The sequence below is a fragment of the Musca autumnalis genome, unplaced genomic scaffold (assembly GCF_047663935.1).
Source record: "Musca autumnalis isolate F117 unplaced genomic scaffold, ASM4766393v1 scaffold_3, whole genome shotgun sequence".
NCBI lineage: Eukaryota > Metazoa > Arthropoda > Insecta > Diptera > Muscidae > Musca > Musca autumnalis.
The window spans coordinates 243,880,156-243,952,244 of record NW_027411866.1 but is presented as its reverse complement, the minus strand read 5'-3'; the positions used below and the strand labels follow the sequence as shown (position 1 = coordinate 243,952,244).

Genomic DNA, 72,089 nt, shown 5'->3' with positions numbered 1-72,089 from the left:
TTATCCGATTTTGTAGCTGCTCTGTAGGTCGCAATAATAGTCCGATCGCCTCGAAATTTTAAATGAGGTAAGAGTATATGTCAAAGAAGATGCTCACAATCTGAGATGGCGATCAGATAATATTTAGAGGGTTGAATGGACCACAACTTTTGTGTGAAAATTGTGAAAATTTTTAATATACAGCTTATATCTTTGTTCCTGAAAGACACATCCTCCCTCGTGAGTTATATTTGGAAACGATCTCTTGACCTTTCCATTGATGTCAATTATGTTGATGTACGTGATCAGATAACAGAGTTACAGCCTAATATATCCAGTTTTTGTTTGTAGTGTAATCATAAACACGCTAGAGGTCGCAATTATAGCTCAGTAGTCACGAAATTTTGCACAAGGTAAGAGTTTAGGTTGAAGAAAATGCCTATAATTCTGCATAATGATCTGATATTATTTAGCGGGCGACATACACCATTACTTTCGTATGAAAAATATACAAGTTTTATTTTTGGTCCATATTTTAATTCCTGGAGGGCATATACCGACAAAGTAGGCTACATAACGGAAAATAACTGCTGACCTTTCCCCTGATGGAAATTGCAATAATGTGTCTGCTAGATAACAGGCCTTTTGCCTAATATATAATGGGTTTTGTGTAGAGAACCACAATTTCCTCACATGCTACAAATTGTCTCTATCATGACAGAGAAATTTTCAGTTCAGTTGTCCAATTGGATGTTTTATACAATTATTACAGTATGGGGTCCCCTCGCCACCTATTTTATACCTCAGGATTTACAGTAAAGGGGATACATACAAAATAGACCAAAGATGTGTCTCATCGAAATAATGGTTTTAGGCTAAAAGTATGTTTGGACGAAATTAGTTTCAGACAATTTGGAGTCTAGCTGGCAGGTGCGCACGATAACTCTCGAACGCATCTACCGATTCGAACCAAATTTTATACTTCGTAATATGTTGCCCAAGGGAGATGAGAGAAGTCTCCCTTGTCCCGTATGGGATGTTTGTGGAACAATTATTATAATATTTAGCCCAAACTTAGTTTAAGTTCAAATATAGGCTTTATAGGTCCACATCTCCCCCACAAAAGTTCAAAATTTTTTTTGAAAAAATGTGTGAACGATAACTGGCGAAGTGAGTAATCGATCGATAAATCGGGTAAGACTATATCGATCCACACCTTCGGGGACGTTCCGCACAAAATTCGGAAAAGTGAAATTTAAGAGTCCTCTCGAATCGTTTGAATTTTTTTCAGCAGATTGTCCTTGCGGTCCCCTTTACGATGGTACAATTGCAATAGAAAGTCCATACTTCCTGACATTATGGCCGAAAAGCTCCAGGAAACCCTGAAAAACAAACAATAAACCTAAATAAAATGGCAAATCCGCAAGATAACTCTCAAGGGGATTTTCTGATTGGTCCAAACTTTGCACATCGTATTATTTCATTCAGTCATGTATCAGGTTGGAATATGGACTATATCGGTCCCGTCCTTCGAGTACCTCCCACACAAAATTTGGGAAAAGTGCAGTTTGAAGACACGTATCGGATCTACATACAGTATCGGCCAAAACTAAAGCACCCCCTCAGTAAATTTTTATACCCTACACCACTATGTGGGGAGGGTATTATAAGTTGGTTTTGGCCAAAAAGTTTGTAACGCATCGAAATAATGGTCGTAGACCCATACTTATATATACCAAAATGAATGTCTCGACGAGCTGAGTCGATCTGGCTATGTGTGTCCGTCCGTCCGTCCGTCTGTCCGTCTGTCCGTCTGTCCATCTAAACCTTGTAATCACGCTACAGGTCGAAATTTTGATCGGATCGTCACGAAATTTTGGATGTTGATGGGGGTCCCGGAGGGGAAGAAGCCTATTGATTTTGGTGATGGTCGGATAATATTTAGGGGTCGGAAAGGGCAAAAATCTTAGGTGGATAAAAAGACAACGTTTTTTTCCAAAGCGAATATCTCAGCTTCTACATGGGGTATACCAGAAGCAGAACCTGACAATGAAAGTAGAAAATATCGCCTTTTTACTGAGGTAAAGTAGGTGCTCGTAGGTGATCAAACAACGAAGATATCACAATAGTAGCAAATAAAACCCCAATTTTCATTTTTGCGATTTTAATTATATTGACGATTATCACAGCTTTGGTTGGAAACTTTCCAAAAGCAAAGCCTGACTATGAAAGTAGAAGATCCCGTCTTTACAATGACGTAAACTAGGTCGGCGTATGTAAGCAAATAACGAAGATATGGCAATAGTCGGTAATACATCCCATTTATCAATTTTTTGGAAATCACGCTACAGGTCCCAATTTTGATCGAATCGTCACGAAATTTTGAGGGTTAATGGGGGTCTCACAGGGGAAGAAGCCTATTGATTTAGGCGATGGTCGGATAATATTTAGGGGTCGGAATGGGCAAAAAACTTATTTGGAGAAAAGTCAACATTTTATTTCAAAGCCAATATCTCTGTTTCTTTAAGAGGTATATCAAAAGCAAAACCTGGCAAGGAAAGTAGAAAATATCACCTTTACAACGATGTAAAGTAGGTTGTCGTAGGTGGTCAAATAGCAGAGATATGGCAATAGTCGATAATGCATCCCATTTTCCGATATTTTTGTAATCACGCTGCAGGTCGCAATTTTGATCGGATCGTCACGAAATTTTGGGGGTTAATGGGGGTCCCAAAGAGAAAGAAGCCTATTGATTTTGATGATGGTCGGATAATGTTCAGGGGTCGGAATGGGCAAAAACTTATTTGGAGAATGGTCAACGTTTTATTTCAAAGCCAATATCTCTGTTTATTTAAGAGGTGTATTAAAAGCAAAACCTGGCAAGGAAAGTAGAAAATATCACCTTTACATGTTGATGATGGTCGGATAATGTTCAGGGGTCGGAATGGGCAAAAACTTGTTTGGAGAATGGTCAACGTTTTATTTCAAAGCCAATATCTCTGTTTATTTAAGAGGTGTATTAAAAGCAAAACCTGGCAAGGAAAGTAGAAAATATCACCTTTACAATGATGTAAAGTAGGTTTTCGTAGCTGCTCAAACAACAGAGATATCGCAATAGTCGTTAATGCATCCCATTTTCCGATTTTTTGTAACCACGCTTCAGGTCGCAATTTTGATCGGATCGTCACGAAGTTTTTGGAATTTTATGCGGGTCCCACAGAGGAAGAAGCCTATTTATTTTGGTGATGGTTGGATAATAGTCAGGAGTCGGAATAAGCGAAAAGCTTATGTGGAGAAAAGTCAACGTTTTTTTTTTTCTTATGAGAATATTTCCTCTTCTAGTAGGAGTATTCCAAAAGGAAAGCCCGCCAATGGAAGAAGAAAATATGTCCTTACATTGACGCAAAGTATGTTGGAGTAAGTGGACAAACAACCGAGATATCGCAAAATATATTATAAAATATAATATATCCAATTTTTCCGTTTTTTGTAATCACGCTACAGTTTGGAATTATGATTGGAGAGGCACGAATTTTTGGGGGTTGATAGGGGCCCCACAGAGGAAGATAATAATAATATTTAATGATTGGAATGGGGAAAAACTCATGTGGAGACAAATTCAAAATTGTATGTGAATATATCGATTTATATTAGGGTTATTTCAACGGCAAAGCCTGTCAATGGAAGAAGAAAATATTACCTGTAGATTGGTGTAAAGTAGGTTGGCGAAGGTGGTCAAACAAGCATCCAATTCTTCCATTCTACAGGTCGAAATTTTGATCGGATGATCACAAAATTTTGGTTGCTTATGTGGGTCCCAGAGAGAAAGACGCATATTTTTTTGATTAAAAACCAAAATATGTTTGGTGGTAGTCGGATTATGTTCCCAAAAATAAATGTTTACCAGTGAAAAGCTTATGCACAGGGGTAGTGGTGTAGGGTATCACATGGTCGGCCCCGTCCCGACTATAGCTTTTGCTCACTTGTTTTGAAATGATAATTTTTTTATGAAAACTAAATTATAAATTTATTTTTTATTTTTCTTTTTATTTATTTATATCTTTATAATTGGAAAATACAAAAATAAGGAATTCAGAATTTAATAAACAAAAGTTAAAATTCAAAAAATATTTTAGGTCGCAAATATAAGCGGACAAAAGTAAAGCACCCCCCAATTTGAGGTACAACAAAAACTATTGAAATCAATATTTCGTTGCGTATCCTCTATTCTGAATGACACAATCACACCTTTTTGGTATAGAAGATACTAAATTATTAATTACTGCAGGCGAAATAATTGATTTTCGGAAAATTTAGCTTAAATCCTCAAAATACTGAAAATCGGAAGGTACCGTTATATGGAGGCTATACCCAAACGTGGACCCAGGTCCACGATTTTTTGTGGATATGTTTTGTGACCACTAAGAACCCTAAGTACCAAATTACAGCTAATTTAGTAGGAAAATGTGGCTTAGATATCCGAAATACCGAAGATCGGAAGGTACCGCTATAAGGGGGCTGTACCAAAACCTTAGCCGATATTGTTCATATTCATCCAAAAATGATGCTACAGTATCCACTAGTCAAATACAATACGCTAATGTTTAAAAATTAGCAAAAGAACGAATTGCAGAAGAACGGTAGACGCCGGCTTATTCAGTCGACGACCAGCAAAAAAAAAACCTTTCATATCGACTGAAAATGAAGGAGCCAGACTGGCATTCGCCAAGACCCATTTGAACTGTTTTCCGATGAATCTATGTTTAATTTAAAGTATTCAGATTGTAAAAGGCTTGGACCAAATGGACAACCGTTAAATCCTAAATATTGCAAAGACGCTGTAAAACATGGAGGCGGAAGGTTTTTTGCCGGTCGTCGACTGAATAAGCCGGCGTCTACCGTTCTTTTGCAATTCATTCTTTTGCTAATTTTTAAACCTAAGGGATTTAGTATTTGACCAGAGAATGCTGTAGCATCATTTTTGGATGAATATGAACAATATCGGCTAATGTTTTGGTATAGCCTCCTTATAGCGGTACCTTCCGATCTTCGGTATTTTGGATATTTAAGCCACATGTTCCTACTAAATTAGCTGTAATTTGGTACTTAGGGTTCCTAGTGGTCACAAAACATATTCACCAAAAACCGTGGACCTGGGTTCACGTTTGGGTGTAGCCCCCATATAACGGTAACTTCCAGTTTTCAGTATTTTGAGGATTTAAGCTAAATTTTCCGAAAACCGATTATTTCGCCTGCAATAATTAATAATTTAGTATCCTTTATGCCTAAAAGATGTGATTGTGTCATCCAGAATAGAGGATAAGCAACGAAATATTGATTTCAATAGTTTTTGCTGTACCTCAAATGGGGGGGTGCTTTAGTTTTGTCGGCTTATATTTGCGACCTAAAATGTTTTTTGAATTTTAACTTTTGTTTATTAAATTCTGATCTCCTTATTTTTGTATTTTTCAATTATAAAGATATAAATAAATAAAAAGAAAAATAAAAAATAAATTTATAATTTAGTTTTAATAAAAAAATTATCATTTCAAAAAAATTTACTGAGGGGGTGCTTTAGTTTTGGCCGATACTGTATTTGAATTTTTTTGAAGGAGGGTCTTTTCGCGGTCCCTATTGCAATGGTACAATTTTTCCGCGGTAAGTCCACACTTCCTGAAATAATGGTCTAATGGAGGGACAAGGCAAGCTTCTCTTAAATCAATGGATTCATATTATGTTATTGATCTGTGACCTAGTTTTTATCGCCGAGTCCGAACGACGTGTCCTAAGTTGCCACATGTAGAGACTTTTTCATGGCTGAAATACTCAGGAAATATCGCCAACATTACTAAGGGGTATTTTGCCACTGTTGAAAATTTGTTGTGGGCAGGCCTGGGAATCGAACCCGGAAATTCAGCGTCCAAGGCGGTTGAATATAGCTAATTCCTAGAGATTGTGGTGTAGGGTATCACATGGTCGGCCCGTCCGACTATAGCCTTTGCTTACTTGTTTTTGAATAAATTTGTTTTGTTCTTTTTTCGAGTTGATCCATGAAAGTAACATGAAATTTAGTTCTAGGCGAAAGATGTCAACAGAAGAAATATTCTACACACAATTTCATTGTAAGTCCTAGAACAAACTATGTATCTAAGTAAAATACTTTGTTAAGAAAATTACGTTACAAAATTAGATATTATAGGTAGAAATTATTTGTTAAACTTCTAAACTCTTAAGTAAAATTTATTCCATACTGAGTCAAAATCTCCTAAAATACTTCACTTTTTGGGGGTTGTGTCAAAAGAAGAAATGTTCAAAATCAAATTTCATTATGAGTCTCTAAACAAAAGAAATTTGTAGCTATAATATTTAACATGTGCAGAAGTTTTCGCTTTTTATATATGATTAAGGACCATATTCTACCGTTTTTATTCACATGTTCGTTATCTGCGTTCACAAAATATATTTTATTGATGTTTTTTGATAATAAATTCTTTCAGAAAATGACATGTGCTCGATCTAAACTGTTTTTGGAATATCTATGGTGAATACATATAGGGAAAATATTGACAACATAGATCGCACTTTGTAAAATTACGTATTTTAGTACTATAAACTAAAATAACATCAGGATATTGTATGCGAAAATGCGGGTGATTATATCTAACATACGAGTCCTAACATCCATGATTTTGGCATGGTCCTAAATACTATAATGGTGGCAGCTACTCCCGCTCTGACAACAACTTTCGTCTAAAACTAAATTTGATGTTACTTTCATGCATCAACACGAAAAAAGAACAAAACAAATTTATTCAAAAAAAATATTTGGGTGTTTTGTTGGCAAATTTGATGTATATATTTTCTTGATATATGTATGTATGTTGCAAACACATATTTCATTTATTCGGCGACTTATATTGAAATTTTATGGAGATTATTTTTGTCGGTGACGTCTTCTATCTAGAATGAAGTTTTGTGGGACAAAACGTAATAAACTCAGATAAAGTACAACATTAACCCTAAAACACGATTTTACTTTTGGCAGATTCCTGGCGTTTAGGTACGATTTAGAGTTTTGGTGTATTCCTATAGTAAAATTTTATGACAAATAATTTTGTAGAATATTTTGATCTGATACGATCATATTTTAAAGGAGTTTCTAAAAGTTGTTTTTAAAAAAGGGGCCAAAAAGACCCCTTTAGTGACTCGCATGAGGGTTAATTTATTCCATAAAAAAATTATCCGCATTGTTGTCAGCAATATTGCCAAAGACACTTTATACCTAAAATGCAAGGATTCCAAGGAATCTGAAGTCGAATATTTCAAAACCTGTAGAAATGGGCGGAACTTGCCACGCCTATTTAGGTTACTTCCCGACGTAAACTTTCAAAACGTCGATACAAGTGTCTTCTTTTTTCGGCCCTCTTTCATAATCTGTGCGGGGTTTCTTGTAATTTTAAAAAAAGTTCGATTTTGTTTTTGACTTTTGAAAATTTCTTTGAGTTTTGAACAGTTTATTTCCAGGAGCTTTATTCTTGTTCTATGAAAATTTGAAATGAAAAATATTTTCTTTATAAAATTTTTCATTTGACATTTATTTCCTTTATAATGGCTTTACTAAATAAATTGCGTGTGCGTTCGAAAAAACAAAAACAAAATACATGTATTTTGTTTTTGTATTTTTGAACGCACACGCAACACGCAGAGCTATAGGTTTGGCCTTAAAAGTTTTTATTTCAAATTTTCATAGAACAAGAACTGAGCCCCAATTCTGTTTCTATGAAAATATGAAATGAAAACTTTTATAAAGGAAAAAACTGTCAAATGAAAAAAATTATAAAGGAAATATTTTTCATTTCAAATTTTCACAGAACAAGAATCCAGCCCATGTAGGCCTATTCTCTAACAACTTTACTCATTGTTTATTTTACAACAATTTCATTTGTTTGTTTTGTAGTTGTTACAAAAACAAAAGAAATTTTAACAACTTTTCAATCGATAAAAGTTACAGAATAGGCCTGCAGGTCTGAACAGGGAAAAACGTTAACAATAATTTTATTACATATTTGCGAATATCAGCTTAAACAATCACTTTTGCCTTGAAGATGAAGTTTGATGGATTTTATACATATATTCCCAATTTTTGTTCTTTATGAGAAAAGCTACAACTGTGTCTCTGAGATTACATCAAATTTCTGAATGAATCTTTGGAGGTCTATAACCGCGAAAGTTGATGAGACAGAGAAAACGGCGAGATAGGTGTCTTCTCTTTTTGGTCGTCTATCACGCTGCAGTGTCAGAATGTGGTTAATACAACATGACTCAAAAATTACACACAGTGTTATTCATTCCTAGTTTATTTATTTTTCTTAATATTGTGCAGATTTGTTTTCTTCCTCTAATCGCATGGTCGCGTTTTTCTGCTTTTTTTCTAATTTGTTTCATTTTTGTTATTAATTTTAGTTTATTTAATCTTGCGACACCATTGCACCAATTAATCCGGTTGTATTTATTTCAAGAACTTTCTAAACTATTATCAATTTTAGTCTAATTGAACTTTGTTAATTAGTTTTATGTGTACATAAAAAATTGGAAGAAATCAAATGACGTTATCACAATAAATTATGCTTACTTTATTTAGCTCATTGTCATTGATTTTTGATAGCAGATTTCTCATAATTTGCGTCTTATATAATTGTAGAAAATAAAATGCTAATGCTATTTTTAATTTAAAAATCAACTGGGCCGTAAATTATATATAATTTAATGACACTTAAAATTAATTATCAATATACAGTGACGGATATAAATTTTCGTGGAAATACACAAATTACTATGGAAACGGAGACCGTTCGGGTGGCACAGGTTAACGTTAACCGATTGCATTAAATTTTATATATAAGGTTTTTCTATTAAATGAAACAACTTGGGGGTAGGAGTTACAAAAAAAAAAGACATTTGATTTTTTTTTGGTCGCCCTAATATACATCTACCAATGTTCTTCAAGGGAAAGAAGGTCTTAAAAATTCCCTGTAGGATTGGTAACACGGGATTAGCTGCATTTTACAGCATTGGAAAATGCCCCGGAGATTAGAAAGACTGAAAGGTGAGATGTAAATTTTATCCAGTACGGAATAGACTATGTACTGTGGATTGCAGGACACCATCAAAGCTTATATGTACATCCGGCAAAATGAACACCTGTTAGGAGATCCAAAGCAGCTTTCCTAGCGATATGCTCGTGGCGCCATTCCGCTTATTGTATTACGCAGTCCTATAAAAATTAACCAAAAAATTATTCAAGGGTTCTGATGTAAAAATTCTGCATTGTTGGATTCCATTGAAAAGAAAAGAAAACACCTTTGGTTCCTTTAGGGCACTTTGTTTTATACCATCCACCGTAGTATGGAATAATCATGTGCGACCATATAAAGTATATATACTCTCGATCAGGATAAAATTCAGAGTCGATCTAGCCATGTCGTCTGTCTGTTTGTCGTAATCACTGTAGCATTCACAGAAATTGAGCTAGAGCGATATATTTTTGCACCCGAGTATATATTTCCATAGCAGGCCAAGTTTGTACATCTGCTATATCGACCCATGCTTTCGGGATTTGTCATTTAAAGTTCGTAGTAGTCACCACCAAAAATTTTCAAGATAGGCATAGCCCCCATATAACGGTACCTCCTGATTTTCGGTATTTTAAGGATTTTAGCTGAAATTTTTAAACGAACTAGCTGTAATTTGGCATGATCACAGCAATTTTCGACCAAAAATTTTCAAGATTGGTCCTTCTTTAGGTGTAGTTCGACGATGGGCTACACTGGTCCATGTAAAGGTATAGCACCCATATAATGGTACATCCCGATTTTATATATTTTTTACTGAACTAGTCATAATTTCACATATGAGGTTCTTTGCAGTCACGAAACTTATTCACCAAAAATTGTCAACATAGATCCATGTGTGCTATAGCCCCCATATAACGGAAACTCCCGATTTTCGGTATTTTGTGAGTTTTAGCAAAATTTGTTGATTGGACAACCCGTAATTTGAGATTTGAGGTTCCTTGAAGTAACGAAACTTCGCCACCAAAACTTTGAAACATCGGTCAATGTTTTGCTATATATAGCCTACATATAACAGTACTTCCCGATTTTGAACTACCCATAATTTGACATTTGAGGTTCCCTGCAGTCACGAAACTATTACATCAAAAAATGTCTATTTAGGTCCATGTTCTGCTGCAGCCCCATATAACTGCACCACCATATTTTCGGTATTTTGCGGATTTTAGCTACATTTTTGACTGAACTACCCGTAATTTGAGGTTTCCTGTAGTCAAGAAACTTCTCCACCAAACATATTAAACACAGGTCAATTTTTGGACGGAACTACCTAGCCGTAATTATATATTTGAGGATCCCTGCAATCACGAAACTTCTCCACCAAAACATCAACATATTTAGGTCCACACTTTGATGTAAATCCCATGTAAAGATATCTATCGCTCAATTGAAGACATTTTTTATACATTTCCTAACATAATTTAGGAATTTGGGGTATCAGTGGTCGAAAAATGTTTCCACCTAAAATTATTGACAGGAAACTAATTGTTCCAGTTTAGTTCAGAATATTTTATGGCGGAGGGTATAATAAGCTCGGCCCAGCCGAACTTATGGGTACATTACACGATATCTTATTTTACAAATGTGTTGTCACTTTGCATATACATTTTTTACATAAAAAGTGACAACTCATATGTAAAAAACATATCGTGTAAAGTACCCATTAGCATAACTTCTTTATACCCTCAGCCTTTAGGCTAAAGAGGGTATATACACTTTGATACGACCAAAACTGCGCCTCATCGAAATAATGGTTTTAGACCCCAAGTATGTTTGTCAATATCCGTTTCAGACAATTTTGAGTCGATCTAGCAATGTCCGTCCGTCTGTCTGTCTGGTTGGCTGGTGCGCACGATAACTCTCGAACGGATCAATCGATTCGGTTCAAATTTTTGGTATCGAAATATTTTGTCCAGATTTGATTTAAGTTCGAACATGGGCCATATCGGTCCACTCCTTCAGGTACCTCCCCCACACAGGTTCAAAATTTTCCGCCAAGATTGTGGACATGATAACTTTAGGAGGGAGTAACCGAAATGAGCCAAACTTTCCTATTGGTAATATTACTTTCAGGCATAGATCGGGTTCTAATATGGACTATATCGGTCCACTCATTTGGGTACCTCCCACACAAAATTTGGAAAAAGTATAGTTTAACAACTCCTGTCTGATCTTATTAATTTGTGATGCAGCAGGTCGCACGTACGGCACCTGTTACGACGTAGTAATTTTTTTCGTGGGCATGTCCATACTTCCTGAGATAATGACTCAAAAAGGTCCAGAAAATCCTACCGGCACCACCTAAACTGGCTAATGTGTAAAATAACCCTTTAAGAGAGAAATCGATTTAGCTCAAACTTTGTAAATTGAAAAGTAAAATTGTAATATATTTAAATTCAGAAAATTAAGTACAACATTTTTAATTATATAGTCTGTAAGGAAAATATCCATAGACTGATAAAGAAAAAAATTATTTCCTACAGATTTGTATTAGGTCCGAAAATGTACTACATCCATGCAAAAGTTCGAAAATATTCGCTAAAATGGTAATTTGGGCCCTATCTGTCCAATCCTTGTGGTACCACCCACACAAATGTTCAACATTTTTGTGTGGTTCGGGGATCCTTTGGACATTTTTACCGAAAGTTTTCCTAGTGGCCCTGTTTACAGCGATATTATGTTTTTCGTAGGCTACTTTTGTCGGTTCATACGCCCAAACTTTTGAAAACCCCCTAAATACAAACGTTTTTTTTTTTTGGAAAAAATTATTTCATTCCACACAGGCTGAGGGTATGTATATCTCTGTCGGCAAAGCCGACTGATACTTTTTTACTTTTTTTTTTTTCTTTTAAAGGGCGAATAATATTTTTCGAACTATCCTGGCTGGGGCATAAAAATGGGAGGTAAATAAATTATGAACTGATGATGTTGTTGGGGTAACCCTAGGCTTTCCCTCTTTAGTGCTCTACCACAGCAAGAGAGCTTCCAATTCGAGAACATTAAAAACTCTCGAGCCAAAACAAAAACAACGGAGAGAAGTTTTACAGAGAAGATTTACAAGTCATAAAAAGTGAAATACATTAGGTCTGTCTGGTTACCCTAAAATGTGTAACAATTTGTAGCAATTGCTGCTTGAAGTCGTCTCTAAACCAATGGTGGGCAAATTGCGAGAGACTCATGTATTTTTTACACTTTTGTGTATGAGGCCGCGCACTGCAAAGAATAAATGAACTGTTTTTAATTTTTCGTTGTTTTAAGTTCGTGAAAATTAAAACAATTTTATTGCAAAAATAGCAAGCCTAATTTATTGTAAAGTATTTTTGGAGAACAAACTTGCAGAGTGGAAAAATCATTTTTTGGGTCATTTTCTTTTGTTTACCCTACATCACAATGTGGAAAGTTGGTTTGGCCAAAAGGTTTGTAACACATCGAAATAATGGTCGAAGACCCATACTTATATCTACCAAAATGAATGTCTCGACGAGCTGAGTTGATCTGGCTATGTGTGTCCGTCCGTCCATCTAAACCTTGTTATCACGCTACAGGTCGCAATTTTGATCGGATCGTCACCAAATTTTGGGTGTTGATGGAGGTCTTGGAGGGGATTGATTCTGGTGATGGTCGGATAACATTAAGGGGTCGGAATGGGCAAAAAAACTTATTTTTTCCAAAACTAATATCTCTTCTGTAAGAGATATACCAGAAGCAAAAAATGAATAGTCGGTAATACATCCCATTTTCCCATATATATATATTTTTTTTGAAATCACGCTACATGTCGCTATCTTGATCGGATCGTCACGAAATTTTGGTAATTAATGGTGGTCCCGGAGGGAAAGAAGACTACTGATTTTGGTGATAGCCAGATAATATTCAGAGGTCGGAATTGGCAAAAACTTATTTGAAGAAAAAGTCAACGTTTTATTCAAAAGCAAATATCTAAGCGTCTATAAGGAGTAGACCCATATGGCATATCTTCGAACTTAAACTATGTTTGGACAAAATATAACTAAGGACAAATTTAGGACAGAATCGGCAGATCCGTTCTTGCGCTCCAACCCCTCACACGGTGCCATAAGGGTTTTTTGCAACTTTCAGGCTATTTTCTCAGGAAGTATGGACATGCCGCTGATGAAACTTTTACCGTCGTGTAGAGGGCGGTGAATACAATATGCTAAAACAAAAATCAATGCGAGAGCAGGTCCTAAACTGAACTTATTAGAAAATTTGTGTGGGAGGTACCAGAAGGAGTGGAGCGATTGAGTCCATATTGGAACCACATCTAAGTCTGATAAACATTTCACGATTTGCAAAGTATGGACCAAATCGGTTACTCCCTTCAACAGTTATCGTACGTACAAATTTTCCAAACTTTTGTGGGAGAGGCACCGGAAGGAGTGGGCCGATATAACCCATCTTCGAACTTAAACTAAGTTTGGACAATATATTACGAAAGCCAAATTTTGGACCGAATCGATTGATCCGTTCGAGAGTTATCGTACGTTCCAGCCAGACAGACGGACGGACATTGTTCAATCGGCTCCAAATTGTCTGAAACACAGTTCGTCCAAACATACTTGGGGTCTAAAACCATTATTTCGATGAGGCACATTTTGCCCGTATGAAAGTGTATATACCCTCGTTAGCAAAAATGCTGAGGGTATAAGAAGACCGAAAAACTTTCAATCAGTGCCAAGTAGATTTCGACAGAAGTAAATATAAAAATAAATATTAATTATTTTGGTTCAGTTCGCAACATTTTTGCTTCCTTTGGCCGACAAATTGTTCTGTATTGGCAAGTCAGCTGGTTGCAAGCTGGTGTTTGCTGGGAAGGTGTCTGTTTACTTGTTACAATTTTCTAGCAAAAGAGAATAAAAACTCCTTAATCTCTGAGAAAGTTCTTGCTGGACAATTCTTGCGGGGAAAATAACTAGACAGACCTATTATAAACATTTGTCTGGAGCATTGTGCAGGCAAGTTAATGCGCCGCAAATATGGGAATAGTTGTTGTTACTTTTTTTATTTTCTCCAGTGACATACAGAAGATGCTTGAACGAGGTTGGTATTTATTTTCAACTCGCAGTGCTATGGATACATAAAAAGCAGGCATATTTGCAAAGGCGGGAATTCAATGCCAGCAACCATTGACAAAACAAATGATCTCCAAAGTGTTTACAAAGCGCAGCTACTTTACTCGATAAGAGCCATATTTAAAAAAATGAAGTGTTTTCTTAAACGCATTTTAAATAAATAACTCACAATTGCATTCATATGTACATATGTTTGCTGCGAAAGTCAGAGCGTTTGAGTGCAATTAAGTTTTTCAGTCAATTATTTCGACAGACATTTAGCTCAGCAGTTGTGTTGTGTGATGTTAAACTTTGATCTTAAGGTCAATGCACCTGGCTGACAATAAAAAGGACGCCTGTTAGTTAATGCAGTCATTGTGTTTTGTTATTAATTGTGAATTTTTACCCTCGTTTACTGCTGGGAATGTCAGACAAACAAAACCAACGAACTTCACAAAACCGGATCCTACGCTAAAAAGCAAAAACACTTATCTGCCCAACTTGCTTTATTCGAATTTAATGCTTATCTGCGGAATCATAAAATAATTAACAATAAATTAAAAGCATATAAGCATGAATAAGCACACTTTGCTTTGCATCAACGCTAAACTATGGCCACTCTCATTTAGTACGCCACTAGTAAATGAGAGTAAGAAAAACAAAGTGAGAGCATAATACCACCGAACACACCTTCTATAATAAATCTAAATATTACATATTGAATATGCCCATCGCATAACAACAATGTGTATTAGGATTAATCTTATATTAGAATCTAATCATTAGATTCCAATTCCAACAGGTGTAAAGATCAACATCAAATATATTGAGTTTCTAGTTTGTTCGCTGGCACGTGCCAAATGATATCAGTAAAATAACACAAAAACAATCTGAAAATGAATGAAACCACATGATTACACCCCAGAAGATGTAAAATTGAACTTTGGATTAGCGTACCTATTTTAAATTAATTACTCATATTGTTGAGAGTTATCAACGGTATTTTTGTTAAAAAGATCAAAACAAATTCTAAAATTAACCTGCTATGCCATAGTTTGGGTCGTTTGTTGCCATTATGCTACTCTACGATGCATAATGTAGGGTACTTGAATTGAGAAAAGATTGTTGTTATTGGAGTAATTGCTCAGCTGCCTTTAAGTTTTTCCTTCATTGTTTTATGCTCACAGTATGAGCAAATGCCTCTTTCAAAATTGCGACTTACATTAACAAGACATCTCCAGCCGATAATCTCATTATTTTGTATCCCCAATAGTGACATCCGACGAAAGACAAATAATTGATTTCTGTAATATAAAAGAGTCCAGCTCGTTTCAGGGCAATCTGGTTAAAGGTATATTAAGTTCGTCATTCCGTTTGCAACCGTTATTCTTAATCAGCAAGAAATTCTACGATTATTTAGACATGTCCGGATGGCCGGAATCATGTAACTGATACTTGAGTTTCGTTAATTAAAACTGCTAAGCACAAATTAATGAAAGTGAGTTTATTCTTTTTATAGTGTTTTATTTAACTTGCTTTTGTCCGTTTAGTTCAAATCTGGTAACTCAATTTTGACACAGTTGCAATTGCCCATTCGGACTAAAACTTTGCACACTTTTCAGATTTGGATAACAATACATGAATATTAATGAATTTTGAATTTTACTACAGCCCCCATAGAGCAGTACCACCCGATTTCAGGTATTTTGAGGATTTTATCTTCATTTTTAACCAGAATTGGCTGTAACTTGGCATTTGGAGTCCCCAATGGTACAGACATAATTCCAGGTATTGGTATAGCCTTTATATAACGGTACTACACGATTTCAAGTATTATGAGGATTTTATCTTCATTTTGAGGCCGAATTGGCTGTAACTTGGCATTTGGAGTCCCCAATGGTACAGCAGTTTCTCTACCAAAATTTGTTGACATAGGTCCAGATTTTGATATAGCCCCCATATAGTGGTACCACCCGATTTCAAGTGTTTTAAGGATTTTATCTTTATTTTTAACCAGAATTGGCTGCAACTTGGCATTTGGAGTCCCCAATGGTACAGAAACTTCCCCACCAAAAATTATGGACATAATTCCAGGTTTTGGTATAGCCTTTATATAAGGGTACTACACGATTTCAGGCATTTTAAAGTTTTTATCTAAATTTTAAATTGACTATATTTTTGTTCTCAGTGGTCAAAAAATGTACACTGCACCCCGGTTAACTACCTCTCATAAAATTCAAAAACAAAATTGTGGCAGTTATGCTGGAAAGGCAGTTACGAAAACCCCGCATAGCTACCTCATGTGGGTAGTTACAAAAATCTCATCTCTACCTTACAAAAATGTATAGCAGAATTGTTCATTTCAAGTCTAAAACAAGTGAGCAAAGGCTATAGTCGGGATGGGGCCGACCATGTGATACCCTACACCACTACCCCTTTGCATAAGCTTTTCACTGCTAAACATTTCTTTTAGGGAATATAATCCGACTACCACCAAAAATAATATGTCTCTTTCTCTCTGGGACCCCCATAAGCAACCAAAATTTCGTGACCATCCGATCAAAATTACGACCTGTAGCTTGATTGCAAAAATGGAAGAATTCGATGCATTATCGACTATTGCGATATCTCCGTCATTTGGTTACCTACGCCGACCTAGTTTGCATCATTGTAAAGACGGGATCTTCTACTTTCATAGTCAGGCTTTGCTTTGCAACTAAAGCTGTGATATTCGTCAATATAATTAAAATCGCAAAAATGAAAATTGGGGTTTTATTTGCTACTATTGTGATATCTTCGTTGTTTGATCACCTACGAGCACCTACTTTACATCATAAGAAAGGTGATATTTTCTACTTTAATTGTCAGGTTTTGCTTTTGGTATACCCCATATAGAAGCTGAGATATTCGCTTTGGAAAAAACCTTGTCTTTTTATCCACCTAAGTTTTTTGCCCTTTCCGACCCCTAAATATTATCCTACCATCACCAAAATCAATAGGCTTCTTCCCCCCCGGACCCCCATCAACATGCAAAATTTCGTGACGATCCGATCAAAATTGCGACCTGTAGCGTGATTACAAGGTTTAGATGGATAGACGGACAGACGGACGGACGGACGGACACGCATAGCCAGATCGACTCAGCTCGTCGAGACATTCATTTTGGTATATATAAGTATGGGTCTACGACCATTATTTCGATGCGTTACAAACTTTTTGTCCAAAACCAACTTATAATACCCTCCCCACATAGTGGTGTAGGGTATAAAAACGTTGACTTTCCTCCACATAAGCTTTTCGCTTATTCCGACTCCTGAATATTATACCATCACCAAACTAAATAGGCTTCTTCCTCTGTGGGACCCGCATCCACTCCCAAAACATTCGTGACGATCCGATCAAAATTGCGACTTGTAGCGTGACTACAAGCAAATCAGAAAATGGGATGCATTAGCGACTATTGCGATATCTCTGTTGTTTGAGCAGCTACGACAACCTACTTTACATCGTTGTAAAGGTGATATTTTCTGCTTTCCTTGCCAGGTTTTGCTTTTGATATACCTCTTAAAAAACAGAGATATTGGCTTTGAAATAAAACGTAGACCTTTTCTCTAAATAAGTTTTTGCCCATTCCGACCCCTGAATATTATCCGACCATCATTAAAATCAGTAGGCTTCTTCCTCAGTGGGGCTCCCATTAACCACCAAAATTTCGTGACGATCCGATCAAAATTGCGACCTGTAGCGTGATTACAAAAAAATCGGAAAATGGAATGCATTATCGACTATTGCCATATCTCTGCTATTTGACCACCTACGACAACCTACTTTACATCGTTGTAAAGGTGATATTTTCTACTTTCCTTGCTAGGTTTTGCTTAAGATATACCTCTAAAAGAAACAGAGATATTGGCTTTGAAATAAAACGTTGACCTTTCTCCAAATAAGTATTTGCCCATTCCGACCCCTGAATATTATCCGACCATCATCAAAATCAAAAGGCTTCTTTCTCTTTGAGACCCCCATTAACCCCCAAAATTTCGTGACGATCCGATCAAAATTGCGACATGTAGCGTGATTGCAAAAAAATCGGAAAATGGCATGCATTATCAACTATTGCGATATCTCCGTCATTTGGTTAGCTACGCCGACCTAGTTTGCATCATTGTAAAGACGGGATCTTCTACTTTCATAGTCAGGCTTTGCTGTTGGAAATTTTACAACTAAAGCTGTGATATTCGTCAATATAATTAAAATCGCAAAAATGAAAATTGGGGTTTTATTTGCTACTATTGTGATATCTTCGTTGTTTGATCACCTACGAGCACCTACTTTACATCATAAGAAAGGTGATATTTTCTACTTTAATTGTCAGGTTTTGCTTTTGGTATACCCCATATAGAAGCTGAGATATTCGCTTTGGAAAAAAACGTTGTCTTTTTATCCACCTACGTTTTTTGCCCTTTCCGACCCCTAAATATTATCCGACCATCACCAAAATCAATAGGCTTCTTCCCCTCCGGGACCCCCATCTACATGCACAATTTCGTGACGATCCGATCAAAATTGCGACCTGTAGCGTGATTACAAGGTTTAGATGGACAGACGGACAGACGGACGGACGGACGGACTGACGGACGGACACACATAGCCAGATCGACTCAGCTCGTCGAGACATTCATTTTGGTATATATAAGTATAGGTATACGACCATTATTTCGATGCGTTACAAACTTTTTGGCCAAAACCAACTTATAATACCCTCCCCACATAGTGGTGTAGGGTATAAATATGCATACAAGTTATATTATTTAATCAATAAGGAAATAAGTGATTAGTGAGCGTAACACAAAAACATCACACCGGACATCTTCATCTCAATTCGAAATTGGTTATCTCAGAAATAAACTTCAGCGGGTAATAAAGCTTTTTTCCTTTTGGGGAAAATATTTGAGGGGCAAATATCCGAATTGGGTACTTATAGGAAAGTAGTTAATTGTGACAGTTTGAACTCATTTATGTGAAAAAATTTTGGGGTTTTAATTTGTGAGGCAATTAAACGGGAAAGACAGTTAAGCAGAGAGGTAGATAACCGGGGTGCAGTGTATTTACTAAAAACTTTAAAAAAATATAAAAAAATTAAGTTGCAGTGTTTTATTTAGAAATGCACTTAAAACTAGGAAATAATTTGTCGCTTAGCCTCAATAACTATATTCTTTCTCTTGACGGAATCTATCAAATAAAACGCTTGCAATTAAATTATAAATGGTGGCAAAATTAAACGGCAAGCGAACATTCACAATTCAAGGTTCTAGCTGTAGCGGTTTCGCCCAGAACCCGAATAGGTCCGTTAAATTTTCGGCATTCAACGTTTTCGTATATCCCCATATAACGGTACCTCTCGACTTAGTGTATTTTAAAAGAAGAAGAAATCTATATTGTCAAATTGTCTTTAAATTTGGACCTTGCATACTCAGAGGATATAAAAGTTTAATTTAAAAAAATGTCCACTTCAATCCACGTTTATTAGAAGAGATATTTTGAAGATTTAGAGTATTTTGAATATCTTCTGCATATTTTCCAACCGAAATTCGGAATTTGTGGCATGAAAGGTTAGAACAACTTTTTTTACAAAAAATTGTACTTAATGTGCACGGAAAATTTTTTGGAGGCATTTCAATTTAGGTTTTTTTTTTTTGTTATCAGGGGTAAATAGCTTTTAGTTAACAAAATTGTCGCATTGGACCACGTTTTCAAATTAACATACCAAAGCGGTCAGAACAAAAAAACTTTTTTTTTTACTTCACGTTTGACTACATAATTTCAGTACATTATTTAGAAACGCCTTGGCGTTAACATCATATCAATGGAACAATATTCAGTAAAATTTTTCAAACTCAGAACTTTGTCTAAAATTTTAGAGTGATCTTCATAACAAATATTTTTACATTTCGTTTTTTTTTTGTACAAACAGCGTATTTCCAAATTATATAATCCCAGCTTTGTTCCTACACTCAACACGAAATTTGGTACCTTAACTGTTTGCACAATACCAAAGTGGTTTTGGTACCAACATGTTACCCAACTTTTCGTACACATAGGTAAACGTTACTTCCTTATATTCAACATATATCCTTACCCCAATTCACTTTTCCAGCTTTATCTGTTCCCATGAAACCCATTATAGTACTATTAAGTACTTTTTGTATAAATAAGTAGGAATTTTCAAAACCTCCTCCCTACCTCCACTCTAAACACCAATTGCTAATCTAATACCGAATTTCAAGATTCCAGTTCTACCCTTTACAATATCATAAATTGTACAAAATTCAATACCATATAGCAAATACCAAAAGGAACCAAATTTTGAACCATTTAGCACTCTTCGTACACGATTTTCCAAAATGTACTTTCATATATCAGCTCTATCCGTTCACCTAAACCCAAATTATAGCCAATGTAGTTCCATTTAGCACTTTTCCATAAGTACGAATTTCCAAAACTACCTCAATCCTACTCTACAACAGCAATCTGTTCACGCAAATACAAATTGTGGCGAATTCCGTACTATTTAGTACTGTTTTGTGCACATTAGTATGATTTTCCAAAGCTACCTCCATATCACAATTTTATATTCCAACAGTAATCTTAATTCCAAATTTCAGGATTCCAGCTCTTCAAATCCAAATCATACTAAACTCACTACCATTTAGTACTTTTCGACCTTTGGTACATCTGTCTGGGCGGTTTCGTCTGGGCGCTGATGAATCAGTCAGTCAGTGAATACCTCACCTCACTGCTCTTTTATATATGTATGTATATATAGATTTATAAAAAACACTATAACTTATTTATTTAATTATATTTTAGCTCTGTTCCTTTACGTTCAAGAATCTTCAAGTTTTATCACTTTTTACTCGAAAAGCGTTCCTTTACTTCAGGCACCATACAATTGTTATGGGAGCAGTTTACAGCTTTTGCCGGTTTTACCATTTTCAGGAGTAAAGGAACAGACCATTTATTTAAGTTGTTCGATTGTCGGTTAAACCGTTTAAGTGACGGATATCTGCCCAAATTAAAGTAGAATACAAAATGGAGATTACAATTCTAATGATTCAGTTTTCAAAATCTCCACTGCATCCAACCTTAATGGATGGATTTTTTGTATTGTTGATCTGGATTCGACGCACATTCGGGTATTTCAAAAAAACAATCATACGATTAAAGTACTCGCGATTTTGCCAAAGGCCAAAATTTAGTGCGATATTTTGTCAAAAAAAAAAACTATTTTTGGGTACAGTATTTACAATATACTCATGATTGTGCTGGGACCCCCCGTATTATTTAGGTTTTTTGACGGTTCAGATTATACATATAAATCATAGATCATGAAAATCCATCCACTAGAATGGCGGAAACGGCTACTGCAAACATTGAAAAATTTGAGAAAAATGTTTTTGAAAATATCGCTGATTTATTCGGGTTTTCTGTGGAGATTATTATGAGTCTATACAATATCTGTCAAATAAATGACGTAAGCAGCGAAAATTCTTGTTTTAGCTGCAAGTGTAAAATGCTTTTTATTCTATGCTCTTATCACTATAAGAATCTGTTCCCTTGCTGAGTCCATTATCACTTGGGCAATGTCTTTATTATCAATGCTCATCCAACTGCTTGAAGTGTATCACTATGGCACTGAGTACATTGATATTTTTAGCTGGGCTACATTAATATTTATAGCTTAAAACAATTATGTAAATAAAATGTCTAGAGGTAGTGAACTGATTATATTTCAATGCTGCTGGGAACTGATAATTTAAAATAGTTCTCAATATTATTTGTAGTTACCCAACAGCGCAATCTATACAAAAGTATGTAAAAATAATTTGTACATGCACTTTGTGCAAATTATAAGCCTTATACAGTTTTTTGCACACTAAACTGTAGACGATGCTACACATAATGTGATTTTGAGGATTTCGCGATTTACACACATTTCCTTGTTTATTTCTTCTTCAGGCCTGCATACAATGTTCTTCACCAAGTATTCTTTGGTTGGCCAGTGCGCTTTGCTCCTTGGGCATTCCATTCCAGAGCTGAACTTGGAATAGCATCTGGGGTCTTTCGGAGGGTATGTCCAATACGCCGATTTAGCTATAATTTGTATTTTAGTGCCTCCGAAGGTAAAACTCATCTTTGCAAAAAATTGCCATGATTCATATTTTAATATATTTAGTTCCCAGACAAATGCGTAACTAAATTTAACCAATTTCAAGCAAAAACCCATCATTTAAAAATGCATTTATCAGAAGGTGGACAAATAACGGTACCCACATTTGGTTATTCAGTATCTAGTTATCGCGAAGACAAGCTGTTTTACAAATTTGATTTTTTTTCGATATTTATCATTAATGTCTTTGTGTTAAAATTTTTGAAATTGTGTGTGGGAGGTACTGGTGCAACAAGCATAAAAACGAAAAAAATGGTAACATTTTGTTTCTGTGCCATTTTTCTCTAAAAGCCCAAAATTTGGTTAGACAAAAAAATATATATATTTAGGATTTTTTATTATTTATCTGTAATCGAATAAATTTTAACAAAGGTTGGTTAGTAATATAACTGTGCTAATAATATTAAACAAACATAAAATAAAAACAAGTATGAGTTGGCTTTGCCGACAGAGATATACCTTCAGCCTGTGTGGATTGGAATACTTTTTTCCCAAAATACTTTTTCAAAACGTTGGGCGTACGAACTGACAAAAGTATGGATAGGATTAAAGGATAGATAGGGCATTTGTATCGCCCTAGCCTACGAAAAACATAATATCGCTGTAAACAGGGCCACTAGGAAAACCTTCGGTAAAAATGTCCAAAGGATCCTCCAACCACACAAAACTGTTGAACATTTGTGTGGGTGGTACCACAAGGATTGGACAGATAGGGCCCAAATTTGAACGTAAACTAAGTTTCGACAATATTTAGAGATCCAAAGTTTGGACCAAATGGGTTGCTACGTCTATGAGAAATCGCCCGTACCATTTTAGCGAATATTTTCGAACTTTTGTGGGGGAGGTACCGAAAGGTGTTGACCTATAAGCACCACATTCGAATTTCATCTAATATTCGAAGTAATATTACAATATCCAAAGTGTGGACGAACGCGGTATTCGGTTCGAGCTCTCCAGCCACTACATATTGTGCCATAGGGGTTTTTTTACAACTTTCGGTCTGTTTTCTCATGAAGTATGTACTCGCCCCTAAAAAAACTTTCACTGCCGTAATTGAGGCGAATGCAAGTTGCTTCAACAAAAATCAAAGTTATTCGAGAGCAGGTCTTAAAGTGAACTTATCGAAAATTTTGTGTGGGAGGTACCCGAAGGAGTTCATAAATATAGTCCATATTCGAACCTGATCTATATCTGATAGATATATTGGGGTGTGTGAAGTATAGACCAAATCGGTCACTCCCTTCAAAAATTATCGTGCGCACAATTTTTCCGAACATTTTTGAACTTTTGTGGGCGAGGTATCCGAAGGAGTGGACCGATATGGCTTATCTTCGAAACTAAACTAAGTTTGGACAAAATATTACGAAGACCAAAGTTTGGACCGAATCTGCAGATCCGTTCGAGAGTTATCTTGCGCTCCAACCTCTACGCACGGTGTCATGCGGGTTTTTTTAACTTTCAGGCTGTTTTCTCAGGAAGTATGGACTTGCCCATGATAAAACTTGTATCGTCGTATGGGGGGCCGTGAATACAAGTTGCTAAAACAAAAATCAAAGCGATTCGAGAGATGGCCCTAAACTGAACTTTTCTGAAATTTTGTTTGGAAGGTACCCGAAGGAGTGGACCGATTGAGTCCATATTGAAATCTTATCTAAGCCTGCACACGTTTCACGATGGGCAAAGTATGGACTAATTCGTTTACTCCCTTCAAGAGTTAATGCGCGCACAAATTTTCCGAACATTTTCGAACTTTTGTGGTGGAGCTACCGGAAGGAGTGGACCGATATAGCCCATCTTCGAACTTAAACTAAGTTTGGGTAAAATATTACGAAAGCCAAATTTTGGACCGAATCGGTTGATCCGTTCGAGTGTTATTGTGCGCTCCAGCCAGCCAGACAAACGGACGGATATTGCTCAATCGACTCCAAATTGTCTGAAACGCATTTCGTTCGGGGTCTAAAACCATTATTTCGATGAGGCACATTTTGCCCGTATGGAAGTGTATATACCCTCGTTAGCATAATAGCTGAGGGTATAAAAAGTATTATTATATAACTACCACGAGTGATTTAACCATAGAAAATAATTTATTTTCTTTACTATTCGTTAATCCGGACAATTTGATAATTCGGTCACCGTCGAAAACTGTGGTGTACGGATTATCGAGATTATACTGTATATATGGGAACAATATCCAAATCTGAATCGATTCTTACCAAAATAAATAGGGATCGCCCTCGGGCGAAAAAATCTTCAATTTTTATGCGAATTGGTCAATAAATGTGACCTGTACTTTGTTTTCACAAAGACATGGCCAGACGGATAAGTGCGAATCTATTACTAAAATCATTATTACTAAAATCGCAGAAATGAAAAGTTGTGTGCTATTAACGGCTATTGCGATATCTTCGTTGTTTGACCACCTACGACAACCTACGTTACATCGTTGCAAAGGTGATATTTCCTACTTTCATTAGCAGGTTTTGCTTTTGATATACCCCTTACGGAAGCTGAGATATTTGCTTTGGAAAAATACGTTGACTTTTTCTCCAAATAAGTTGCCCATTCCGACCCCTAAATATTGTCCGACCATCACCAAAATCAATAGGCTTCTTCCCCTCCGGGTTTAGATGGACAGACGGACGGACGGACACACATAGCCAGATCGACTCAGCTCGTCGAGACAATCATTTTCGGAAAATATATAAGTATGGGTCTAAGACCATTATTTCGATGCGTTACAAACTTTTTGGGCAAAACCAACTTATAATACCCTCCCCACATAGTGGTGTAGGGTATAAAAAAATAAAAAATATGAGCCCGTCGTTGCATTCAGTTTTCTTCAAAACGAATTTTGGTCCAATCAGAATTTTCGTATCTTTATTAATAAAAAATATGCAAAATCCGATGTCTACTCATAATATACAGCACGAACATTTTATTAATTCCGATCCGTATAATGTTAAGATTTTTTTTTCATTTTTAGAAATTGTTTGTATAACCTTTGAACCCTTAAATAAGAATTTTGACATTTTATTTACGATCTTGGTCACAATTGTATTGTTTGTATAACCTCTTTCTTATTGCAAGTCTCCATATTTTCGCATCTGTTATCGAACAAGAGCATTTATTCTTGTCTCCGCTATTGATCCAAAACACGACCGGTTTTTATTCAAATGAGAGTGCAGAGAACGTATGTATCTGCAAAATTGTTTATTCTACTGAAAGTCGGTGAGCGAATGTGCGAACTTTCAATTGATAAAGTTTCGTTGAGGAGCTGTATATTGCCGGTGGTATGCGTGTTGTTGTTGCTGTTGATATTATTATTTCAGATTTTGTTTTGTGGTCGGTCGTGTAGTGGTGGTATTTGTTGGCTGTGCTCAGCCCCCACATTAGTCTCGGCCGACCGACCGACGATGCTTGTTGTTTTACTCTACTATAAAAAACGTTGTTGACGACGGCGGCATTGTGACGTGTACGTTGAGTATGTCTGTCGTACGTAAGCGCTCGCTCGCTCCATAGCCACCGCAATTGTTTGTCAAATTTCAGAAGAGAATTGACAGTCTGCGCGGTTCGCAGTTTTAAACCAGACGTTCTTATTATTTATTAATAAAAAATAATAATTTTGTCAGTTGTGCTTCGTTGCAGTACGCGAGCCGTTTTGTGTGTGTTTTACTTTTTTATTCTTTCAACATTTTTACGCTTTGTGTTTTACGTTTTGTAGAATTGTTGTTTCAATAGCGTAAAGCATATAAAAACAAGAAGCAAAAGCAACAACAAAAGAAAATTTGATCGTGAATTAAGAAAAAAAATAGAAAACAAAGTGAACAAAAAAGAGGAAGTGCACAAAAAGCCCAACAACAAAAATACCAAAAAACCTATTGTGCTTTCTTTGTTTTTATTACAACATTTATGTTTGTCTCTCTAAATTGTTGTTCGGAAGTTGTTGTTGTCGTCGTTTCGTTGTAATAACATTTTCGTCATTGACGTTTGGTGGTGGCCATGGTAGATGCCACTACGATTCTCCTGATTGTTATTACCATATTAACTGCGGTATTCGTTTGGTCCCGTCGTACTTATGTTTACTGGCAGCGTAGACGTGTTAAATTCGTGCGGCCCCACTACTTGCTGGGCAATCTCAAAGATGTCCTCAAAATGCAAAATTCCTTTGCACTGCAGCTGCGCGACTGCTATTTCAATGAGCGTTTTGTGCGTGAACCTTTAGTCGGAATTTATTTATTTCATCAACCGGCATTGTTGTTGCGTGATCTGCAAGTGATACGACAAGTTTTGGTCGAAGATTTTGTGAATTTTTCTCATCGTTTTTCGAAATGTGATCGGCACCAGGATAAAATGGGAGCTTTGAATTTATTTTTTGCGCGGAATCCAGAGTGGCGTGATATAAGGACAAAAATGTCGCCAGTTTTCTCCACAGGAAAGCTGAGGCAAATGTTTTCATTGATGGAAGAGGTACGACAAGAGTACAATACAACATGTGGCATCTCTGTTGGCATCATAAAGCTATTTCGCGCTTCTTCTTCTCTCACTAAAAGGTAGTTTACACTAGCTATCAATGTCATATGACCCGAAATAAAAAAACATTCCATATCTACCCTCGCAGACAATTTGGAGACGTACTTTCACTGAATTTTTGCTCGTGTGGATGCAAACAGTAAATGGCGTATGGAAAATCCCCAATATTACACACATTAGCGACTGTATAATGATGGAACATTTCAGCACATATGACATTGATAGACAGTGTAAACAACCTCCAAGTATTTTTAGTTTCATCTCTCATAATGCATGACTCTCTGTTGTTATGTTTTTTGCACTACTCTTTCATCCCTTCCATACGCTGTCACCATCAAACAACAACAGTAATACACACACAAACATATTTTTTATTCTTCCTTTTCTTATCTTCCCCTTTTTTATCATGTCATACATTTTTTGGCATCTCTTCCACGTCACCTTCTTCCACAACAATAGATTGGCTATGACTTAGAGACGTATTTAGCTAAGCTAACCAAAGATATGAAACAAAACAACAGCGATGGACCCATAATACAGATCAAGGACGTATGTGACCTCTACAACACCGATATGATCGCAAGCATTGCATTCGGCCTGAAAAGTTATTCACTACGCAACACAATGCGCTCTCAGTTGGGTGGCCATAGTCGTGAAATGTTTGTCATCTCGTATCGCCGAGCCGTTGATCTTTGCCTTATCTTTATAATACCCAAGTTAGTGAAATTTCTACGTCCCCAACTGTTTACCTCTGAACATACCGAATTTATACGCCGTTTAGTTATTGGCGTCTTAGAGGAACGTGAGCGTAACGGCATCATGCGCAATGATCTCATCGAAACTCTGTTGACATTCAAAAAGGAAGCCGAACTGAATAACGACAAATCCCATTTTGCCCATCATCAAGAGTATTTAGTTGCCCAGGCGGCAGTTTTCCAGCTGGCTGGAATACAAACGTCCTCAGCAACCCTTGCATTTGCCCTATACGAGTTGGCGCGTCATCCCAAATTACAGGAACGTTTGCATTTAGAAATAGTCGCAACTCTCAATGAGTTGCATGGTAATGAACTGGATTACGAACATGTTGAACGTATGACATATTTGGGTATGGTCGTAGATGAAACGCTACGCAAATATCCGATTGTGCCATTTTTGGAAAGAGAATGCACTCCATTGAATCGCAAAAGATTTGTATCATTCCGTCCAAATGCTGAATGCATGGCCAGAAGAGGCATGCCTGTGTACATATCAAATTTAGCTTTACATTATGATCCTCAGGTGAGTTGACGGACGGATAAATGCCAACCAACAAAGCTATTGTTTGACAGTTAATTTTGCAAACAAAGTTGTTTTCGTATTTAACATTTTAATATTCGGGAAACGTGAATTTCAAAACATAAAAAATAATTTTTAATTTCTTTTTCAGTTATTTTAGGTGTATTTTTTTATACTTTTTTTATTTTTATAGCTGTAAATTTAATTAACTTCATATGAAATAGAATAGACCCAGTAGGAAATTGACTTGTCGGCTGCAACTCGTATAAATGTTCTTATTACATTTGAAATAAAAAAGAAAGGCGATGGATGCACCTGCTATCAGGTGTGTCTTGCAATAATTTTCTAAATAGAGAACTATTTCACCGGAAAAGTGCATGAAAAAGTTTGATCGAAAAAAAATATTATTTTAATTTTAATATGTGTAATTTTGCAGAAATAATTTTTTGACCCAAGGACGAACTTAATAATTATAAAAAAGCGGATCGATCTTTCTAGTTCCTATACCCAAAAGGAACTAGTTCCTTAACATAGTTCCGAGACCGATATAGTTCACCGAATCTTTTCATCGTTCTTTTTGTTTCCTTCGTTCCAAATAGTTCCAAGACTGAAATAAAAGTTCAACGAACCTTTTTCTTTCATCTTTTGGTGGATTATTTGACATATGTTCCCACAACATCCCCGAAGGGACAAGGGAGACTTCTCATTATTATTTGACATAACCATAAATAAATTGCAGCAATATTTTACGATATTTACGTTTATTTAACAACGTGGCAGCATCGGCATAATGAACGAAAGTGTGTGTGGAATTAAGGGTTGGCCCCCCCACTTTAGATTTCAGAAAATCGAAATAATTTTTATTTCGTAATAATCGGAATTATATTGCCGGAGATATGCACATTGGATGGAAAATATTTATTGCGTTTTGTAATGATATTTTGAAACCGATGGCAACTCTAGCTCGAAAGCTAATGAATAGATTGGCCCCCTGCCACACGGCGAAATAAATTTCATGAAATTATGCGATCTTAGGTCGAGTTCCATACTAGAGTAATTTTATTAACCTTTAACTGTGGAGGTGGGGGTAAATTTTACCCCTTCGATCATACTTTGTTAATTACTTTCAAATGATTTGAGCGATCGGTCTTATTTTCTCTGTATCTTCATATTTCCTTAACGTAAGTAGGCAGTAATGTTTTGGTTTCATATGACTAGCAAGTGAGGAGATATGCTTACGATGGTGTAAACATTACCCCACGTCCAAGTTCTTGTCACTGTGGCATAGAAAATATTTTACCTCCACCTCCAAACTAACGTAAGTATCCTATGTAAAAAAATTACCCCACGTCCAATACGACGTATGAATTTCATGGAAAAGTTTTGACCACACGTCAAACTCGGCATATGAATTATATATTCTGCATTTTCAATTAATCCATTTTCACAGCAAATCAGTGTTCCTATAATAAGGTAATTGCTAGAAGAGGACGAAAAGTTCAGTAACGTTGACGGTGATGGTCGATCCCAAATTCAACATAACCAAAGGCTACTAACGTTAAATTATTACTAGGATCTTGGGCAAGGACTCAATAGCACCATCCAAAATATATCCCAGAGACTCGAAAATATGTTATATATGCTTAGTAGGCATAAAAAAAAACTACACATACCTGTTTCAGTTCCAATAAAGGAATGTAAAGGGGTTGCAGCATACCCATATGTATGTGTACGATCACTATGAATGATAATTCAACTATTTGGTACCCTGCAGATTTTTTAAAACCGTGTGTTTTTGAATGATCTCTGTATTTTTATTAAATATGTAGGCAAGACAGTCAAAAAATGCAATTTTACGTTTTTAAGTATTGTTATACTATTTATTTCTTCTAAAAATAAAATATGTTTTTTTTTTTGTTGGATTAAAAAAAGGTCTGTGAAATGTAGAGCCTACTTTTCTATATAAACAAAGAGTGTGGTTTGATTTGATATTATTTTATTATTTGCTGACACAATATCATGCAAAAAATGCAAAATATAAAAAAAATAGAAAATATATAAAGAAATATTTACAAATATGTATATGGGTAAAATTTACCACCACGTCAAAAAGTACGTCCTACATTTTCACCTCCAAAGTTAAAGGTTAATTCGCTGTAGTGGGTAACTTGATTTAAGAACCCCATATGAAATGGGAAAGTTTTAATGCAAGTTTCAGCGTATCGCATAAGACTAATCATATGTTTTTGTCTTGGTGCAAGAATGAAGGTGATACAATAATAGGTCTGTCTGGTTACTTTCCCAGCAAGAATTGTCCAGCAAGAACTTTCTCGGAGAGTAGAGTTTTCATTCTCTTTGCAAGTAAAATGTAAAAAGTAAACGGACAACTTCCCAGCAAACAATCAGCTGATTTGCCAAAACAGAACAATTAGTCCGACATTACACGAACCAAACAAGCAAAATGCTGTAGGTATTTAATTAAAAATAAAAAAGAAACTGACCCGAAAAAATAAACTTTCCATATTGCAATTTGGTTCTCCAAAACAACAAAACAATTGACTTGCTTATTTCCACAATAAAATTAGTGTAAATTTTCACAAACATAAATCTCCGAATAATAACAAACAGCTGGTTTATTGTTTGCAGGAAAAAGAAGAGTTGCAAGTGCTTGCTAGAAGAAATTTGTCCAGCAAGAATTAGCAAAGTCTCAGTAAAAGAACTGTCAAAATAGCTGCGTCTTTTTACGTGATAATTTGTAATAATTATTACGAAATGTTACTAAATGCTGTCTTTTTACACAAAAGTTCAGTAAAAGAGAGCAAGGTGAGAGAACAATTTTGACAGTTGTTTGCAGAGAAATTGCTAAAAGTTGCTGAAAGAATTTTTCCCAGCAACATTTAGCAAGTTCGATCAGCTGTTTTTTAATGCTTTGCTAATGGTAAGCTGCTCAATGTTTATCTTATTTTTGTGGAAAACACTATAAATATTACGATTCAGCTATATTTATTGATTCTTTTATTAATATATTTATTACTATTTATTTTGCTTACAATTGAAGAACTTTTTCATTGCTTTGGAGTTAGTTTTTCTTTCATGCATTAGCGCCAATGTTTTTGTTTTGGTCATCAACTGTTATCTTGCTAAAGTTTACTAAATGATGTCTTTTTACTTTTTCCTCTATTTTCGCATCAAAGAGTAAAATCTCTCTTACTGTCTGAAAACATGTTACTGAATAATTATTACTGAAAAAGTAAAAAGACACAACTAATGTCCCTCTCTCGAATCGCTCTCTTTTGCTGGACTTTTGTGTTAACAAACGACTTCCAGCAACAATTGCTACAAATTGTTAAAAATTTTAGTGTAACCAGACAAACCTAATAAAAACTGATGTCATACATAATTTGCTGTCAAAACATATCTTTAATCCAAAATAAATAAAAAATGTTCTATAAAAAATATCTGTGTACAACATCTTTATTTAAGCTTTCCGAAGAATATTTTACAGTTTTCTACTACCTTTTGTGGATATTTCGCGCAAGAAATTTTGACAGCAAATGAAGACTACGGCCGGAATTCGCCTTTAAGATCACCTTCTTACAATCTCTTTGGTTTTTGTGGTCTTAACAAGGACATCAAAATCTTGTACTTCGTCGATCGTTTTTATTATACCCTCAGCCTTTAGGCTAAAGAGGGTATTTACACTTTGATACTACCAAAAATGTGCCTCATCGAAATATTGGTTTTAGACCCCAAGTATGTTTGTACGATATCTGTTTCAGACAATTTCAGATCTAGCAATGTCCGTCTGTCTGTCTGTCTGGCTGATGCGCACGATAACTCTCGAACGGATCAATCGATTCGGTTCAAATTTTAGGTATCGAAATATTTTGTCCAGATTTGATTTAAGTTCGAAGATGGGCCATATAGGTCCACTCTTTCAGGTACCTCCCCCACAAATGTTCAAAAATTGTTGCAAAACTTGTGCGCACGATAACTCTCGAAGGGAGTAACGGAATTGAACCAAAATTTGCATATGGATTATATCGGCCCAATCCTTCATGTACCTCCCACACAAAATTTAAATAAGTGCAGTTTAGTGACACCTCACGAATAGTTATGGAATTTTTTGTAGCAGGATGTTCGTACGGCCCCCGTTACGTCATTGTAATTTTTTTCGAGGGCAAGTCCATAGTTCCCGAGATGCACGCTGCACTATGTCGAGAGTTCAAGTAAACGGTGGCCAAATATAAAATGAGTTGGCGTTGGCAGATGAATTTTGGCATAAATACTTATAGTTCACTGACAATGTCGAGAGCAACAAATTGGGAAGATCGGTCCACGTTTTGGGATAGTCCCCATGCAACGGTACTTCTTAATGTTTCGGTATTTTGAATATTTTAGCTAAACTTACCAACCAAATTGGTTGAATTGTTATGTGGGGTTTTCACTTTACAAAAAACTTTTCCGATAAAAATTATGGACATAGGTCCACGTTTTGATATAGACCCCACATAACGGTACCTCCCGATTTTCGGTATTTTTAAGGTTTTAGCTTCATTATCCTACCAAAATGGCTGAAATTTGGTACGTAGTCTTCTTTAGGGGTATAAAACTTTCCCCCAGAATTTTGTCCGTATCGGTCCACACCTTTACATAGCCTCCATAGAACGGTACCTCCCGATTTTCGGTATTTTTAAGTTTTTAGCTTCATTATCCTACCAAAATGGCTGAAATTTGAGAATTTTAGCTTAATTTGTTGGCCGAACAAACTGTGGTTGGACATTTGATATTCACAGTGGTCACAAAACTTCTCCACCAAAATTTTGCAACATAGGTCATCATAGGTCATTGTTATATCGCCATATAACGGTAATACTAGATTTCGGTATTGTGAGGACATAAGTATTTTTAAACGAACTAGCTGTATTTTGAAGTTCCCAGTGTCCACAAAAATTGTCAACATAGATCCCGTATAACGGGATATGAAATAGAACAATGTACTTGGATTTTCATAAAAATTTTTTCTTACCCCTAACACTAGAGATTTATAGGGTGTATGTAGACTTTTTTTGGTTGACTGTATGTAAACAGCTCAGCCGGTAATTTAATACCACTCTTATTTCATCCAAATTACTCACATAGACCTAAAGTTGCAGAATCATCGAATGCACAGTGGATCCACCCATTGCACGATGGGGCCAATAGCAGGTTTTCGAGGCAAAAAGTCAATTTTTGAAGTGAACAATTTGAAAAAAAATAATAACGGATTTCAATTGCCAACACTCTGAATCACTAAAAATAAAAAAAAATAAATCAATCTGGTAACATCACATAGCGACATACTGATCTGGCAATGGTGACATATTTTATTATGCATCATTTTCCGAGATTCATTATAAATAAGTAGTGAAAGCATTTTAGGCGCCAAAAAGAACATTTCAACATTTTTATATTTTTTAAACATGTGTATGTAAAATATGTCCCAATTTACATTAGGCGAGTTTACTTGCGGCAATTGTCAGTTTGTAGGTGAGAGAGGGGGCTGAGATGCAAAGGGTTACCATATGCCTCACCCCTCTCTCCATCAAACAGACAATTGCCGCAAGTAAACTCGCCTAATGTAAATTGGGACTAAGATAGTGTTAACAAATAATAAAATTGTTATGTGTGGTAAATGTATTTTTGAGTTAAGATTTTATGTCTTTTTTTGAGTATTTTGCTTTGTTATCCATGTGTTCTCTGGAGTATAACTTTTGAGATCTAGGTAGATCTAGGATATTATATATATGTGGTGAAATGTATTAATGTGTACTATCATTTTGTGAAAAAATTAGCTGCGCCTATCTGCGCCTTTTCATAAAAATCTGATTTCAGATTTCGTAATACTTAAAAATATGGACATTTTTATGTTTTGGTTGGCGAATAATCGGAAACCCATTAATGTTACCAATTGGATTTCCGAAAAATTTAATAGACGTATATAATAATAATAATATATAATTTCAAAGATATCGCAAACTTTGGCTTTTGTGGCGGAATCTTAGCCGATTTTTACTAAATTTGGAACCTTTTTTATTAACTTATAACAAACCACAGACAAAACCATGAAATTTGAACATATGTATATAGGGGAGCTATTTCTATATCTGAATTGATTTCAATATAACTTGACAAACTTATTTGTAGTCCGAATTCCGTAACATTTTCCAAATTTTATTGTAATTTTATGGAATTTGCATGCTTGGTCAATCATTTTCCTGAAATCGGGCGAACATATATATGGGAGCTATATCCAATTCTGAACCGATTTCAATATGATTTGCCAAAAATGTTTCTAGACCAAAATCCGTCACACATTTCAAATTTCATCAAGATTGGACATACATAGCGGGATTGGTGCACCAAATGCCTAAAATCGGGCGAAAATATATATGGGAGCAATATCAAAATCTGAACCGATTTCAATATAACTTGGCAAACTTATTTGTAGTCCTAATTCCGTGGTATTTTCCAAATCGCATAAAAATTGGGCAGAATTTGCGTGTTTGGTCCATCAATTGCTTGAAATCGGGCGAACATATATACGGCAGCTATATGCATATATGAACCGATATGAACCATATTTGGCATATTAGTTTCTAAGCCCATTATAAACATCTGTACAAAATTTGGAAGGTCTAGCTTGCCCCAGTGATTTTTTGCCTCGAAAACCTGTCATTGGCCCCATCGTGCCCCCATTGGCCCAAAAATAAAAAAATTAATTTCAACATTTTGATACAACATCTGGCAAATCTGACAGCTATGACATGGACCTTTTTAAAAATATATTAGTTTTTGTTTCATACGAACGCGATCTTCTTAAGAATAGCTTCAAAAGTCGGAGCATTCGACTAATATTTTTTGTTGTGAGTACAACCTATATTTAAGTGCAAGTAAATATATTCAAAATATCGCGAAACTAATATGAATAGCAAAATATTATAGTGGATTTTGAAGAAGCTTAATTTTCATTAAAAAATAGTGCTTCAGCGTGTTGTGGAATTCTAGTTAGCTGCATATTTTCTTAGTGTATTTTGTAATGTCAATTCGATCATATACCTATTTGACCTAAGGTTTTAGTCATGATGCCCGCCAGTGCCCACCCCGGGAATAATTTTCCAAAGTAAGTCATGGGTTTAAGATTATTCAGTATTAAAATCAGCTGCCATCTAGTGCCAGACTATAAATGGTGGGTCGGTCGCTGACTAAAGCTGCCGTATAATAGGGTTTCTATGGATATATTAGCGTATAACTCTGTTATCTGACCACGTACTTTAACAATATTGGCGTCAGTGGCAAGATGAAAAAATCTTCTTCCGGTACGCGCCTTCCAGGAAGAACGTTATATGATCTATATTAAAAATTTTACCAATTTTCAAACAAAAATACTGATTTTTTTAATCCGCTAAATTGGTTGGATTTTATGTTGTTTTGGATATTGTTTTGTTTCCCCAAGCCTATTTTGTCATCTTAAGATAATCGGGACCTTTGTTCATGTCATTTTGTATTAACAGCATAAAACAATTCTTACCGTATACCCCCTCCAGAGGGGAAAGGGGGAAGAATGTCACGCTTGTGGTTTCATAAAACACTCTTCGCAGTAGCACAAAGCTGTATTTTTGGCCACTTTCTCCATACAAGTGGATCGATCCACTGTGGAATGGTGCCCAGTGTTTTCAAATTCAATATTAGGTCTGTATAATAACTTTCCCAACAATAATTACTCAGCAAGTTCCATCAACTTCCCTCAGTGAATGTTACTCTCTCAAACAAGACAAAAATGCAGAAAGTTATCGAACAACATTTTGTAAGAACTTGCCAGAAAGTCAGATGATTCCGAAAATGTGTAAAAATTGTTTTTGTTTCTTAATATTTTAAACCAAAAGGAACAAAAACATAAATTTTAAAATTGCATTTTACTGATTTAAAACAATAATCCTATTCACGACGCTTCAGAATTTAAAAAAAAAGTAAAATAATGAAATTTTCTTGGTCAAAAATGTTAACATTTCAAGTTGTTTACATTGAACAGCTGATTAAAAGTTAGCTGGCCAAAACTTACAAATTTTCCCAGCAACAAGTTGCAGTCAAATAACTGTCAACAAATATCTCTCTTTTACTGGACATTTTTGCTATCGAACAGCGTTCAGTAAAACTTTGTACAAATTTTTAAAAAGTTTTGGGTTACAGAGCTATTTTTTGACAAAAATGCTAATTTTTTTTTTTAAAAAGCAAGCTAGCTAAGGGAGAAAAATGAAAGTTTCGTTAGTTATACCGTTGTATTGGAATTAACGGAACATATAATATGCCATTTTCATTAAAAATACTCAAAATCGCAAAAATTTTATCACGAACAAATTGTCAATATATATCCCATTTTAAGGTTTCTGCCCACAGCTTGGACCAAATTGGCTGAAAATTGACATTTTGGAATCTTACTGTTATAACCGTAAAAAAAAGATCTCTATATGACAAATATCTCCAAGTTTTATAGCTCTATTTATATCCGTTTAGAAATATAGACTTTTGATAAAAAAACAATTTCGGACATATTGTGCGGCGGTACTTTTAAATATCCCGTCAAACTGAATTAAAGAGGCTGCATTAACATACAAGTGGTTTCAATTTTACAACATTTTTACTAGAAAAGAGTTGCAAGGACACACTTGTTTGAATATTTTGATCAAAACTTTTTGCAAGGAACTAACTTATTAGCTAATGACAAGTAGACAGTACTTTATTTTGGATATTTATAACCTTTTGCCTTCAGTGAAAAGTTTTTTTTTTTATTTTATTAATTCGTACCATTAACAAGTATGGGTCCACACATTACCAATTGAATTAACATATTTGTCACGTAGAACTTTACGACAAAATTGATTAATCTTTAATATTTAACGAAAATCTCTTGACGAACTTCGAAGGATTTTTCATTACTTTTTATTCACGTACAACCTAATATTCTTAAGATATTGGTGTATTTAAAATCGTTCGAATACATCGATGTTATACAATGCTGATTTGAAGATGGTACCCGATTTGATCAACCATGGAACTCGAAAAAGGAAATACATTGTATGATGACATGTCGAGAAGATCAATTGTGTTCCTGTTATTTAATAATGTTTGATTGGTTTTCAAGGAATCTGGATCCTTAATGGTCTTATTGGTGATGCAGTTATTTAATCTTTTTTCTACACAGGACTTGGTAAGGTAATTAAACCAATTTAATACAGGTAACATTTTCATTTATTTTATTATATTTATATTTCTTTTAAAAACCGAAAGTCACGTTTTCCCTTGCCAAAAATATAATTGAGTCTAATTATTATTCCCAACTAATTTCAACTTTGCAATATTTTTTCTTCTTACATTTCCAGTATTGGCCCGAACCCGAACTCTTTGATCCGGAACGTTTTTCGCCGGAGCAAAAGAAATCTCATAAACCCATGACATATCTGCCATTCGGCGCTGGACCCCATCAGTGTATTGCCCAACCGTTTGCCCTGCTACAAGTTAAATTGGGTCTAATACACTTTTTGAAGCATCATCGCGTAGAATGCTGTGATAAGACTGTCAGTAGCATCAAGTTTGATAAGCGTTACGCTCTCCTAACACAGGAGGGTGGTATTTACTTAAAACTTGTTGAAATTTAGTTATAAGAACCTAAACACATACGTTTAAATATATTTTTTTACTATTTACTGATTAACAAATTAAGATTTTAATAAAAAAACAACAACAAGAAAAATAAACAAAAACAAATGTTTTATATAGAAATTTTAGAACAAATTAGAACAAAAGGGAATTAACAAAACAAAATTTTGATAGCATTTTGTGTGAATTTTTGTTGGAATTTCGTTTGACGTGTTGTGTAGATCGATGATAGTTCAAAACTAAATGGAAAGAAGCTTCGCGAAATTGAAATGACGTACCACATTCATTTACTACTGTTATTAGTTGTGTGGAGTTCCGATGAGATTGCAAAATATGAAGCGTTATTTTGCTTTTTTTATCGAAAACATAACAAATGTATGAATGAAATATAGAAATGATATGTTATCAGTTTTGCATTTTGAACCTGGTGGCCTGATGGTGTTTATAATGAGAATGTTGATGATTATATGTGTGTTTTAGGTATGTATGTTTTGCACAGTGGGTTGTTAGCTGAAATACTGAGCCCCGCAAACTCAAAAATATAGCCATCAATAACCTCGACAAAAATTATAAAGTTGGAGGACTGGGAAAAAGTAATCTTAACGATAGGTTAATTCCTGGAGTAAATTGAAACCTATAGTGGAAATGCTCATCCAAAAGACATTTGCCTTAATCTTTCTATACCTATAAATTTTCCAAATTTATTTAAACAAATGTATTCTCTTGTTTCCCCTTTTTTTCTTCTAGTCTCACTCGTATTCTATGTATTACTGTCAACAACCACTCCACTTCAAAACCTTCCAGAACTATTTTCAAGTTATTCATACATATTTTTACACTTTGCTCCACTGTTTAGTAGCGTGTGACTTTCATACGTGCACGTTTGTTTAGTGGGGTATCTCCAAACAAAAAAAACAAACTGATAGTTGAAGTTGTTGTTGTTGTTATCATCATGTCGTGGACTTGGCTACTACTAGTTTTTATTTTGACAATGTCATATGCTTGTTGTTTTTGTTTGCACCGAAACACTGTTGAGTTATTTGATCGCCTCGTTGGGGAGCTTAAAGGGGAGAGAGAAAAAAGATCACGCATATTTTATGTTTATATTTTCGTTCATTCACTTTACCCCAAACAAATTCCACAGCGTTTGTTCGTCTACGTCTCATCTTCTTCTTCGCTCATACAAAGTATATGTAGCTACATAGGTATGTTTGTTTGTACTTATAAATGGGTCACTTTCGTTGAGTTCTGTTGTCAGACATTCATATTTGTTTTGAGTTTGTTATGATTCATATCGTGCAAAATGAAATACTGCGAGAGGGACTCTGCTCTCGCCTATTGTATTTGGGTGTTGTGCTCAGTTTGTACTTTCCCATTTGTACATTTGAGATGTTTGCTGTGACAGGGTTGCCATTTAAATTTAAAACAAGTTGGAGTAAAAAATATGACGATCGGTGGACTCACTAGCCATGCTGCCTTAAAAAAATTAGCTATACAGTATTTTTTGCTTACCTGCACAATCAAAAATTTCACGACTTCTTGTGCAGCAATCCCCAAAATGCAGGAAGCTTAAAAAAACGTTCAAAAACGTTAAAATTTTTTACAATTCATTATATTTTCTTTTGTTGTATTTGTTTTGCACCCTTATCAATACAAAATCAGAGTGGTTGAATTTTATCCTTGTTTTGAGTTCGCAAAAAAATTAAATTTTTTTCTTGTGCAGACATATGTAAATTTTACAACCAAATTGAAGTAAAATCGCCAAAATTTTGATGCAGCTTTGCCGAAAATGCTGCTATTGAATGTGCACTAAAACATAATAGAGAATAGTTGCCAATAAACAGATTTTTGGTCAGCTAACGCCAAAATACAGCTATGAATGACGCAGGTAACCAGAAATTACTGTACACGAAGAATACATCGATAGCAATATTGATAAACTGAGCGGTAAATACAGCTGCTGTTGCAAAGCTAATAATAAAATCATGGGTTGTCTTTTAAAAGTTTGGAAAATATATGTAGTTTGAACAAACTTGAAGATTAGCCAAATTACATAGTACCGGTCCACATCTCAAAAATATACAGTGACTGTCACTGAAAATGATGCAGCCTGAAATAAAAAATGTAAACATTGATAACTTGGAAACGAGTTGAGATTTTTTAACAATTCAAAAAACAATTTTGTAGGCTGAAACGTTGTCTTTAAGATGGTATACAAACTATTCCGTTTACAGTACCGTTATACTAAAAAATTTTACCAGAAACAAAAAATTGGCATTTTTAAATTAGGCATTGAAAATGATCTACCTCAATAATAGATTAAAGTACAGTACACATTGTCAGTCTTGAATGACGATTTTTTGCAGTTATCGATAACTGTCCAACCGTCCAGCAACCACAAAATATTTTGTAGTTGCATGATGAATGACAAAAATGAACGGCCACACTAGCAAGCAACAACAAAGCTGTCATTCAAAACTGACAATGTGTACCCAGCTTAAGAATTTCCAAATTTTTGGTTTATTTTTTGGCATTTTAGTAATGGGTGACGTAGGGGATGATGGGTGCCACCGTGGTGCAATGGTATGCACGCCCGCCTTGCACGCAGAAGGTCGGTGGTTCGATTCCCCGGCCAGGCAACAGGCAATACCCCTCAGTAATGTTGGCGACATTTCCTGAGTATTTCAGCCTTGAAAAACTTCTCTATAAGTGGTGTCTTAGGACACGCCGTTCGGACTCGGCGATAAACAGTAGGTCCCATATCATTGAGCTAAATATGAATCGGGGTGCACTCATTGATATGAGAGAAGTCTCCCTTGTCCCGTATGGGATGTTGTGGAACAATGTTGTGTTGACGTAGGGGATGAAAGATACCAAGGAACGGTCCTGACCGGCTTTAACATGGTAAAGTCCAGGGTTTGTCCCTCTCTCATCTCAAGTGGACACTGACCTCCCCGTGGTGTCACCTGGGGAGCTGCCTTTAACACCCGTTAAAGGTGGTGAGCTAACATGTGCCGCGCGTTCACCCATAAGAATGTTAAATACTTGGGTTTGGGCGTCGGGCTTGTAAACCCCCCTGAAAAAAAGCAGCCTGCTATGAAAAAACGAAAGAAAAGAAAAACAAACCCCTCTGAAGTTGACGACCCCCGCAAACGTTTTAAGGACCATGATCTGCGAATCTGCACCTGGAATGTTCGCACTCTTTATAAAGAAGGTGCAGTTTTCGCGCTGGCAGATGTACTTGAAAAGTACAAGGCAGACATTACTGCCATACAGGAAATACGATGGACTGGGAAAGATGTCACAACAACACCTAAAGTTGGCGCACTGTATTATAGCTGCCATGACACAAAGCATGAGTTTGGTTGCGGTTTTGTAGTTGGTCAGAGGTTAAAACATCTGGTATCCTGCTTCACCCCAGTGCATGAAAGACTTGCTGCAATTCGAATAAAAGCTAAATTCTTCAACATCAGCTTTATTTGCGCTCATGCTCCCACTGAAGAAAAGGACGAATAGACCAAAGATATAGAATATTTCTAGTGCTATTTTTTAATGGATAGATCATTCCAAGTAAGAGTAGCGCGGCTATATAATATTTTGCCCAACAATTTAAAAGTATTTAATATATCGCCAGCTTCTTTCTCAAGACATCTTCTGCAACACCTACTCTGACGCTCAGATACTTTCTCTTTCCATCGTTTGATGAACGCCAAATTGTTTTTTTTTTATTATTTTAGTGATCTCACTGTTTTTAACTGTCAGTTCAAATATGAAGGGTTATAACCTTATTATTATCTATAGTTTATTTTTTTACATTTTTTTTAATCTTTTCTTACATTTGAGTAGTGGGAATATAAATATTTGTATTTTGTTTTAGCCTTATGGCTTGGAGTATTTGTAATTATAGGATTATATCATATACCTAGTTTTATATGCACTCTGAGTAGTGATAACATACACATATATAATATAATGTAATTCATTTAAATTGGCCCGATGGCTTAGAATTATTGTAAAGTTGATAGATAAATAAATAAATAAATATATTTTACGAGCGCTTAGAAGAAACATATTACCGCTGCCCTGCCCATGACATTAAAATCATTTTAGGCGATTTTAATGCCAAAATTGCAAAGGAGAATATCTTTGGCCCAACAGTCGGGAAATTCAGTCTCCACAGTGAAACATCTGACAATGGTATGAGGCTGATAGACTTTGCAGCTGCAAAAAACATGGTAGTTAGCAGTACCAGATTTAAGCATCTCGATATTCATAAGGGCACCTGGCTGTCTCCAGGTCAAAGAACAAGTAATCAAATTGATCATGTTGATGGAAGATATTCATCGAGCGTTTTGGATGTACGATCGTTCCGAGGAGCAAACATAGATTCGGACCACTACCTTGTTGCAGCAAAGGTACGTACCCGTCTAAACGTTGCAAATAAAGCACGAACAGACACAACGCGGATGTTGGAAATCGATAGGCTGCAAACACAACAGATAGCCACAGCATATTCCACTCAACTAGCACAATTGCTTAATGAGAACATTCCTTGTCCCGATAACATAACAACACAATGGAAAAATATTGAGAGAAATGGAAAAGCGGTAACAGATACAGATAGCGTGCGCAGGATATGGAAGGAACATTTTTCCAATCTGCTGGTATCCAATAGTAGTGAAGACGATAATACCACAGATCCAATCCCAGAAGATGGTATAGAATGTATAACACCCGGCCAAGATGAGGTAAAATCAGCAATCAACCGGCTGAAGAATAATAAAGCAGTAGGAGCCGATGGCTTACCAGCCGAGCTGTTTAAGACCGGAGGCGACACGCTGATAAGGTGTATGCATAAGCTAGTTAGCACTATCTGACAGGAAGAACGCGTATCCGACGATTTGAACCTGAGCATCCTGTGTCCCGTCCACAAAAAAGGAGATAAGACCGTATGGCTTTAACTATAGGGGCATAAATCTTCTCCCTTTTGCCTATAAGATAGTGTCAGGGATATTGTGCGAACGACTAAAGCTAATGGTCAACGAAATAATTAGACCATACCAATGTGGCTTTATACCTGGCATGTTCACCATTGACCCTGCGGCAAATCCTTGAGAAGGCTTTTTGTCGATTATAAAGCAGCTTTCGACAGTCCCCTCCGATCAAAGGTATTCCATGCAATGTCTGAATTTGGTATCCCCGCAAAGCTCATCCGGCTTTGTAAGATGACTTTAACTGACACTATACCTTTTTCAGATGTAATTCGAAACATTTTAGTTGTAATTCGTAACATTTCATTTGTTATTCGAGAATTCTATTTGTAATTCGTAACATTCCATTTGTAATTCGAATTATTCCATATGTAATTCGAATTATTCTATTTCTAATTCGAATTATTCTATTTGTAATTCGAATTATTCTATTTGAAATTCGAATCACTATATTTGTAATTCGAATTATTCCATTTGAAATTCGAATTATTCCATTTGTAATTCGAATTATTTCATTTGTAATTTGAATTATTTTATTTGAAATTACAAAGGAAATCATTCGAATTACAAATGAAATAATTCGAATTACAAATGGAATAATTCGAATTACAAATGGAATAATTCGAATTACAAATGGAATAATTCGAATTACATATGGAATAATTCAAATTTCAAATGGAATAATTCGAATTACAAATGAAATATTTCGAATTACAAATGGAATAATTCGAATTACAAATGGAATAATTCGAATTACAAATGGAATAATTCGAATTACAAATGGAATTCTCGAATTACAATTAAAATAATTCGAATTACATCTGAAAAAGGTGTAGGTCATCAATTAAAATTGGAAAGAAACTCTTTGAACAGTTCAGTACCAAAAGAGGTTTCAGCCAAGGATACAGCCTTTCGTGTGGCCTATTCAACATTTTCCTGGAAAAGGTAATACGAGATGCAAATGTTAAAAGAAATGACACAATTTACACCAATAGCCACATGTTACTTGGTTATGCTGATGACATAGACATCATGGGGCGATCAGTAAAGGAAGTAACTGATACCTTTAGGAAGGTCGAAGGAGAATCTGCGAAAGTGGGTCTGGCGGTAAACGGCGAAAAGACCAAATTGATGGTGTCGACGTCCATAGAGCTCGGACCAACTGTGGAACTTGGTACCTATACTTTTGAGGTAGTTAAAGACTTCGTCTACCGCGGCACTGCCATAAACACAACAAACAACATCAGTTTTCAAATTAGACGAAGAATTGTATTGGCTAACAGATGCTACTATGGTTTAAGTAAGCAATTTAAAAAGAAAGCCACATCTCGTCAAACAAAAATAGCACTATAAAAAACGCTGATACTACCCGTGCTAATGTATGGCTCCGAAGCATGGGTACTTGCGCAAGCAGATAAGGCAGTGCTTGGTGTGTTTGAGAGGAAAATTCTTCGAAAGATCTACGGGCCGATTTGCGTTGACGGTGAATATCGACGTCGTATGAACCACGAGCTATATCAGCTATACAAAGACATGAATATAGTTTAACGTATCGAGATGGAACGATTGCGTTGGCTAGGCCATATCATAAGAATGAGCGATGATGAACCCGCTAAAAAGGCGTATGAATACATGTCACATGGCGGTGCACGCAGAATCGGGAGTCCTAAGCTTTGATGGAGCATACAAGTGGATGATGAAATGAAAAGGCGCGGTATTCCAAAAAGCGAACCGAAAAACAGAGGGAATTGGAGATCTTTTCTTAGTTCGGTGTATTGAACAAATGTTATGTAATGGGCCAGCTAAGTAAGTGTAAGTTTCTGATGTAATATAACAAAACTAAACTAATAAATACCTCGGGCCAAACTCCTGATATTTTGGGTCAAGTTGAAGAAAAAACTCTAAAAATTTCCTCCAACGAAAGATCAAGATTTAATAAAATCGGGGAACCAGTACCCTTAGAGTGTAAAATGCCGAGCCTTAATTTTTGGTTTAACTAAGCCCATTTATGCTCTAATGAATGTCCAACGTGGATGAACAATTCATTAAGGAACTCACCTTTGGTAATTCTCCAAGAAACCATCGATTTGGTCATTTTTGAAATACTTTTATTGTCACTTCCAAATAGTAGTTACTTCTTATTTTTGACCTATTTTAATAAATCGCAAATAAACTCTCCATATTTTAACGGAATATTGTTATGGGGACTAATAGCAAGATATTTGCACAAAACCCCGTATAGTTTTTACACAATTTATATGCATTTTTTTACAATGTTGGCCTTTGCATACCCATATGTTGTTAGATAATCTATAATAATTAAAAATATAAAAAATTGCAATAATAACATGGAAATTTATTGTCCATGCATTAAGAATAGAAGACCGATAAAATAGAAAGAGATAAACAATTAAATGACAAAGTTACAATAAATAATAAATGCATTAATGTGTCACTTTTACATTGTCAATAAACAATAATTACTGATAATAAATACATATAATTGGTTTATAACGATTAATTTGAATTGATAATACCCGACTAAAGTAAAGTTTTTAAATCTAAAAATACAAATTCCGTTCCTTTGCTAAGTTATATATTATCTAACTCGGACATTTTTGATAAAAATATACTTTTTAATAGCAAACCATTGATCATGATAAGGTTATTATCAATTTTTTTCTGGAACTCCCTTCAATGTGTGCCCAACAAAACACCTGTAAAAAAAACAAAACAAGATTTAGTTATATTTTTCTAAAATAAATAGTAAATAACATTTGTATATTTTCTACTTGAAGAGATAGTAAGAATCAGAAACAAATCGATAGTTTGCTACTTGTAGTTATACGGGGTTGCCAGGTATAGTAACAATAAGAATTAGATTTCTCCCAGAAAAAAAAATTAAGCAACGTTTTAATTATTGTTAATTAAATATATGAATATATACTAATTTTTCCAACGCTTTTTAATGGAAGATTACCTCAGTTATTGTTATTGCCCATAGTCCATTGAAATGGGTAACGTAGGAGATGGAAGATACCAAGGAACGGTCCTGACCGGCTTTAACATGGCAAAGCCCAGGATTTGTCTTGTTCCCTCTTTTATTTCAAGTGGACACTGTTCTCTCCGTGGTGTCACCTGTTGAACTGCCTTTAACACCCGTTAAAGGTAGTGAGCTAACATGTGCCGCGCGTTCGCCCATAAGAACGTTAAGGTTAAAACATCTGGTCTCCAGCTTCACCCCAGTGAATGAAAGACTCGCTGCAATTCGATTAAAAGCAAAATTCTTCAACATCAGCTTTATTTGCCCTCATGCTCCCACTGAAGACAAGGACGAACATACAAAAGATATATTCTACACCCGCCTAGATGAAACATATGACCGTTGTCCTGCACATGACATTAAAATTATTCTAGGCGATTTTAATGCCGAAACTGGAAATGAGAATATCATTGGCCCAACAGTCGGGAAATTCAGTATCCACAGTGAAACATCTGACAACGGTATGAAGCTGATTGAATTCGCGATGGCAAAAAACATGGTAGTTAGCAGCACCACATTTAAACATCTCGACCTCCATAAGGGAACCTGGCTGTCGCCAGATCAAAGAACAAAAAATCAAATTGATCACATTGTGATAGATGGAAGACATTCATCAAGCGTGTTGGATGTACGATAGTTCCGAGGTGCAAACATAGACTCGGACCACTACCTTGTTGCAGCAAAGGTACGTACCAGATTAAACGTAGCAAACAAAGTGCGAACAGACACAACACGGAAGTTGGACATCGGTAAGCTGCAATCACAACAGATAGCCACAGCATATTCCACTCAACTGGCCAACTGCTTAATCAAAGCACTCCTCATCCGATAACATATCAGCACAATGGCAAAACATTGCCCACTCCATGCAAACAGCCGCAAAATCAGTACTTGGATACCAGAGACCTCCACCAAGGAATCCATGGTATGACCAGGAGTGTCGTGCTGGTATCGAAGAGAAAAATGCGGCATATAGGGCTACTTAACAATCCGTAGCAACGCGTAGCGCACGAGAAAGATACAGGGAGAAAAGGAGAGAGGAGAAACGTCTTTTCCGCAGAAAAAAGAGAGAGATGGAAATGCGGGAGTGTGAAAAAATCGAGATGTACAGGAGCCAGAATGAAGTCCGAAAATTCTACCAAAGAGTCAAGCATCAAACTGATGGCTTTGGTACAGGCACATCTTCCTGTAGAGACCAGCAAGGTAATTTGGTAACAGATACAGATAGTGTACTCAGGATATGGAAAGAACATTTTTCAAAACTGTTGGTATCCAGTAGCAGCGAAGACGACGAAGATACCACAGTCCCAATCCCATAAGATGGTCTTGAATGTATACCGCCCAGCCAATATGAGGTAAAGACAGCAATAAATCGGCTGAAGAATAATAAGGCAGCAGGAGCCGATGGCTTACCAGCCGAGCTGTTCAAAACCGGAGGCGACACGCTGATAAGGTGTATGCATCAGCTAGTTAGCACAATCAGGCAGGATGGACGAGTACCCGACGATTGGGACCTGAGCATCCTGTGCCCTGTCCCCATAAAAGGAGATAAGACTGAATGCCCTAACTATAGGGGCATAACTATTCTCTCTATCGCCCACAAGATAGTGTCAGGGATAATGTGCGAACGACTAAAGCCTATGGTCAATGAAATAATTGGACCATACCAATGCGGCTTAAGACCTGGCAAGTCCACCATTGACCAGATATTTACCCTGCGGCAAATCCTGGAGAAGACCCAAGAGATGCAGATCGACACCTACCACCTTTTTGTCGATTATAAAGCAGCCTTCGACAGCCCGCTGCATTCAAAGGTATTCCAAGCCATGTCTGAATTTGGTATCCCCGCAAAGCTTATCCGTCTTTGCCAAATGGCTTTATCTGAAACGAGGTCCTCAGTTAAAATAGGAAAGAACCTCTCCGAAGAGTTTGGTCCCAAAAGAGGTTTCAGGCAAGGAGACAGCCTTTCGTGTGATATTTTCAACATCCTGCTAGAAAAGGTTATACGAGAGGCAAATGTCAAAAAAGTGGCACAATGTACACCACATGTTACTTGCTTATGCTGATGATATAGACATCATGGGACGATCAGTAATAAAAGTAACCGATACCTTCATGAAGGTCGAAGGAGAATCTGCTAAAGTGGGTCTGGCGATAAACCGCGGGAAGACCAAGTTGATGGTGTCGACGCGCAATGCGTCCATTGAGATCGCACCAACTGTTGAAGTTGGTTCCTATAATTTTGAGGTAGTAAAAGACTTCGTGTACTACCTCCGCACCGCCGTAAACACAACAAACGACATCAGTTGTGAAATAAAAAGAAGAATTGTACTGGCCAACAGATGCTAATTTGGCTTAGGTAAGCACTTTAAAAACAAAGCCACAACTCGTCAAACAAAAATAACGCTCTACAAAACACTGATACTACCCGTGCTCACGTATGTTTCCGAAGCCTGGGTACTTGCGCAAGCAGATAAGGCAGTGCTTGGCGTGTTTGACAGAAAAATTCTTCGAAAGATCTACGGACCGATCTGCGTTTACGGTGAATATCAACGTCGTATGAACCACGAGCTGTATCTGCTATACAACGACATTAATATAGTTAAACGTATCGAGATGCAGCGATTGCGTTGGTTAGGCCATATAATCAGAATGAACGATGATGAACCCGCCACAAAAGGCGTATAAATTCGAGCCACACTTCGGTGCACGCAGAATTGGCAGGCCAAAGAATGGATGGCGCAAATAAGTGGATGGAGAGATGACAAGGCGCGGTATTCCAGAAAGCGAAGCACTAAACAGAGAGAATTGGAGATCTTATCTTAGTTCGGCCTATGGAACAAATGTTCTGTAATGGGCCAGCTAAGTAAGTCCAATGAAATAGTTTAATGAAGTAACTTACAAAAATGTTATCGAAATATTTCCTGAGTTATCTATTGTTTACAAAGTTCGGGCCAAAACTTTTCTTCTGAATATTTCTGAATATGAAACGTCTAAAATGTGTCCCTAATATAGTTAGTTCACGATGTGACCACCAGAGGGGCTTGTTGCATAATTTTTGTCTAACCATTTTAAAACCTTAGCCTTAGTTATGTGAATTATAAAATGCGTCAACTTAGAGCTTTCACAACGAAAACAAAGGCCTATCAATCATGATGCGAACAAATAGTAAATTGTAGTGATATCACAATGTGTGAAGAAATACTTTCGAAAAAAAGCAACTATAAATTAATATAACTATAAATAATGTTCTAACCCAAATACTTTCATTTCAGTTCTTTATTTTTATTGCCCATTGAATTATATTTTTAAGAAAGGTGGTGCCAAGAATTTCCGCATATCGAACGTATCCACTTTATCCAGTTAAACGACTGAAATGTAAGTTGCATTATTATAAAGAGCTGTTTTTTTATTTATTTTTGTCTAACCATTTTAAAACCTTAGCCTTAATTATGTGAATTAAAAAATTCAATAAATAGTCACATCACATTGTGTGAATAACACTTTAACAGAAAAACTATACAACTATTACAATCAACTAACCTAGACTAGTCTCCCAAAGCTGTCGCCAGTTCAACTAGCTTTGTTGCACTTTTTTCTATAAGTTTGTGTTTTGTATATACATAGGTAGTCATAGCGCTCATTTACTCAAAGAGTGTTATAACTCAAAATGTGTTTTCAGAATTAGCAATTTCTATTTTTTCAACGACTACTTTATCTTGTGTATTTTCATGTCGGTATCTTTAAAACTCAAAAAGTTACAGCTCATTTACTACAAGTTTGACATAATTCAACAAAAAAAGTGTTTTGAGTTTATGAAGCACTAAAACACTTCACAGAAATTTAGCACTGATGTCTGGCTAGCTGTTTGCAAAATAGGGTCCAAGTAGTTAAAATCCGTTTTTCTCGAAATTGGATTTTTTGAGATGTGTCACTCTTTGAGTAAATGAGCGATATATACAAACAACACTGTGTCACGCTAAATATTAGACTTTGGCTGAAATAAATATTGGACTTTGCATTATATGACAGTGTATATATGGTAAATTTCAAATTTCTTTTGCAATTCCATTGGAAGAAATGTTAAAAAAACTTTTGCGAGCACATCCGCAATTTTTGGAACATAGATTAAGAAAAAAGTCGTGGTTTCAAATCTGTTCGCGTTCACAAAATTGGATGCTGCGCTCTGAAGTTATGGGGGGTTTTATTCCCTTATAAAGAACAAATATTTAAAAATTCCATTTTTGCTGTAATAAGAATATTAATATTACCACCAACACAGCTTCCACATAAATTATTTGTTATGCTTCATTTTATGCGACCCCGGCTAAAACACTTCAATTAATATAAATATATTCATATTGTATAAAATATATTGACAGTTCGCGACTTATTAAATGTTGAACCTCAACTTCAACGATTGTAAAACATTTTTGAATATTACCATATATCTCGTTATTTTTATGAATGCATTAATATGTTTGTACATATAATTTATACTATTGTTGAATAATCTCCATGTATTTTCTGTTTTTCATGATCACTGATCTTCGGCTAGTTCTATAAAATTATATATATGTATATATATCTACGTAAATTTGTATGTTTTTAATTCCTTTATTTAAAATTATTTCATTTGATGTTTTATAACACAAAAAGTAAGTATGTAGGTAAAACGGTAAAAAAAAAACAAGTAAAAGAGTGTCAGTCGGCTTTGCCGACAGATATATACCCTCAGCCAATGTCAAGTGAAACATTCACCTACGGACAGATCGAATGTATTTAAGGTTTCTTCAGAATTTTGTGCCCTTTTTGGATATTTGAACAAGCCGACAAAAATGTGGATTAGGAATTAACTGCACTAAGACACAAATGTTGAACTTCTGTGTGGTAAATTTAAACTAAATATTAGGAGATTCAAAGTTTGGACCAAATTGGTTGCCACATTCAAGTGATGTCTTCCTAACATTATATTGACATTTTCTAAATATTGGGGAGAAGTACCGGAAGTTCTGGACCGGTATTGCCCCATGAAACTAAGTTTGGACATAATATGACGAAGACCTAATGTTGGACCAAATCGGATGAACAGTTTGAGAGTTATCGTGCTCTCCGACCGCCACTTATGGTGACATAGGGGTTTTTACACCTTTCGGGCTGTTTTCCCAAGAAATTTGGACTTGCCCCTGAAAAAAACTTTTACAGTCGTAATGGAGATGGCGAATGCAAATCGCTTCAACAAAAATCAAAGTGATTCGAGAACACGTCTTAAAGTGAACTTATCCGAAATCGGTCACTCCCATCAAGAGTTATGGTGCGCACATTTTTTCCGAACATTTTTGAACTTTTGTGAGGGAGGTACCTGAAGGAGTGGACCGATATGGTTTATCTTCGAACTTAAACTATGTTTGGACAAAATATTACGAAGGCCACATTTTGCACCGAATTGGCAGATCTGTTCGAGATTTATCTTGCGCTCCAACCTCTGGACTGATTGAGTCCATATTGGAACCTCATCTAAGTCTGGTAGAAATTTCACGACGTACACAGTATGGGCCAAATCGGTTACTCCCTTTAGGAGTTATCGTGCGCACAAATTTTACGAATATTTTCGAACTGTTTATTGTCATTTATGGGTCCTCCTAAAAATCTTTAAAAAGTCCACGTTTACTGTCATTTATGGGTCCTCCTAAAAATCTTTAAAAAGTCCACGTTTACTGTCATTTATGGGTCCTCCTAAAAATTTTTAAAAAGTCCACGTTTACTGTCATTTATGGGTCCTCCTAAAAATCTTTAAAAAGTCCACGTTAATTGTCATTTATGGATGCTCCTAAAAATCTTTAAAAAATCCACGTTTACTGTCATTTATGGATGCTCCTAAAAATCTTTAAAAAATCCACGTTTACTGTCATTTATGGATGCTCCTAAAAATCTTTAAAAAATCCACGTTTATTGTCATTTATGGGTCCCCCTAAAAATCTTCAAAAAATCCACGTTTAATGTCATTTATGGGTCCTCCTAAAAATCTTTAAAAAATCCACGTTTATTGTCATTTATGGGTCCTCCTAAAAATCTTTAAAAAATCCACGTTTAATGTCATTTATGGGTCCTCCTAAAAATCTTTAAAAAATCCACGTTTAATGTTCTCCTAAAAATCTTTAAAAAATCCACGTTTAATGTCATTTATGGGTCCTCCTAAAAATCTTTAAAAAATCCACGTTTAATGTTCTCCTAAAAATCTTTAAAAAATCCACGTTTAATGTTCTCCTAAAAATCTTTAAAAAATCCACGTTTAATGTCCTCCTAAAAATCTTTAAAAAATCCACGTTTAATGTTCTCCTAAAAATCTTTAAAAAATCCACGTTTAATGTCCTCCTAAAAATCTTTTAAAAAATCCACGTTTATTGTCATTTATGGATGCTCCTAAAAATCTTTAAAAAATCCACGTTTATTGTCATTTATGGATGCTCCTAAAAATCTTTAAAAAATCCACGTTTATTGTCATTTATGGATGCTCCTAAAAATCTTTAAAAAATCCACGTTTATTGTCATTTATGGATGCTCCTAAAAATCTTTAAAAAAATCCACGTTTATTGTCATTTATGGATGCTCCTAAAAATCTTTAAAAAATCCACGTTTATTGTCATTTATGGATGCTCCTAAAAATTTTTAAAAAATCCACGTTTATTGTCATTTATGGATGCTCCTAAAAATCTTTAAAAAATCCACGTTTATTGTCATTTATGGATGCTCCTAAAAATCTTTAAAAAATCCACGTTGATTGTCATTTATGGATGCTCCTAAAAATCTTTAAAAAATTCACGTTTTTGTCATTTATGGATGCTCCTAAAAATCTTTAAAAAAATCCACGTTTATTGTCATTTATGGATGCTCCTAAAAATCTTTAAAAAATCCACGTTTATTGTCATTTATGGATGCTCCTAAAAATCTTTAAAAAATCCACGTTTATTGTCATTTATGGATGCTCCTAAAAATCTTTAAAAAAATCCACGTTTATTGTCATTTATGGATGCTCCTAAAAATCTTTAAAAAATCCACGTTTATTGTCATTTATGGATGCTCCTAAAAATCTTTAAAAAATCCACGTTTATTGTCATTTATGGATGCTCCTAAAAATCTTTAAAAAATCCACGTTTATTGTCATTTATGGATGCTCCTAAAAATCTTTAAAAAATCCACGTTTATTGTCATTTATGGATGCTCCTAAAAATCTTTAAAAAATTCACGTTTTTGTCATTTATGGATGCTCCTAAAAATCTTTAAAAAAATCCACGTTTATTGTCATTTATGGATGCTCCTAAAAATCTTTAAAAAATCCACGTTTATTGTCATTTATGGATGCTCCTAAAAATCTTTAAAAAATCCACGTTTATTGTCATTTATGGATGCTCCTAAAAATCTTTAAAAAATCCACGTTGATTGTCATTTATGGATGCTCCTAAAAATCTTTAAAAAAATTCACGTTTTTGTCATTTATGGATGCTCCTAAAAATCTTTAAAAAAATCCACGTTTATTGTCATTTATGGATGCTCCTAAAAATCTTTAAAAAATCCACGTTTATTGTCATTTATGGATGCTCCTAAAAATCTTTAAAAAATCCACGTTTATTGTCATTTATGGATGCTCCTAAAAATCTTTAAAAAATTCACGTTTTTGTCATTTATGGATGCTCCTAAAAATCTTTAAAAAAATCCACGTTTATTGTAATTTATGGATGCTCCTAAAAATCTTTAAAAAATCCACGTTTATTGTCATTTATGGATGCTCCTAAAAATCTTTAAAAAATCCACGTTTATTGTCATTTATGGATGCTCCTAAAAATCTTTAAAAAATCCACGTTGATTGTCATTTATGGATGCTCCTAAAAATCTTTAAAAAATTCACGTTTTTGTCATTTATGGATGCTCCTAAAAATCTTAAAAAAATTCACGTTTATTGTCATTTATGGATGCTCCTAAAAATCTTTAAATAATTCACGTTTACTGTCATTTATGGGTCCTCCTACAAGTCTTAAAAAAATCCACGTTTATTTTTATTTATTAGTGCTCCTAAAAATCTTTAAAAAATCCACGTTTATTGCCATTTATGGGTTCTCCTACAAATCTAACAAAAAATCACGTTTATTTTCATTTACGAGTCCGCCTAGAAATCTTAAATAAATACACGTTTATTGTTATTTATTGAGGCTCCCGAAAATCTTTAAAAAATCCAAGTTTATTGCCACTTATGGGTGATGCCAAAGATTCTTCAATAAAAATCACCTTTATTGTCACTTATGGGTGTTCCAAAACAATTTTTATAAACCCACGTTTATTGACATGTATGGGTGCTCCTAAAAATCTTTAAAAAAGCCACGTTTATTGTCATTTATGGGTCCTCCTAAAAATCTTAAAAAAATCCACGTTTATTGTCATATATTTAAAAATTCCATATTAATTGCCCTTTATGAGTCCTCCAGAAAATGTTTAAAGAATCCATGTTTATTGCCCTTTAAGGGTCCTCCAGAAAATCTTAAAAATCCAAGTTTATTTTCCTCCAGAAAATCTTAAAAATCCACGTTTATTTTCCTCCAGAAAATCTTTAAAAAATCCACGTTTATTTTCCTCCAGAAAATCTTTAAAAACTCCACGTTTATTGTCAATTATGAATCCTCCAGGAAATCTTTAAAAAATTCATGCTTTTTGTCATTTACCTACGAGTCCTCCATTTATTTTTGCTATTAAACTTCATGCACTTCATGCCTAGCACGCAAAAGGTCGTGGGTTCGATTCCCCGGCCAGGCAACATCACAATTTTCAACGGTGGCAAAATATCCCTCAGTAATGTTGGCGACATTTCCTGACTATTTCAGCCATGTAAAACTTCTCTATAAAAGTGGTGTCGTAAGACACGCCGTTCGGACTCGGCGATAAACAGTAGGCCCCATATCATTGAGCTAATATGAATCGGGGTGCACTCATTGATATGAGAGAAGTCTCTCCTGTCCCGTCTGGGATGTTTGTGGAACAATTAAACTTCATGCACTGGAGAACTACAGCACCTTAACCTAGGGAATGTAGTAAAAACTTAAAAATCCTTCTTCATCTCATGAGGGTTATCTGTACATACGAGTATATTTTCCCAAATTACGCCTAATTTTGGTTCAATATTTAACCAGGAATGTGGCAAGTTTTATTACATGATTGTTTTTCTGCTGCTTCTTTTAAACAACGACACCACATGCCTAACCTACGCGGATATGCACATGCTAGAAATTGTAATAATGTTCTGCTGCTGCTGCCGATGCTGTTGGCAATTGACATTGAAGTTATTGAAGGCGTTGTTGTTGTTGGTGATGGAAAATTTCAGTTATCTTCTTGCTTCTGTTGATTTTTCACGTTCTAATAAAACTCGTAAATAAAAGGGGTAACAATGAACAAACAACAACAAAAACAATGACTGTTAAGCATGCGCGCAACAAACGTTCGACACACAATTATTCAACAACGTCAAAAGGGAAAGAGTTGAGAGTTCAAATATTTGTCGGAAGCCCCGTAATTCCAGGAATTTTCTGCGTACTTAGCATTAGCACCAACAAGAACAACAAGACACAATGTCCCAAATGGACAAATGAAAAGAGATCCTTGTTTGATGTTGTCGTCACAACAACAACAATGCCCAGCAAATATGTGCGTGTGTATGTTGTTCATTACTTTGTTATTTTTAGAGGGCAATTGTTCTGTAATTTTCTTCGGCTTCGCATGGGGGTGATGTGTTTATAAGTCTCGTATGTTTGTGTGTGCCTCTGCTTTTGCTTTTATTGCTTTCAATTTTCACTTGATCATGTTAAAATTCGGCAAAGGGTTATGTTGGTGGTGGTGCTGGTGGTGGCCGTGGACATGACCAAATGCGGCGGCGGTATTGTTGCTAAATTAGTTCCTTTGGTAGCAATATGCTAATGAGGTATCCTGATATACCATTTTCTCGTCGGCACTCTCCAATTGCATTTTCGTTATAAATTTGCGGCTATTTTTAACTCTTTTCAATGTCTGTTTGGCGGTATCCTTGGCCTTTGATTAGGTAAACCATTAATAATTGCTAACAATAGATGAAAAGAGTTTGCATACTAACAAGTTGTATACTTCTTGCGGCATCTTTAGAAGCGGTTTGTTTTAAACGACAGCGAATATATCGCATTTATTGTGGCGTAACTAATATTTAAGGCTACTTCTTTTTTCTTGAGGCCATATAGTGTATTTAATGTAAGCCGACTAAGTTCTAGATAAGTAATTTCAACAAGGTCTTTGAATTCTAACCGACAACATTTAATAAAACTATTCTAGATATATTTACATATTTTAGGGGGACCTATAACTGACAATATACGTGGATTTTTTAAAGATTTGTAGGAGGACCCAGAAAGGACAACAAACGTGAATTTTTTAAAGATTTTTATGAGCACCCATAAATGACAATTAACGTGGATTTTTTAAAGGTTTTGAGGAGCACCTATAAGTGACAATTAACGTGGATTTTTTAAAGATTTTGAGGATCACCTATAAGTGACAATTAACGTGGATTTTTTTTAAAGATTTTTAGCCATAAGTGACAAAAACGTGGATTTTTTAAAGATTTTTAAGAGAGCCCATTAATGATAATAATCGTAGGCTTTTAAACGATGTTTAGAAAGACCCATTTGGATTTTTTTTTTAAATTTTTAGCAGGACCCATTAATGATAAGAACGTGGGTTTTTTAAACATTTTTAGGAGGACACATAAATGACAATAAACGTGGATTTTTAAACATTTTTAGGTGGACCCATAAATGACAATAAACATGGATTTTTTAAAGATTTTTAGGAGCACCCACAAATGACAATAAACGTGGATTTTTTAAACATTTTTAGGAGGACCCATAAATGACAATAAACGTGGATTTTTTAAACATTTTTAGGAGGACCCATAAATGACAACAAACGTGGATTTTTTAAACATTTTTAGGAGGACCCATAAATTACAACAAACGTGGATTTTTTAAAGATTTTTAGGAGGACCCATAAATGACAACAAACGTTAATTTTTTAAAGATTTTTAGGAGGACCCATAAATGACAACAAACGTGGATTTTTTAAAGATTTTTAGGAGGACCCATACATGACAACAAACGTGGATTTTTTAAAGATTTTTAGGAGGACCCATAAATGACAACAAACGTGGATTTTTTAAAGATTTTTAGGAGGACCCATAAATGACAACAAACGTGGATTTTTTGAAGATTTTTAGGAGGACCCATAAATGACAACAAACGTGGATTTTTTAAAGATTTTTAGGAGGACTCATAAATGACAACAAACGTGGATTTTTTAAAAGATTTTTAGGAGGACCCATAAATAACAACAAACGTGCATTTTTTAAAGATTTTTAGGAGGACCCATAAATGACAACAAACGTGGATTTTTTAAAGATTTTTAGGAGGACCCATAAATGACAACAAATGTGGATTTTTTAAAGATTTTTAGGAGGACCCATAAATGACAACAAATGTGGATTTTTTAAAGATTTTTAGGAGGACCCATAAATGACAACAAACGTGGATTTTTTAAAGATTTTTAGGAGGACCCATAAATGACAACAAATGTGGATTTTTTAAAGATTTTTAGGAGGACCCATAAATGACAACAAACGTGGATTTTTTAAAGATTTTTAGGAGGACCCATAAATGACAACAAATGTGGATTTTTTAAAGATTTTTAGGAGGACCCATAAATGACAACAAACGTGGATTTTTTAAAGATTTTTAAGAGGTTTTTCGTACCGGATTGAACATTTTTAGGAGGACTCATAAATGACAATAATCGTGGATTTTTTAAACATTTTTAGGAGGACCCATAAATGACAACAAACGTGGATTTTTTAAAGATTTTTAGGAGGACCCATAAATGACAACAAACGTGGATTTTTTAAAGATTTTTAGGAGGACCCATAAATGACAACAAATGTGGATTTTTTAAAGATTTTTAGGAGGACCCATAAATGACAACAAACGTGGATTTTTTAAAGATTTTTAGGAGGTTTTTCGTACCGGATTGAACATTTTTAGGAGGACTCATAAATGACAATAATCGTGGATTTTTTAAACATTTTTAGGAGGACCCATAAATGACAACAAACGTGGATTTTTTAAAGATTTTTAGGAGGACCCATAAATGACAACAAACGTGGATTTTTTAAAGATTTTTAGGAGGACCCATAAATGACAACAAATGTGGATTTTTTAAAGATTTTTAGGAGGACCCATAAATGACAACAAACGTGGATTTTTTAAAGATTTTTAGGAGGTTTTTCGTACCGGATTGAACATTTTTAGGAGGACTCATAAATGACAATAATCGTGGATTTTTTAAACATTTTTAGGAGGACCCATAAATGACAACAAACGTGGATTTTTTAAAGATTTTTAGGAGGACCCATAAATGACAACAAACGTGGATTTTTTAAAGATTTTTAGGAGGACCCATAAATGACAACAAATGTGGATTTTTTAAAGATTTTTAGGAGGACCCATAAATGACAACAAATGTGGATTTTTTAAAGATTTTTAGGAGGACCCATAAATGACAACAAACGTGGATTTTTTAAAGATTTTTAGGAGGACCCATAAATGACAACAAATGTGGATTTTTTAAAGATTTTTAGGAGGACCCATAAATGACAACAAACGTGGATTTTTTAAAGATTTTTAGGAGGTTTTTCGTACCGGATTGAACATTTTTAGGAGGACTCATAAATGACAATAATCGTGGATTTTTTAAACATTTTTAGGAGGACCCATAAATGACAACAAACGTGGATTTTTTTAGGAAACAGCTAACCAGATACCAGTAGAAAAAAACTCAGAAACGTATTTTTTGAGTTATGCCACTCTTTGAGTAAATGAGCGATATGTTTGTATTTGTTTCGTTTTTCTGTATTGGGAGCAGCATATCCCGGAATGCCTGCTCCGAATTTTTTTGGACCGTGCCGGGACGGAGTAAAACCCAGGATCAATTTATCTGTGCTCAGATTGTCACATCCGCATCTTCACCCACATCCAAGCTTCGGCGAGATGCAATAGATGTCATGAGTGGGTGCATCTAAGAGGTTGCTCTGGACTTGTCCACGTGAGGGACTACGACAGGGACTATGTTGCTGCATGCTGCGTGAACACAGTTCCCAGTGAATCGTCGTCGGATTACGAAACTCGCTCGTCGTCTGGCTACGAAACTCCCCCGCAGTCACCTCGACAACAACCGCACACGCAGCCTTTAACACCAGCCGTTGCTGTCCCAATTCCAGAGAATGCATTTTTTGCAATTTAATTGCAATGGACTCCTAGGTAAGATTGAGGAAATAGTAGATTTCATGAGTCGGAAGAAGCGATGGTGCAAGAAACCAAGTTGAACGGCAACTACAGCTTTGAGCATTGTTATGGTTACAATGTGCTAAGGAAATATCGCACCAGAAGTGGAGGTGGGAGATTAGCTTTCCTATTGCACCAGTCTGTCCAATACAGACCTATCTCGCTTGAGCCTGTCTCTAATGACCCGTACATGAAATGTATGGGGGTAGCAGTTAGGTGTGGAACTGCCGAGATAAAGTTGCTGAACGTATACATCCCGCCGAGAAATTGCTGTATCTCTTGACATTAGCCCGCTCTTGGAAGGTCATAATCGTCTGGTCCTGGGGGACTTTAATGCGCATCATGAGATGTGGCATTCGGCCCTCGGAAACGACCAGAGAGGTACAGCGCTGGCTGAGCAGATTGATAGCTCTACGTTTTGCACGGTCAATGAGGACGCTCCTACCAGAATTAGAGGAGAGTGTCACAGTTCGCCAAACATAACCATCGTGTCACCTGGTCTGACAAATGACGTTAACTGGCAACCCGTCATTTCCATTGGATCAGACGATCTCCCCATAATTGTCTCCATTAGCAGACCACCCGACTTCAGCACCTCTGAACGCCGCACATTCGTCAATCATAAGAAAGCTGATTGGCCGAGTTTAAAAGAGTTACAAATCACCGCTTCAGATAATTGCCCAATCCTTCTGATGTTCGGGTAGCGGAAAGGACGTTCCGAGACATCATCACTGCTGCAGCCGCTCGCCATATCCCTGCTGGTCGAATACCCGAAGTAATACCAAAATTTCCAGCAGAGGCGACGCGATTAGCAAATTAGCGTGATGAGCTTCGTCGTGCCAACCCCAATGACCCCAGAGTCAGGGAGCTGACGCTGGAAGTTAACAGGCTGGTCTGCGAGCATAAGCGAAACAAATGATTAAATCATCTGAAGAGCTGCAACATTGAAGCCGGTATAGGTGAATTGTGGGCAACGGTTAAGTCACTCTCGAACCCTGGAAGAAAAGAAGATAGGACCTCAGTCACGTTTGGCGACGTTACGTTGACTGACCCGAAGAGGTCGACATTTTGTCGAGCCCCCCTTGAGTGACAGGGCGAAGAGGAGAGTATTACGTCGCATCAGATCTCTTCCTGCCGAGGATGAACCACCACAATTTACAATGGATGACATTGCCAATGGCATCAGAAAAGCTAAATCATCCAAAGTGTTGGGCCCTGATGGAATCTCCATGGTAATGCTGAAGCAGCTGGATGAGCTGGGATTGGAGTATCTCACTAAAGTTCTCAACTTGTCGCTAGCCACCCTCGTTGTTCCCGAAGTCTGGAAAATGGGCAGGGTGGTCGCACTACGGAACCCAGGCAGGGATGCCAGCAAAAGTGAATCGTACAGGCCGATTTCGCCTTTGTCGCCTGTAGCAAAGACACTTGAGGCATTACTCCTCCTCAGTATCAAGAATAGCTATCAAGTTGCCGATCATCAGCATGGATTCCGTAAGCAGCACAGCACGACAACAGCGCTGCACGCCATTACCACATATATCTGTCAAGGACTCAACCAGAGATGACAGTGCGATAGAACAGTGATGGTGGCGATCCAGGCACTCCACGCTGTTTGAGGACATTGAGCAGACAACCCTCCGGCCAAGCTTGAAACGTTGTGTGGACGCCAGTCGTACGTGGAATTCAGGAATAAGAAGTCCAAACCCCGTAGAGTGAAACAGGGAGTCCCCCAAGGTAGGGATATATCTCCGGAACTGTTTAACCTCTATCTCTCCTGTATTCCGCCGCCTCCAGACGACATGGAGATCGTAACGTATGCGGATGATTGCACGATCCTGGCGTCGAGTACCTACCCTGATGACATCTGTGAGAGACTGAACAACTATTTAACAGATCTTACCACCTTTTTCCATTCGAGGAATATAAAGATTTCCGCCACAAAATCTACAGCCAATCAGTTCACCACATGGACAGTGAGTTGAATGTCGTGGTCGACGGTAGCGGAATTCCGACCACAAACTGCCCTAAAATTTTAGGGGTCACATTCGACACTACATTCACGTCGTGCGCACACGCCACAGCTATCTGCGACAAGCTGAAAAGTAGGAACAAGGTCTTCAAGTCCCTAGCCGGCAGCACTTGGGGTGCAGATAAAGAAACCTTGCTGACCACATATAACGCGATAGGTCGGTCTGTGGTAACCTATGCGGCTCCAGTCTGGTCCCCGAGATTATGTGATACGAATTGGAAAAAGATTCAAACTTGTCAGAATGCCGCCCTGAGAACAGCAACAGGGTGCCTCCTCAAATCTTCAGTGGACCATCTACATGAGGAGGCAAAGATTCTTCCAGTAAAGCAACACAATGAGATGCTTTCGTTGCAGTACCCGCTTGGATGTTACCGTGTGAGCCATCCCAATCACCATCTTGTGGGTAGGCCCGACACATTCAGGCAGATCAGGAAGGATATCTATGCTCTAGAGGGAGAGGTCCAACGATACAGGAGAGAACCCCTAGATCAACAAGCAGGTTTGAATAGCATTCACACGGACGCAGTTGCCAAGGCCTTAAGCAATTATAGAGTGAATATAGTACTCGAAGTACATCCCCCATCTATCGCAGCTGAGGAGCGTCAGCTGCCACGACAAACCAGAGTAGTTTTGGCTCAACTACGCTCGGGATATTGCAGTCGCCTAAATTCTTATTGGGCGGAAATCGATCGCGCCGTGCAAGACATCTGCCCAGTATATGGCATGGGCCCGCACGACACAGAACACCTTTTCAACTGCCCCGCCAAACCTACCCATCTTACTCCAGTGGATCTGGGCTACATCCATCGAATCAGCCCAGGAACAGGAGATAGACCAAGAGCCAGAATGAACAGAGGAATAAACAAAAAATTTAGAAGGACCCATAAACGACAACAAACGTGGTTTTCTTGAAGATTTTTAGGAGAACCCATAAATGACAATAAACGTGGATTTTTTAAACATTTTTGGGAGGACACATAAATGACAATAAACGTGGATTTTTTAAAGATTTTAAGGAGGACACATAAATGACAATAAACGTGGATTTTTAAACCTTTTTAGGAGTGCCCATCAATGACAATAAGCGTGGATTTTTTAAACATTTTTAGGAGGACCCATAAATGATAATAAACGTGAATTTTTTAAACATTTTTAGGGGGACCCATAAATGACAATAAACGTGGATTTTTTAAACATTTTTAGGAGGACCCATAAATGACAATAAACGTAGATTTATGTACAATTTATTTTAATCACCAAGCTTAATGAAGTATGTGCCTAAAAATATGCAATTATTTATTGATTTACAATAATTGTCTATTAAATTTAATTAGTAAGTATTAAAAAAAAACGTTGCATGTAGTTTCAAATCCAACAAATATTTAAACTCCTCATACAAAATTAATTTACCACCACATTCCTTTAGACCTACCTGTACCCAACCGACAAACATACTCAACATAAATCATCGAATGTAAAAAGGGTTTATACATCACCTACAACGACGTTGTTTACGTTGCACACGTCGTCTGGCCAATTGATTCATATTTAAAGAGGGCTTTAAATGTCTTGGCCAGTCAGTCGTTTGGTTGGTTGCTTGGTCAATTCGGTTGTATAAACAAATAAATGTGTTTGGTAATTTTTATTGGGTTTATTGTAACAAACCAACAACAACAACCACACCACCAGCAGCAGCAACAGTTGTAGCAACTGTTGTTGTTATTTATCATTAGTTACTACTAATTTAGCTTCTTAGAATCATTTGCTTGTTACCGCAAATATTACAAATAAATGTGAAAAAGAAAGGATTCGATGGTTGTTAGATTGTTGGCTGGTTGGCTATTGTCTCCGTGACAAGAAGAAAAACAAACAAGACCGGCCGACAAATTTACATATTCTGGTGATATTTTCTCCCTATGATATCTATGTACGTATGTATAACCATCCCTGTCTTTTGTGTGTGGTTATTTAATTTTATTATTTAGTATAGTTTCCAGGAATTGCATTTTTCGGGACTTTCTACAACATTTATTTAGGTTCATGCACGGAGAGAGTTTGTTCGTAAAAGAGTTATGTTATGTTTAAGCGTTTTGCCCAAAAAGGATTCCTTCGACTTTCACGCTTTTAGCGAGGCAATGATATGTTTGTGTTTTGCTTAAGGCCCTCCACGAACGACAACACGAATTGGACAAACGGCAGGCAGATTGTTGCCTTAGTAAATATTCTCCCAAAAACTAATAATAATATTTTAAGAAACCCTTTTTTCTGGAAGCAAACTAGGGTTATTTATGGGTAAGTTGTTTATTTTGGTACGCTGATTGTTTGAACTTCTTAGGGGTGTATTAAAATAAAATAAATATTAAATACATAAGTTCTTATGTAAATGGTTTTGTGGAATGGTAAAGACCCATATAGAAAATTTGGCCTATTTTTTAAAGATTATTAGGAGGACCCATAAATGACAGTAAACGTGGACTTTTTAAAGATTTTTAGGAGGAGCCATAAATGACAATAAACTTGGATATTTTAAAGATTTTTAGGATAACCCATAAATGACAATAAACGTGGATTTTTTAACGATTTTTAGGAGGACCCATAAATGACAGTAAACATGGATTTTTTATAGATTTTTAAGAGGACTCTTAAATGAAGGTAAACGTGGATTTTTTAAAGATTTTTAGGAGGACCCATAAATGACAGTAAACGTGGATTTTTTAAAGATTTTTAGGAGGACCCATAAAGACAGTAAACGTGGATTTTTTTAAAGATTTTTAGGAGGACCCATAAGTGACAGTAAACGTGGATTTTTTTAAAGATTTTTAGGAGGACCCATAAGTGACAGTAAACGTGGATTTTTTTAAAGATTTTTAGGAGGACCCATAAGTGACAGTAAACGTGGATTTTTTAAAGATTTTTAGGAGGACCCATAAATGACAGATTTTTAGGAGGACCCATAAGTGACAGTAAACGTGGATTTTTTAGAAATTTTTAAGAGGACCCATAAATGACAGTAAACTTGGATTTTTTAAAGATTTTTAGGAGGACCCATAAATGACAGATTTTTAGGAGGGTCCATAAATGACAGTAAACTTTGCTTTTTTAAAGATTTTTAGGAGGACCCATAAATGACAGTAAACGTGGATTTTTTAAGATTTTTAGCAGGACCCATAATTGACAGTAAACGTGGATTTTTTTAAGATTTTTAGGAGGACCCATAAATGACAGTAAACATGGATTTTTTATAGATTTTTAAGAGGACTCTTAAATGAAGGTAAACGTGGATTTTTTTAAAGATTTTTAGGAGGACCCATAAATGACAGTAAACGTGGATTTTTTAAAGATTTTTAGGAGGACCCATAAAGACAGTAAACGTGGATTTTTTTAAAGATTTTTAGGAGGACCCATAAGTGACAGTAAACGTGGATTTTTTAGAAATTTTTAAGAGGACCCATAAATGACAGTAAACGTGGATTTTTTAAAGATTTTTAGGAGGACCCATAAATGACAGTAAACGTGGATTTTTTAAAATTTTTAGCAGGACTCATAATTGACAGTAAACGTGGATTTTTTTAAGATTTTTAGGAGGACCCATAAATGACAGTAAACGTGGATTTTTAGAGATTTTTAGGAAGACCCCTAAATTACAGTAAACGTGGATTTTTTTAAGATTTTTAGGAGGCCCCATAAATGACAGTAAACGTGGATTTTTTTTAGAGATTTTTAGGAGGACCAATAAATGACAGTAAACGAGGATTTTTTTTAGAGATTTTTTGGAGAACCCATAAATGACAGTAAACGAGGATTTTTTACAGATTTTTAGGAGGATCCATAAATGACAGTAAACTTAGATTTTTTAAAGATTTTAAGGAGGACCCATAAATGACAGATTTTTAGGAGGGTCCATAAATGACAGTAAACTTTGCTTTTTTAAAGATTTTTAGGAGGACCCATAAATGACAGTAAACGTCGATCTTTTAAAGATTTTTAGGAGGACCCATAAATGACAGTAAACGTGGATTTTTTTAAAGATTTTTAGGAGGACCCATAAATGACAGTAAACGTGGATTTTTTAAAGATTTTTAGGAGGACCCATAAATGACAGTAAACGTGGATTTTTTAAAGGTTTTTAGGAGGACCCATAAATGACAGTAAACGTGGATTTTTTAGGTTTTTGTAGGAGGACCCATAAATGGCAGTAAACGTGGATTTTTCTAGGTTTTTTAGGAGGACCCATAAATGACAGTCAACGTGGATTTTTTAAGATTTTTATGAGGGCCCATAAATAACAGTCAACGTGGATTTTTAAAAATTTTTAGGAGGACCCAAATGACAGTAAATGAAAGTAAACGTGGATTTTTTAAAAAAAAATTAGGAGAACCCATAAATGACAACAATCGTTGATTTTTAAAAGATTTTTAGGAGGAGCAATTAATGGCAGTAAACGTGGATTTTTGAAAGATTTTTAGGAGGACCCATAAATTACGGTAAACGTGGCTTTTTTAAGATTTTTAGGAGGACCCATAAATTACAGTAAACGTGGCTTTTTTAAGATTTTTAGGAGGAGTCATTAATGGCAGTAAACGTGGATTTTTTTGGATGAAATCAATCAGAACCGATATTTCGAATCCAGTAGAGCCTATGACATTGCCTCTCAATAAATTGATGTAAGTTTAAAGAATAATAAGGGACAAAATCGATTAAATTTCATCTCTCAAAAATGTTACAAAATTTATATTGAAGTATTTGGCAATTGATCAAATTTTAAACAGTTTCTGTTACCAAATATGTACCCCAACCTAACTAACAGAGCATATCGACTTCTCAAAAATGTATGTAAATGTTATGCAAATTATACAATCATTTGGAATTCTACAAATCATTTATTTCTATCTAACAAAAATGCATTTTGCCATTTGAGAGAAATTACAAAACATTATACTGGCAGCAACAACAACAACAAACGCAACATTCAAATCATTTTTGTTACGCTTGTCTACACATTACGACTAGTTGAGTTGAGTGGCAGCAAATTTGGATGTGTGTCACATTATTTTTGTTTCGCATCAATTGCAACTGTGAATCTCTCAGTCCCATTGTAATTCCATGTCATCCCTTGGATTCAACCTCCTATTTGAAAAAAAACCCCGAATTGTATTTCGAAATTAATTTCTTCATTATGTGTACTTACGATGCGCCATTTTTCCATATGCAAAACTATCAACTATCAATTGTTGTTGTTGTTAGTTTTTATATCCAAAAATGCCTTTTTGCGTTTTGGAAAAATGCCGCTTGTTTTGGGTCATTTGTGTTACCGAAATGTTGGTTTTTATCCCGGTTTACCCAAAAACCCCTAACGTTTGCATTCATCATCATCTGAACAGCAATGAAAACAACAACAAGCACAAAAAGTTTGCATTGTTATTATTGTTGGTGCCATTGCTATTCTCATTTTTTTTGCCACTGATATTTTAATGAATTCAATGTTGTACAATTGGTCTACCAATTTTGTCCAGCCAGTTCCCTCATTTGGCCTTGTCCTCCCCATGCATTGATAATAAACGTGGTGAATTGTAATGACCCAATATACATATAAGTGGGTGAGTGTGTGTGTATGTATGTGCTTGTTTGTGGGGTCCTTTTTATTTTCATATCCTCGAACATTCTATATCGTTCGTTGACATATCCTTGTTGACATTTTTCCCTCTAATGTGTTGGTGCTCAAACGCATTTGAAATTATTGTTATTTAAGGCTCGTAATGTGTTATTTTTATATCGAGCAAAAAATCGCATACCTATGTACATAAGAATGCGCAAGTATGTGTGGGCAATTTAAATAATATACTTATTAGGAGTGTCAATAGTTTTGGAATTTGTCATTAGATACGTGGACATGGGATATGCCAACACAGTTGGAGAAACTTAGACGTGAGACACATACATACATATGTACATACATACATGCCCATTGGAGCGGCCCAAAAAAATGACAAAATTGTTATACCCTACAACATTATGAGGAGATGGTATTATAAGTTGGTTTTGGGCAAAAAGTTTGTAACGCATCGAAATAATGGTCGAAGGCCTAAACTTATATACGAGGGAAACTAGAAAAGTTTCTGGCCGATGCAACACGCGGTGTCGCTAGGAGTCATTTGACATTTTTGGAAAGTTAGACAGTTTCAATCGTTGCCGACACTCGCAAAAAAAAAAAAGTTCGTGAGAGACGCCCAAACACGGCCGTTGTGCCAGAAAAAATTAAGCCGTGCGTCAGCGGATAATGCAAGATCGCCACGTTATGAACCGTGAGATAGAGGCATATCTGGGTATTTATTCCACCAACTGACATTTGATATTGTATGAACACTTGACGGCAATAATGGGGTTTTTCTCGAATTGATCGGTGCAAGAAATTTCGAATCATGGAACTATGCGTATAAGCCCGAAAAATAGCAGCAAAAAGAAGATGCTGTGAAAGCGTTAAAAACCATGTTTCGGAGGTGTCTCAATCAGGGTTTATGAGTTTGGAGTAGGAGTCGAAGTCTAGCAAATTTTGTTGGAGTTGGAGTCGGGAACGTGAAAACAAGCTCTACTCCGACTCCGGGCAATTTTTTTTTTTTTTTATCAAAAGAACAGCAGGGTAAATATCTGGTCAATGGTAGACTTTGGTATGGTCTAATTATTTCGTTGACCATGGGCTTTAGTCGTTCGCACAATATCCCTGACACTATCTTGTAGGCGATAGGGAGAAGACTTATGCCCCTATAATTGGAGCATAAAGTCTTATCTTCTTTCTTATGGAGGGATGCTCCAGGATGCTCAGGTTCCAATCGTCTGGTACGCGTTCTTCCTGCCAGATGGAGCTAACTAGCTCATGCATACACCTTATCGCTCGGCTGGTAGGCCATCAGCTCCTGCTGCCTTATTATTCTTCAGCCGGTTTATTGCTGTCTTTACCTCATCTTGACCGGGTGGTATACATTCAATACCATCTTCTGGGATTGGGTCTGTGGTATCTTCGTCGAATTCGCTACTATTGGATACCAACACTATCTGTATCAGTTACCAGATTACCTTGCAGTTTGATGTTTCACTCTTTGGTAGAAAGATATATAACGACAACTAATAAAGGACACATTTCACAGAGGTCACAGCCAAAGTGAACTAATTTAATGAAAACTCATTTTTGTTACTATTGAACATTTCATAGGACGACTTTTGGTCAGAAAACTTGAGTATTATTCATTTGGCATCGATTTTAAGAGATAAGTTGGATATTAGATTTGACAGGGTGTCATTGTTCTTGCTATAGTTGTTAAAGGATTTTATTAAACGAAGACAACACTTGAAAACTTTCCATAATATTTTAGCCATATGACTGAGGATTCCTGATAGATAAATCAACTATATAAGAGGGATTTATTTGGTAGTAATTTTTTACATCATGACCGCAAATGGTTCGTAGATTACGATTCATTGCCGTAATAATGCGTTTGGAGGATATACATATCGCTCATTTACTCAAAGAGTGGCATAACTCAAAAAATGCGTTTTCTGAGTTAGCAACTGATATTTTTCCCACAACTTCTACTTTATCTTGTGTCGAATTTTCACGCTGATATATCTAAAACTCAACGAGTTACAGCTCATTTACTACGAGCTTCCCACAATTCAACACAACAGTTTTTTGAGTTTATGGATCACTAAAACAATTCAAATCATGCTTGATCTTGCACAGAATTTTAGCACTGATATCTGGCTAGCTGTTTCCAAAATATGGTCCAAGTAGTTATTTCAGTTTTCGTGTAATAATCTTTTTAAGTTGGGAAGTCAAATTCGGATCGCGAACTTAAAACGAGTTTTTCTCGAAACTGGCTTTTTTGAAATGTGTCACTCTTTGAGTCAATGATCGATATGTATGTAGATGGTATAAAATTCAAAAACCTTCTAAAATGTATATGTTGTATGTTGTTTTTAATTGCGAATTTAACTCATATTGACCAAAACTCATTATATTTTGAGGAAACCGACAAAATTCAGAGATCCAGCCTTAAGGTCTCAGGTCCAATATGAAATACCGCTGTAATAATATCGTCTTCTGTGGCTTTATGGACGAAAACTTAGCGGCAAATTTGTACTCCGCTCTTGGAATAACGTCTAAATATTATAATTGTGATCTTTAACAGAAAAAAAAATTATATGAAAGGAAAATTACAGATTTTACAAGTTTTGTCATTTGCATTAATGAATCCAAAGAAGATTTCGTTGTCATATCTCACATTCCTGAACAAAACCTGTCTACTCCAGAACCTCTTATCAAAGCGATAAAAATTTGGTGAAATATCTATGCAGAGAAATGCTTGGGCATCATGGTGATCTCCCCTTGCATGTTAAATTATCGGCATAGCCTGCGTTCACCCATAATAACGTTAAAAACTTGGGTTTGGGCGTCGGGTTAGTAACCCTCCCCTAGAAAAAACAGCCTACTATGAAAAAACGAAAGAAAAGAAAAGCAAACCTCTCTAAATTTGACGAACCCCGAAAACGTTTTAAGGACCATGATCTTCGAATCTGCACCTGGAATGTTCGCACTCTTTATAGAGAAGGTGCAGTTTACGCATTGTCAGATGTACTTGAAAAGTACAAGGCCGACATTACTGCCATACAGGAAATACGATGGAACGGGAAAGGCGTCACAACAACACCTAAAGGTGACGCACTTTATTATATTTGCCATGACACAAAGCATGAGTTTGGTTGCGGATTGTAGTTGGTCGGAGTTAAAACATCTGGTCTCCAGCTTCACCCCAGGGAATGAAAGACTCGCTGCAATTCGATTAAAAGCAAAATTCTTCAACATCAGCTTCATTTGCGCTCATGCTCCCACTGAACACAAGGACGAACAGACCAAATATATATTACGAGCGCTTAGAAGAAACGTATGACATTAAAATTATTCTATTATTATTAATGCCAAAATTGGAAAGGAGAATATTTTTGACCCAACAGTCGGGAAATTCAGTTTTCACAGTGAAACATCTGACAATGGTATGAGGCTGATAGACTTTGCAACAAAAAACATGGTAGTTGGCAGTGCCAGATTTAACCATCTCTATATTCATAGGGGTACCTGGCTGTCTTCAGATTAAAGAACAAGAAGTCAAATTGATCACGTTGTGATAGATGGAAGACATGTATCAAGCGTGTTGGATACGATCGTTCCGAGGTTCAAACATAGACTCGGAACACTATCTTGTTGCAGCAAAGGTACGTACCAGATTAAATGTAGCAAACAAAGTGCGAACAGACACAACACGGAAGTTGGACATCGGTAAGCTGCAATCACAATATATAGCCACAGCATATTCCACTCAACTGGCCCAGCCGCTTAATCAAAGCACTCCTCGTCCCGTTAACATATCAGGACAATGGCAAAACATTGCCCACTCCATGCAAACAGCCGCAAAATCAGTACTTGTATACTAGAGACGTCAACCAAGGAATCCATGGTATAACCAGGAGTGTCGTGCTGCTGCCGAAAAGAAAAATGCGGTATATAGGGCTACTCTACAATCATTAGCAACGCGTAGCGCACGAGAGAGGTATCGGTAGAAAAGGAAAGAGAAGTAACGTCTTTTCCGCAGGAAAGAGAGGGAGAGATGGAAAAGCGAGAGTGTGAACCAATCGAGATGTACAGGAGACAGAATGAAGTCCGAAAATTCTACCAAAAAATGAAACATCAAACTGATGGCTTTGGAACTGACACATCCCCCTGTAGAGGCCGGCAAGGTAATTTTGTAACTGATACAAATAGTGTGCTAAGGATATGGAAAGAGCATTTTTCCAAACTGTTGGTATCCAATAGTAGAGAAGTCGACGAAGATACCACAGATCCAATCCCAGAAGATGGTATTGAACGTATACCACCCGGACAAGATGAGGTAAGGACAGCAATAAACCGGCTGAAGAATAATAAGGCTGCAGGAGCTGATGGCCTACCACCCGAGCTGTTTAAAAACGGAGGCGACACGCTGATAAGGTGTATGCACCAGCTAGTTAGCTCCATCTGGCAGGAAGAACGTGTACCCGACGATAGGAACCTTAGCATCCTGTGTCCCGTCCATACGAAAGGAGATAAGACTTTATGCTCCAACTATAGGGGCATAAGTCTTCTCCCTATCGCCTACAAGATAGTACCAAGGATATTGTGCGAACGACTAAAGACCATGGTCAACGAAATAATTGGACCATACAAATTCGGCTTTAGACCTGGCAAGTCCACCATTGACCAGATATTTACCCTACGGCAAATCCTGGAGAAGACCCAAGAGATGCAGATCGACACCTACCATATTTTTGTCGATAATAAAGCATCATTTGATAGCCCGCTACGTTCAAAAGTATTCCAAGCCATTTCTGAATTTCGTATCCCCGCAAAGCTTATTCGGCTTTGTAAAATTACTCTAACTGACACAAGATCTTCAGTTAAAATAGGAAAGAACCTCTCCGAAGAGTTTTGTACCAAAAGAGGTTTCAGGCAAGGAGGCAGCCTTTCGTGTGATCTTGTCAACATCCTGCTAGAAAAGGTTACACGAGAGGTAAACGTCAAAAGAAGTGGCACAATTTACACCAATAGCCACATGTTACTTGCTTATGCTGATGATATAGACATCTTGGGACGATCAGTAAAAGAAGTAACCGATGCCTTTATGAAGG

The 72,089-nt window shown here is 36.1% G+C and overlaps 1 protein-coding gene and 1 long non-coding RNA gene across 2 annotated transcripts; one reads left to right on the top strand and one right to left on the bottom strand.

Moving 5' to 3' along the window:
- The first annotated feature begins 25,771 nt into the window (after window positions 1-25,771).
- On the top strand, window positions 25,772-38,021 carry Cyp6v1 (Cytochrome P450 6v1). Its single transcript, XM_073977559.1, has 3 exons — window positions 25,772-26,879; window positions 27,402-28,220; window positions 37,637-38,021. Exons 1-3 carry the CDS (start codon window positions 26,412-26,414, stop codon window positions 37,910-37,912), a joined length of 1,563 nt encoding a protein of 520 aa, XP_073833660.1. The 5' UTR covers window positions 25,772-26,411; the 3' UTR covers window positions 37,913-38,021.
- A 6,963-nt stretch (window positions 38,022-44,984) lies between these two features.
- LOC141397314 (uncharacterized) lies at window positions 44,985-49,519 on the bottom strand. The gene is made up of 3 exons (XR_012411367.1): window positions 49,376-49,519; window positions 49,204-49,318; window positions 44,985-45,621 (listed from the first exon to the last, which is right to left on the bottom strand). It is a non-coding gene; the product is annotated as an uncharacterized lncRNA (long non-coding RNA).
- Window positions 49,520-72,089: the final 22,570 nt, after the last annotated feature.

Excerpts from the sequence above, each read along its gene's own strand:
- Cyp6v1 (XM_073977559.1), top strand. The coding sequence starts at position 26,412 with ATGGTAGATGCCACTACGATTCTCCTGATTGTTATTACCATATTAACT. Across the intron at positions 26,880-27,401 it reads TGTTTTCATTGATGGAAGAG|ATTGGCTATGACTTAGAGAC; the intron begins GTACGACAAGAG and ends CCACAACAATAG. Across the intron at positions 28,221-37,636 it reads CTTTACATTATGATCCTCAG|TATTGGCCCGAACCCGAACT; the intron begins GTGAGTTGACGG and ends TTACATTTCCAG.